Raw genomic sequence first — 71,224 nt, forward strand, 5'->3', positions numbered from 1 at the left:
AGTGAGAGATTCTGCCTCAAAAACCAAGGTAGAGGGCAGGGGGACGCACAGCAGTTAGAGCCACTTGTTGCCATGGCACCGGACCCGAGTTCTGTTTCCTGTACGCACAGCAGAGGCTCCCAATTGCCTGGAACTCCAGCTCTAGGATCCAGGACCCTCTTCTGGACTTTACAGGCATCTTTGCTCCCACGCACACACCCACATGCAGACAAATACATACATCCGTTATTTTAAAAAAATAATAAAAATAAGCCAGGTAGTAGTGGCACATGCCTTTAATCCCAGTTCTCAGGAGGCAGAGGCAGGCAGATCTCTGTGAGCTCAAGGCCAGAGTTCCAGGACAGCTAAGACTACACAGAGAAAGCCTGTCTTGACAAACCAAATAACAACAACAACAACAATAATAATAATTTTTTTTGTTTTGTTTTTTGAGACAGGGTTTCTCTGTAGCTTTGGAGCTTGTCCTGGAACTTACTCTGTGGACCAGGTTGACCTCGAACTCACAGAGATCTGCCTGCCTCTGTCTCCTGAGTGTGGGATTAGAGGCATGGGCCATCACTGCCTGGCATAATAATAAATCTTAAAACAATAATGTAGAATAACCGATCATACTCAAAACCAACCTCTGACATCCACTGTCAGAGCGCATAGACACGTGCATCTGCACATATGTGCACACATGTGCACTCCACACACAGCCCTTAGACCTTTCAATAGACACTCACAGCCACAGGTTCCCATGACACAGGTTCCCATGACACACCGTCACATCACAGACTGGACAGAAGGAAAGCCCTCAGAGCATCTGCAGAACGGTGTGACGACAAAGTCTCCTGACTCAGCTGCGGAGTGTGGGTGTCACAATGGGACACCACCCCATTATTCTCTGCTGCTGCCTGCTCTCAGGGTCCTCACCTGGGGACCAGAGAACACCAGCAGTGTCCTGTGCATGACAGTCTTCCCAGGGAATGCAGAGCCTCCTCCTCCTCCTCATCCCAAAGACCCAAGTATAGATCCTGGTAGATTAAATTACATAAAACAGCCCCAAACATTCTAAGTCATTATTACCATCCTTGCTGGGTTTGCCCCAAACCAAGTCAGGCCCTGAGCCCAGGCATAAATAGTACTTAGGATGGTCTAAATCTTTGGGGGTCTCTAAATGTTGTGGCAAACAGACTTCTTATCCCTGACCCTTCACACACACACCTCACAGATTGCTTATCTGGAACCGAGACCTTTGGCTGATATCTAACACAGGGGCGTCGGGGGACAAAGAAAACGAGGAGAGAATGTAAGAAGAGAGTTTTAACAGACCTGGGACAGTGTCGCCATTCTCTTCCTGTGAGGAAGTTATGTCTCACAAGCTGATTCTGGAAAAAGCAAGCAACATCCCAGGAGCCCAGCACCCCACTATTAGTCATCTCCCCAGGGAAACAGACTCCATGTGTCTATGTATAATGGATCCAGCCATAAATGCCTTTAACGGGAACTGACTCAAGAAGATGATGTCATTCCACAGAGTACTCGCAGGGCACAAGATGGTGTGGGGTCAGAGTTCAGACCTTGTGATTCAGTCCAGAGACACAGTGACCACAAGATGGGCTGTTGTCTTCATAACAGGGTTTACAGGAAAAAAAAAAGTTTTGAGACAGGGTCTTGTATAGTTCAGGCTGACTTCCAACCCTTGGTCCTCCTGCCTCAGCCCCCCAGGTATTGAGATTAGAAGCCTGCATCACCAAGCTAGTCTTACTGCCTTTTTTTTTAAGTTTATGAATATGGAGGGGATATGTGCACTGGAGAGCAGATGCCTACAAAGACCACGTGATTGGATTCCCTAGAGCTGAGTTTCAGATGACTGTGAGCTGCCTGTTGTAGGCAATGGGAAACCAAACTTGAGTCCTTTGTAAAAGTAGCAAGTGCTCTTAATTGCTAGGCCATCTCTCCAGCCCCAAGTAAACTTTGTAGAATACTTTAAAGTAAAGGTAACAAATATAGGACAGTAAATATAAAAGCCAGTGACACGGTCTCTTACTATCACAATATCAAGCACAGAATCACTATAGTGTCACACATACAATAAATGCGGTGTCATACATGATATTAATACAGTGTCGTGTACATAATCAACCCAGCATCAAGTATGGAATTATTATAGTATCATTCATGGACTGAATTTAGTGTCATGTATGGAACTGTTACGGTGTCATGCATGGAATAGATATAGAAGCATGTATGGAACTGTTACAGTGTCTTGAATGGACTTGATACAGTATCACTCACAGAATAGCTACAGTGTTGTTCATGGAATGCATACGTAGAACTGTTACATTGTCTGCAGGGAATCGATACAGCACCATGCACTATAATTGTATGTGTGGGATTTTTATCCACCTGGCAGTAGATTTGTTTAAGCCAACATCCCCACAGGTGTGTGACAGGCTGTTCAGTGACATTAAAGTAGCTATAATGTCAGTAAGCAATGGTAGTCTCGGGGGTCTGCTACCCCATGTGTCATCATGGACTGAATCATCTTCCTGCAGCGTATGTGTGTGTGTGTGTGTGTGTGTGTGTGTGTGTGTGTGTGTGTGTGTGTGTGTGACTGTGTGGGCATGCCTTTAGAAAGAGATCACAGTCGTAGAGACTTGCAAATTGAGGCAGTGCAGACCCACAGACTGGGTCCTGGGCAGAGTCATAATTTGGGTCCAAAGTCATCTGCAGCAGGATTTCAGTTCTCTGGGGAAGTCGGTCTTCTCTGAACGCCAACATCACTGCTTTGCTCCACTTCCCCATCACATCCCTCGTAGAGAACCAGAGTGCTTTTCTATCTTTGGATCCAGCAAAGACCCCAGCAGAGGCAGAAATACTACTGAGAAGGACCTGAGATTGAAAGGCTGGGCACTGTGAAAAGAGGGACAAGCAGGAAATGGAGGAGATGGGGGTGGAGTGATGGGATCCGGACATCAGAAAGGGACCTAGGACCCAATCAAAAACCAAGTCCATAGGAGACTCTATGTTTCATGACCATGAGCTTATGCTGGATAAATGGCTATGTAACCAGACAGTCAAGAGCAGTCTAGATTAGTTGATAGCTAGCCAAAGCCACCAGTGATCATCAGCAGAACCACACAGCCGGTACCCCACACACATCCTTGGTGCTGTGATTGTTACTCAGCATGTTTCAGAGTGATAGGTAACTGATCCACCGATGGTGATGGTTAATATTGATTTTCAATATGGCTGGATGCAGAATGACCTTGAAGACAAGTTTTTCAGCATGCCTAGAAGGAAATTTCCAAATTGAATTAATTGGGAAAGAAAGACTCTGTAGGAGAACGTGAATAAAGCAGACCCACATAGCTTTAAATCGAGTATAATAAAGGGTTCTTTATTTAGGGGGGCAGACTCACAGGTCACATTTCTCTGCATGAACAGGGAATAGGAACTGAATCTAGCAGCCAGGCTAGAGAGAGAAAAAGAGAGCAAGCAAGCACCTGAGTGTGCACCTTTTTGGTATCCAAGGCCACGCCCAATCTAGTCCAGCATCTCAAAGGCCATTGGCTGAAGGAAGTTCCCCAACACCTTCCTCTTTTGTCTAAATAAGAAAGTTTTAAACCCAATACAAAACTATATACAATAAGAGCAGATATCAAGTATGAAAATTAGAATTACAACCAGCATAACAAAATTAAGCAAGAAACACATGCTAAATGTTTTAATAATTATTACCTTGAATATGGGCAGCACCATCCCATGCTCTGGGATCCCAGGCAATAAGAGGAAAGCCAGCTGAGCGCCTACATCCGCCTCTCCTAGTTTCCTGCCTACGGATGTCATGTGACCAGTTGCCTTGAGTTCCTGCTGTATACCTTCTCCAACATGACAAACTCAAACCGTGAGTCACAGAAAGTTTTCTCTCTCCTTCCAAGACAAGGATTGGCATGGCAAATCCAAACACTGACCCGGAAAGGCAGGAAGTGTAGTCCAGGGAAGAGGCCCTGCAAGGTCTACACTCCCCGGAGAACGTGCAACCTTCCAAACACTCAGTCCTTACAGAGACACTCAATCGTTGCTGTCTAATTATTTAAGAAATTAAAACCCCAGGTTTTCTAAGAGATCTACCATTTTGCAGGGTCTCCTTGAAAAGTTGAGCCTAAACAATGTCAAGTACAAACTAAATCTACACGGAGATAAAATTTCCTCAAAACCCACATGAAAAATTCAGGTGTGTTGGGGCATGCTTTTAATCCTGGTGCTGGGAAGGCGGAGACAGGCAGATCCCTGTTCGTTCTGGCAGCCAGCCTGGCCTCACCAGAGAGTTCAGGCCAGTGAGGTATTGTGTTTCAAAAATGGTATTTTTCAAATGTATTGATAGCACCTGAGGAACACTTAAGATTGACCCCTCTGGGCTTCACACATGCATGCTTGCACACACGCGTGCACATGCACACACACACACACACACACAGAGAGAGAGAGAGAGAGAGAGAGAGAGAGAGAGAGAAAGAGAGAGAGAGAGAAGCTGACAGCACCCCACCCACCCACGTGCCACCGCAGACGCCTGTAGCCTAGAGGCCAGGCAGGCACCCACACCACATCCTCTAGTTCCTCTCTTCCCCACCTCAGGATGTCTGGACAGATGGGGGAAGGCGGTACACACATATCTTCTCCTAGACATTTGCTTGGGGTGATAAATATCTCCCATTTTTATTGCGAATGAGATCTTTCTTTTCCATTATTTTTTTCTAAGTAGTTACTGTTGGACATAGGAAAGGTATTGATTTTTGCACATTTATTTTGTAGCTGGCTGCCTTACTGAACTCTCGTTATTTCTAATAGTTTCCCAGTTTGAATTTCCCAAAGGAAGGGGGAGGTTTAAGCAATGTGACAAGCTTGACAGAGCTACACAAAACCAGCCTCACTACTGTCTGTGTTCTGCGAGAGGATGGACACTTGTTGTATGCATGTGAACCCTGTTTCCATCCACACCAGCATCTCAGCAGCATGCTTGCTCACTGCACCCCAGGATATGGCTGCTCACTGCACCCCAGGACATGTCTTCTCACTGCACCCCCGGGACAGGGCTTCCCACTGCACTCCAGGAGATGATTGCTCACTGTACCCCAGGAGATGATTGCTCACTGCACCCCAGGACATAGCTGTTCACTGCTCCCCGGAGATGGCTGCTCACTGCACCCCAGGAGATGGCTGCTCACTGCACCTCAGGACATGACTTCTCACTGCATCCCCAGGACATTGCTTATCACTGCACCCCAGGAGATGGCTTCTCACTGCACCCCAAGACATGGCTTATCACTGTACCCCCAGGAGATAGCTTCTCATAATACCCCAGGACATGGCTTCTCACTGCGCCTCTGGGGAATGGTTTCTCACTGTGCCCCTGGGAAATAACTACTCACCACACCCCCAGGAGATGGCTTCTTCCAATGCAGCAAAGACAGTTATGGAAACCAGACTCAAAGGAGTCCTTGGCAGGGAACCGATAGTCTCAATGCCCAGCCTTGTTGGATGCCAGGGAGCCTAGCTGGGAAAGGCCCAAAGCAGAGGCCAGTTACACCTGACTCCCTGCTGCTCTGGCCCCATCTGGTCATCTTGGTGGCCTACTCTCCAAGTAGTCCCCCAGCCTGAGAATCTACGTCTGCTGCTGTAGGGATGGAAGAATACACACAGGTACCGCACACTCTCAGCTACTCAGTGAAGCTCCCTTTGCAGTTGTTATTGCAGAGGCTCACAGCTGGTCAAAGAGGAAGCAGAAAGAAAGTGAGCCAGGGATGGGGAGGAGAACCAGAGTATGTCTTCTGGCCATGACACGACCGTGGTACACATGAACTTATGGCAGCAATGGTTACCTGCACACAAACACACCAACTGAAACACTGGCATAGATAGGGGAGGAACTCATGAGGACCTGCCCCTTGCTGAGGGGTTGTTGGTGGCTGACAGCGGCCCAGGGAGGGAGAATCATTCTCAGAGAGGCTGACCAATGGCAGACTCCCCATGGAGTAGATGGTCCAGCATCCCACACATACAGGTAGCACTAACTGTACACAGTGAGGAAGGAAAGGAAGAGGAAATGAGGGGGAAATGAAATTGAAAGGAAGTTAGCAGGGGAAAGTGGGTGTGTGTGTGATCATATTGATCATATTGATTTATACACATATGAAATTATCAGAGAACAACCACAATAAAACACAAAGGGTCTAATCCCCTTCTCAGATGACCTCCGAGAGCAGAATGTTCTTGCACGTGGGCCTGACTCCATCAGCCTTGAGCATAGGCAGCGTCAGATGTACATTTGCTACTGGCTCAGACTTTAGCATTCAGGGCTTTGCCCATACATCTCTGTGACAGTTCCTATTGTCAACTCGACAGGATGGAGGATCACCTCAGAGGGTGCCTGTGGCTGTCAGGTTAGTCAAGGTAGTGAGACCCACTCCACGTTCTGTGGACCAGATGGAGTCCTGCGCTGAATACAGAGAAGAAGTGAGCTGAGCCCTCTGCTCCCTGGCATGGATGTGACAGTCACCTCTCTCCTGCCACCGTGGCAAGCTGTGTCCCCTCCTCTAGCAAGCTGCTTCTTGCCGGGTATTTTGCCACAACAACTAGACAAGGAGATGATTCTTCTCGCCCCGTGTGCAGGTGCAATGCCACCTCCTGGCCTCTACCCTCTGCATCTGCTTCTCCTTCAGGGGGACAGTCTTTGGGCTCCTGCAGCAGTCCCCACACCTCTGGAGACTGGAGATGTGTCCCTCAAGACTACCCTTAGTCAGATGTGGTGCATGAGCCTTTCATCTGCAGCTGGCACTGCAGCACCTGTAAAGGGTCAGGGCGAAGCTATCGCCTACAGAATGGTGACCTGGCTCTCACCCTGGCCTGCCCAACGTTCATGGCAATGCTCTAGGGAGCAGCTCTCAGCCCCACATCTACACAAAGTTCTCTCAGGGGCTGGGGAGATAGTTCATCAAGCATATGAGTGTAATCCCCAGAAAACATATTTTTAAATTATTTATTTATTATGTATATGTAATTCTGTCTGTGTGTATGCCTGAAGGCCAGAAGAGGGCACCAGACCTCATTACAGATGGCTGTGAGCCACCATGTGGTTGCTGGGAATTGAACTCAGGACCTTTGGAAGAGCAGGCAATGCTCTTATCCACTGAGCTATCTCTCCAGCCCCAGAAAACATATTTTTAAAAACAAAAGTTAGGTGCAATGATTCTTACAACCTCTTTGCTGGGAAGGCAAAACAGGCAGTCCTGGGCTCCATGGCTTGGCAGGCTGGACTAATGGCAAACCCTGAGTCTCAGTGAGAGACCCTGTCTTAAATAAACAAGGTGAACCATCCTGAGAAAAGATATTTGGGTTTGTTTTCTGATCATATGCACAGGGGGAGGGAGGGAGGAAAGGAGAGAAAAAGAAAGAAGGGGGGTCTCCTTCCAGCATTTGCGCCGGAGAACCTGCCTAAGACCCAGAGTGAGTACCTGCCCTCCACTGCCCTCCATCATTGTTTCCCCATCTAAGGGAACAACTAGAAAGTCCTCCGAAAAGAGGAGGATGTGGACGATACTGTGGACTGAACTATGTCCTACCAAATTCCACATGCTGGTGTCCTCAACTGAGACAGGGTCTACAGGGGGGTAATTAAAACTAAGTTGCTGTGGGACAAGGGTCTGTACCCTGTCACTTGTATTTTAAATAAACACTGATTGGCCAGTAGCCAGGCAGGAAATATAGGAAGTAGAGGCGGGGTAACGAGAATCCTGGGAAGTGGAAAAGTCAGTCTACAGTTGTGACACAGACACAGAGCAAGCAAGATGTGACTGCCTCGCCAAAAAAAGGTACCAAACCCCGTGGCTAATACAGACAAGAATTATAAGCTAATATAAGTTATAAGAGTTAATAGGAAGCCTGAGCTAATAGGCCAATCAGTTTATAATTAATGTAGACCTCTGTGTGTTTCTTTGGGACTGAGTGACTGTGGGATTTGGTAGGACAGAAACCTTGGTCAACAGAATGGTGCCCAACATGAGGCCACTAAATCCACTTACAACCTGAGAGAGTTTGGGAAATAATTCTAGACAAAAATGAAGAGTTAAGCACTACTTCTTGGTAGCATTTTCTCAGGTGTGCTATGTTTGCTAGAGGCAAGTGTGTCTCGTTTAAGAGAGGCTTCTTGATTCAGCTTTAGCCGCAAAAATCTTGCAGCTCTTTTAAGAGACCACACCACCACTTAAATGGTCTTTATGAATTGCCAACAGCATGCTTTTTGGTAGTGTCAGGGACCTTGAAATCCATAGAGTTGTGGCAATAAACATGGCTCCAGCCAGTACCTCTGCTAGGCTCTCTGAAAGCTAAGGAATGGGGTGGATCCAGTCATCAAAGTCACGGCTTTAATCCTAGCCATATCATTTAGTATGTGGTCAGAAAAGAGAGATATACAGTAAAGATAGATTCAGATAAAGAAAACCTCTAAATGATTTACAATGTGTTAAAAAAAAATAAGTTCTTAAAATAAAAAATAAAAAAATAAAAAAGAAGGAAAGAGAGTAGAGGCAGACAGACTTCTGTGAGTTCAAGGACAGCCTGGCCTACAGAGTGAGTTCTAGGACATCCAAAGATACACAGAGAAATCCTGTCTTAAAAAGCAAAAAATTAAAAATAAAAATAAAAGAAATAGAGTTTAAAATAAAGCTATGTAAAGATAAAAAATATACAGAAAGTATGAATACTATATGTTACTGTGCTGTCTTTAAATTGTTTGATGGCTGAGGAAGGAGCAAAAGCTGCTAAAAGACAGTTGTTTATAAATGCTGCTGAATTAATCCAAGATAGGTATTTTGAAAACAGCTTGACTTCAAAATTGAAGTCAAAAGATATGTTACTTTGGAAAAGAGGTTTTGTTTTTGTTTCCACAGGAAATGAAAGGCTGTGGATTCACTCTGGGCTAAGAAAAATTAGGTTTGATCAAGAAAAAACCCCTGAAGAGTCTTCAATAGGAGAAGATGGTCCAGATGATCCAACATTTCAGAGGACCTCTGTTGGAGTTTCCTCTGAGTTCTGCATCCAGAACAGTTTCAAGACTGCTAGCTGAGATGATCAAGCCTCACAGAATTTTCCAGTCAAGACTTGACCATAATCTTAAATTTTCTTTAGGTCCCCATAAGATTATCAGTGCCCCCAGTCAGCAGGAAGTAGCCTGGAAAACTACACCCACATTCCCAAAAAAACAAAAATTATATTATGGATGTTTGTCTTTGTTTAGAATGTTGGTTGCAAGTTGTTATGGATGATGGTCAGGAGAAAAGCTAAACTAAGGAGATTCGATTCAGAGTTCTTGGTTTGTTTTTTTAAAAAAAAAATGGGGGGAGTGCTGTGAGACAATGGTCTGTACCCTGTCACCTGTATTTTAAATAAATGTTGATTGGCCAATAGCCAGGCAGGAAGTAGAGGCGGGGCAATGAGAATTCTGGGAAGAGGAAAGGTTCGTCTGCAGTTGTGACCCAGTCACAGAGGAAGCAAGATGTGACTGTCTTGCCGAAAAAGGTACCAAGCCACATGGCTAACACAGACAAGACCACATGCTGGTGCACATCTGTAATCCCAATACTACATATTACAACATGCTGCACACCTATAATCCCAGGACCACATATGACCATATGTCAGTGCATACCTATAATCCCAGCACCACATATTACCACATGTCAGTGCACACCTGTAATCCCAATGCCACATATGACAACATGTTGCACACCTGTAATCCCAGCACTTAGTAGGCAAAGGCAGGAAGATCAGGAGTTCACAATCCTTCTCAGCTCTATAGTAAGTTCAAGGTCAGCATGAACTACATGAGACTACGCCTCAAAACAAAGAGGGGCAGCAAGATGGCTCAGCAGGTAAAGGAGTCTGCTGCCCAGACAGATGACCTGAGTTTGACCCCCAGAACCTACAGGGTGGTTCCAACCACTGTAAATTGAGCTCTGACCTCTACAGGTAGGCTGTGGCATGCACATACCCATCTATAAATAAAAATACAAATAAATGAATGTAATTCTTTTTCTTTTAAAAAGCCTCCAGCAGCCAGGAGTCTCCTGAGCCTGGCTACAGATCCTCCACACTAGAAAGGAGTTCAGCAAACCTCAGATCACTTGCGATCACCAAGGCAAGAACAAGCGCATAGGATGGAAGGGACTTGCCCGGTGTCTGGTGGGACCCGAAATTAGAGACCACACTCTGCTCCCAGCTTTTATTCCACTGTTCAGAACTGACGCCCGAATTGGGGGTAGTGGGGGTGCTGGATCCCAAAGGTTGCTACAAATGCCTGGAAAAGAGAGTGGCATGCTATCCCAGGATGGGAAGGGAAAGACAAGAACCAGGGGAGAAGTCAGGAGTTGAGACAGCCACCCAAGGCCCAGACTCTGAGGACTGGCCCACCCACGAGTCCTAAGGACCTGGCTGCTTTCAGGCAAAGCAGTGGGACCTCAGCTGCCCAAGATCAAGGGAGAGGCCCAGGGAGAAACAACTGGCATCCAGTGAGCTCCAGGGCATCAGGTGAGCAGCCCCTCCCGCCCATCACGCCTCTCACCTGCACAGGTGGGACTCTGCGTGTCCTCACAGGCCTGTGCCTTAGGCAGGGAGCTTCCAGTCTATTTTGGGTCACCAGCTACCCAAAGAAGTGGTTTTTCATCCACAGGCAGGATAGAGTTTCCAGCCTGACTTCAGGAGAGGAGAAAGGAGACAGTGAACACTTGTTGGGACCCATGCACATGCACACATGCACACACACACACACACACACACACACACACCCCTCCTGGATCAGCATGTCACTTCTCCCAGAAGCAATGGCCAGGAGCAGCTGTTACAGGTGGTGACCCTCCTGAAGGTCTCCCTCCTCACAGCCCCAGGGTTCCCTCAGAAGCCTGGGCCCACCCAGCAATACAATCTTCCGAATCACAGCTTCACCTTTCAAAGAAAGATATTTAAAGATGTGGGAAGAGGAGGGGCAAGGGGCCACTTAGGCTTTGGCAGATGGCTGATTTTTTTCTGGGGGTGGTTTGGGGAGGGAGTAGGGGGGAGTGTTGGGCGGGGGCTTCCCCTGTTTCATCACCCAAGGCACACCAGCAACTGAAAACTGGTTTGCGGTTTTGGATTTTTCTAATTTCAGATCAGCGAGATTGTGGGTTTGCAGTCATCTCAAATCAAATCAAATCTAAACATTGGAGTTACTGTAGACTCGTGGGGTGAAGGCGTGGGGGGAGGGGAGCCTCGAGTCACGTGACTTCTATGCGGCAGAAACTTTAATGAGAAACACAGCACATTCCCAGAACCTTCTTTCTAGTCTGGGTTCCCGCAGAGATAAAAGGTCACGAGAAGAGAAGGACGCGGGTGCGGGCGGCAGCCTGTGGAGCTGGGAGAAGGCGCTGCTGGACTGGAAAGTAGGCCCAATTTCATCAGAGCCCCTATCTGGCCTGACAGTCTAAACTGATTGTTTTCTTTGAATGCCCCTCCCTAAAGGGACTGCAAACAGCCCGCTAAAGAACAAATCGACCCAGGCCTCATACACTGTGACACAAAAGGGAACTTGGCAGTTCTGGACTGGAAGGAAAACCCAGCAGTCTGGCTGGAGAGAGGCCTGGCTGGGACTAAGTAGCCCACTGCTTCCCCTGCAAGCCTAGAGCCATAGGGCAACAGAGAGATAAGGAAGGCAAGGTTTGGGCCAGCGGATGAACTCTGGACCTCTGCAGATGGCTGGAGCCTTCCGGTCTGCATCTCTGAAGATGCAGCGCCTCGGCCTCGTACAATCACTAACTCTGCGACCTCAGTCGCTCTCACAGAAGAGAAGTCGCGCCCTCCTCCACATGTCCGTGTCTCTTCCGTGGGTCTGTGTCCAAACTAGGGCCAGTCCCCGGCAGAAGCTGGGCCTGCTGCCCAGGCTGAGCACACACCTGGACTAAGGAGACCAACCCCTCCCCACACACTGTACTTCTGGGGGCAGGCTTCATCCACACATATCTCCCACACACACACCGAAATGGGGTTTCTCTGTAGCTTTGGAGCCTGTTCTGGAACTCACTTGGTAGACCAGGCTACCAGGCTACCAAGTGAGACGGATCCACCTGTCTCTCTGCCTTCTGAGTACTGGGATTAAAGGCATTCGCCACCACCACCCGGCTCACCCACACATCTTAAACCGCCAAGCCAGAGTTCAAAAAGATTTGAAGAGCTGAGACCGTCTGGACTACTTCTGGCCCCCAGCCGCCTGGGGGCCCACATCCCTTCCCCGCATCAGCTGTTCACGTCTGCACCCAAGAACAGATTGTAGACACTGTGCCCTTCTGACACCAGGGTACACAAGTCACTATCCGTCACGGGGACCCAATGACCTCTAGAAGGGCTGGGTCTGGCAAGATCCTTCCAAGTGAAGGACAATGAACTCTGTGTGAAGGACCTACCCTCCAGACCTCTTGGCAGCCAGGCCTGCTCCGTGCTCCCAATTCTGCTTCCGGAGAGCTTCCAATGACCTAAAGCTGGTCATGAGCTTGAGTATTCCTTCCTGTGCTGAGTCCTTGTAAGCCGCCCACTTGGCTCCCCAGCCTCATCACTCATCAGGACTCCTGGTTCGGTGAACTGGGAGTGGCCTAGTGGCTTGCCCCTCCCACCTCAGGGCCTTTGCACACATTCCTCATGGGTCCCGTGTGCTTCCTCTGTGGCTGTACGGCTCACAAAGTAAGTCCCTCCACACAGCTCTCCTCCCGTCCTCCATGCCTACCCTTGCATTCCCCCAGCGCCCACCTCTCCTAGTACTTCACCGCTGGCCACCTTCCTGTCCTCGCTGCTCCTGGGAAGCATTTGGCAAATATTTGGCCCGCTCCGCCGATGAAGTAATTCCCAGTGGTCAGGGACTGTATTTGAGACCTGACTCGTGTGACTGACCCAGAAGTTTCCTTCAGGAGGCACACCTTCCCCGGGGCATTTAGAGACCGAAGGCTATTTTAGTCCAAGGTTAATTGGCCATAATGACCTGTGGCCCATCCAAGGGGGTGTCACCTGGCCTTGCAAGCCTGCAAGGCGCAGGGCTCCACAAGTTTTCCTGGGTGAAGCCAAATGCTCCTGTTACCTGCCTGTGCCGGCATCTGAGCACCATCTAGTGGCAGCTGTTGGTCATAGCATCCGCCTGCGCGTAGTTCCTTCCACAGCCTTTTAGGATAAAATGGGCACTTTGGGAAAAACAAACAAACAAAAAACACCTCATCTGTGCCCCCCACCCCGACCCTTTGCCATCTGATGCATAGAACCTTCCCTGAGCAGGTCCACTGACTGCACCTACATAGCCTTCAGGCACTAATCTTGCTAACTGTAGACCTGGCCAGGTTGACCTGTTTCCCTTTAAAGCCGGAGGACTCTATGATGCACCAAAGACAAAGTGGAAAGAAAATGAGCATAGGTATCCCAGGCTTTGAGCTCTAACTCTGGCTTTGCCCGAGAATGAGGTGAACTTGGGCAAGTCATGGGGCACCCTACCTGTCCCTGTCAGGAGGATGACAGCCTGCATCCCCGATGCTGCATGGGGTGTAGTGAATTTGTTAAGCAAACACATGACACTTCTGACCAAGAAGCCAGGAGAACTGCAACACGCTGAGAGGCCAGGGGAAAGCCGAGAGCAGCAACACCACACTCAGAGGCCGGGGGAGAGCCAAGAGCTGCCACACGCTCAAAGGGCCAAGGAGACCAGAGAGTTGACACACACTCAGAGGCACATGCTGCCCTTCCTTGCCTTGGCATAAGCTGAGTGTTCACCACCCTGCTCTGCCTTGCTCCCCATCTCCTGAACTCTTCTTCTGCCTCCTTGGGGCAGAAGCCTCCCTCAATCTGCCATCAGGTTGAAGAGGGAGCCCCCTCCCCCTGTCCCCGTAGCTTGTCTGTACGCTCTTACCTCTTGTGTCCAGCCCAGGGTCCCGTATGCGGTGGGCACCCACGCCCACTCCGTGTTGACTCAAACACAAACCGAGGAACTTGCCCTCCTATGTTTTCTCCCACAGCCTGACCTCTTTCAAGCTCTACCGCCCTCCCATCCTGTGAGGCAGAAACAGACTGTGTGTCTCTGGGCTGTGCTGTGTGACCTGCTACTGCTGCATCTGACTCTCAGGCCAACCAGCAGTTAACACTCCCTGCCTGGCAGCTCTGAGACAGAGCAGGCTCTGGCAGCTGGAGCTGAAAGCGTGGAAGGAAGAGGGGGATGCTGGGAAACTCAGGAGCAACAAGATACCCGGCTGGGAACTGTCCTAGCAGTCCAGCTGCCAGAGCCCGCCCTGAGCTGCGCTCTCCTAGAGGGACAGCTGCAACAGCCAAGCTCGGCCACGTGGGAACCAGACCGGAGCTGCCCGAGAAGCTGCGAACACAAATGGCTACACAAGAATTTTAATTGTTGACTAACAACCTTCCAAAATTGTGAGCAGGGAGGACAAGATGGCTCAGCAGGTCAAAGCACTTGATGCGAAGCCTGATGACCTGAGTTCAATGCCTGACACCACATACTGGAAGAAAGAACTCACTTCCAAAAGCTGTCCTCTGGCCTCCACACGTGCGACACAACATACATGCGTGCACGCGCACACACACACACACACACACACACACACACTACAAGTAGATAAATAAGAATCTTGAGCCACACAGAACACCTCCACACACACATCCATGTCTGATTTCCCTCTGACTGGCATCTTCAGAATCAATATTAGACACAAAGTCTCAAGGCTTGGGCTGGGGAGGCTGTCTGAGCTGAAGAAAAGGCTGAGGAAAGTGGGCCGTCCCCCTCTGCCTTCCCACCCCGACCACCTGGCAAAACTCTGTTTGAATAAGCTGGGGCAGGCCCTGAGGGTTATAATTGGCCCTCACTTTGGGTTTTGGTTGATTACTTAGGAAAATGTGCTGAGACTCATTTCATTTTCCGATCTTGTACCACTTTAATGAAAATTTATTACCAGCAGCTTTCTGGACTGGAAAGGAAGAAATTGAAAATACACATCTGTGTATAAGTAAACAGACGTGTGGAAGGAATGCATTTTTTTTTAGATGAGATGCCTGAGTTATGCTTATAAAAATGAGTAAGGGGGCCTTCAGCCTTGCACATGAAAGACGGCACCAGCGGGGACAGCACCATGGCCATGTGGTGTTAAGGATGTGTCTGGGATGACCACGGGACGGTACTGAAAGCCTCAGGACTAGAGTCAAAAGACCTGGGGCAAGAGATGACTCAGCAGGTAAAACAGTAGATGGGTGGGTCTGAGCATTTAAGTTCAATTCTGAGGGCCCACGTTAAAAAATAAAGAGTCAGGCCAGGTGTGGGAGTGTTTAGCTCTGATCCAGCGCTCCTCCTGTGGTGGGATAGAGGCAGAACAGGAAAATGGCCAGAGCTCACGGGGTAGCTAGCTTATAGTAAACCAGTCAGCAGCAGAAACAGTACCAGTAACTCCCTCTCTAGGGTTCAGAGGCCCTGCAGGTCCCTGAACACATGCACACACGCATGCACACGCATGCACACGCGTGCACACACACACACACACACACACACACACACAAAACCTCAGCCCAAAGGTATGACTTAAGTCCAAATGCATGAAGGTGTGTCCAACCTTTCGACACCGCCACATGAGCCTGTCATTTACAAAGTTCATGCTATGTGCAAGGAACACACCTTCCAGTTGGAAGAAAAAACCCATTTTAAGTAAGTTTACTATTTGTGTTGGGTTGAATCCATGGCTGTTCTAGTCACTTAACCTCCTGAGATAGGCCCTGCCTCACCCCTTGGAGTCATTGACCAATGAGAGTGAGCAGGGGGAGGCTTCGAGGGCGATGCAGGCTGCCCTGAGCTAGTCTCTGCCTTTCCCCCTACACCACAGAACTCAGCAAGCACACAGGACAGTTCTGGCCAACTCACAGCACACATGCAGACGAACAAGAAATCAACACCTGTTATCCTAAGCCATGAAAATATGGACTGTTTGTTAGAACAGCATTGCCCAAGCCACCGTGACGACCAACAGCCTGTGACTCCAGTGCCAGATCTGACGCCCTCTGCTGGCCTGTCTAGGCACTGCCACACCCATGCCAAGAAAGCACGCGCATGCGTGTAATTTAATAAATAATTCCTAAAAGGATGAAGTCTATGCACACCTATTTTATACCCCAGCACTACCTGTGGCTGTGGGTAGCCATGAAGGCACCAAATCGCCTCCTACCCACCCTGTCCTCTACCCCCTTTTGTATTCCACATAGAATATTACGTTGGCATGTTGATCATTCTGTGACTTTCCCTCAAGACAAGAATCCTGTCTTTTCATCTCTATTTCTCAAATAACAAGGGTAACAAGGACACACAATTAAACCAACAAACAAGACGTAATTCTCTTGGAAGCAAAACAAAAATCTGAACAGGTTGTACAACTGGTTCAAACAGGTTTATTCCTCATTAGTCATCAAGTGAATGCAAATTAAAGACCATGGTGAGATACAGTTCCAGCAGTCAGAAGGGAAAGTCAGAAACACAGGGGACAGTGTAGCCAGCCGCCTTCTGATTGGATCTGAGGCGGCCCCATAGGAGGGGATTCAGGTCTGCTATTGCAGTCTGGTCAGCAACCAGTGGCTCTGGAGGTCACAAGCTGCACAGGGGAATTAACTGTGGTTGTTTTTACTAAACAATGTAACAGATTATCTTCTAACAACTAAACAACGTATCAGATTATCTTGTAAGTGTTTTCTACCCCCATCAGTGTTTCCCCCAACCTTGGCTGGAGAAGTTTCTGCCTTCAGTGGTTGTTATTTAATGCAGAGACTCCAACTGTGCTGAGGATAGCCGCTCCTGAAAGCTCAGCCCTAAGCCGTGCTCTAGGCAACCCCTGGAAGAGGAAGCAGAGAGAACAGATGGAGCCTCAGATGTGGGGGTACACCGGTGAGTCCAAGGTAAACCTGTCTCAGGCCAGTCTGATCTACACAGCAGTTTCTGGGTCAGCCAGACCACACAGTAAGGTCCTGTCTCAAAATAAAATAACATTGAAATTGAATAAGATAAAATAAAATGGAATTCAAGAGCTGGAAAATGGGGAGGAGGGCTGGCTCTGGACTTGAACTCGCTCCCGCTGTGGTTACCTGCAGAGGAGCGAGCCAACAAAATTAGGCAACATTCCATTGGGCAGCACCGACTAGTCTCAGTAGGTTGGGGTGGGAGGAGACAGAGAGAGAGAGACAGAAAGACAAGAGAAGTTGGGAAGAGAGAAGGTAGGCGGGGAATACATTGGGGTGCCCAGGGGAGTGGAGAAATGGACAGGAAACTTGGAGTGTATAGATCAAGATATATTGTTTACAAGTATAAAATTATTAAAGAATAAGTAAGAGATATTCTATTTTAAAAAAGATTAGGAACACAAGCTGGTGGAGCAGGGCAACCCTCGCACCCCCAGAGGGAGTGTGAATGTGTCCAGTCACTGAGATGCGTGGTAAAGGTATACTCACCATGACATCCCACCATCCCTCCTTAGACCTTCATCCAAGAGGAATGGAATCCTGTACCCCGTATCCACGCTGAACCACCGGTTCCATCACCACACTGTATAGCTGAGGTTTCACAACTCCGTCAGGGCAGGGCCTGTGTGCAGTCCAGCTGGAGCCTCTGCTTCGGAATGCCTCAGAAGACCTCTGTGGTGGCCAGCTTCAGTAACGTGACACAGCCTAGAATCACTTGAGGAGAGCATCCATAGGGACCATCTCCAGCAGGTTGGTCTGTGAGCATGCCTGTGGGGGAATTGTGACTGAGTTAAGTGACGTGGAAAGACCAGCTCTCTATGGGTGACACCATTCCCAAGGCAGGAGATCCTGGACTGTGAGAGCAGAAACCTGAGCTGAGCACAAGCCAGCGAGCATGGGACCGTGTGCGCATTCCTTTCTCTCTGCTCTCGGGTGTGGGTGATTTGTGACTAGCTGATTGGAGTGCCTGCCTTGACTTCCCCACAATGATGGACTGTAACCTGGAAATGTACACAGAAATCAAAACTCTTCTCCCCTGAGGTGAGGGGCTCCCTGAAGATTCCAAACTCACAAGATGTTGCTGAGATCAGTTTCTCTCTAGCTGTGGAATGAAGGCCGCCCATTCCACGCCATGTGGGCCTCTCTGGAGGGTGGCTTATTTCGTTCAAGACTTTAAGAGTCTATGATGGCTGCTAAAGAAACAGGAGATAGAATCAGTACAGCATACTTGCTCTGTACACCACCTGTATGCAGTACCCACGGAGGACAGAAGAGAGTGTTGAGTCCCCTGGAACTAGAGTTACAAATGGTTTCTGAGCTGTGCCAGTGTCGGGAATCAAACCCAGGTCTTCTGCGAGGGCAGCCAATGCTCTTAGTCACTCAGACATCTCTCCAGCCCCCATAGAGGACTTAATTGTTTGGGGTTTGGGTTGTGTTCCTTTGCTTTGCTTGGGGAATATTTAGTGCAAGTATCAGGCAGAGCAATTCTGATTAAAGTCTTTCACTTCTGTTGAGACAGAACAATAATGTGAAGGAAAGGTCAGGAGAGCAGAACATTTAGGATAACACTGTGCACTGAGATTCACAGCACTTTCTGAACACTATTCAAAGGTGATGGCCCAGGAGGAGGACTCTGCCCAAAGATGGCTTTGAAACTGGGAGGCATGGGCCAGGGAAATGGCTCAGCAGAAAATGGAGTTTGCCTCTAAGCCCAACAGCCTGAATTCAGGCCCCTGGGCCCCACAAGCTGCCCTTTTACCTCCACATGTGCAGCAGAATATGTACAGGTGCACATCTGTATGTGTAGAGAGCTGTGTAGTGCCGCGCCTGAAAGATGGCGCTGATTTCCACCTTCCACCTCCCTGATGGTGAGTGCTCTCAGTCACAAACAACTCCATATATGGCTAAGGCTAAGGATCTGGCTTGCTTTCGCGTATCTGAACCTATCTGCATTTTCCACGTAGCATGCTGGGGTTGGCTACCCAGAGGCTATTTAAGCTGTGGGTTGGCTTTCCCCGGGGACAGAAGATTGTTCAAGGTTCCTGGATAAACTGCAGAAAGAAGAGTCAAGTGTTGCGTCTTCCTTGCTGGTCGAGGCAGTCACGACACATATGTAATTACATAAACGAATATATGTAATTAGAAAGTATGAGGCTTTCCTGATTACTATCCTTTTTAAATAGAGTATGGAAGCATTTCAAGTTAGTATCATCTTTTGTGCACACCCCCCCTCAACAAACACATCATTCAGACCGCCCGACAAAGATACCCAGAACTCCTCTTCCTGCCACAGAAAAAGAAAGCTTTCGGTGGGTGCTGGAGAGAGGCAAACCTCGGAAGGGCCCAGGCTCCTTGGCCCAGCTCCAGGGCAAGATGCAAAGGGGAGACCAGAACGAAAGCTGTCAACAGAGTCAAAGAGCCGAGCTGGAGAAAAGTGTGTGGGCTGCAGAAATGGAGGCTGGTGCTGAGAATACAGACAACACACACGCATGCACTCAGGCGCACACACACACGTGGGGGGGTCTATTTCTGTTTCCCTATCTATACATACAGGTAAATTGTGTGTATGTATATATGGTATGTGTGCATATGTGTGTGGTGTGTGTACACGTGGGCATGTAAAGGCCAGAGGTCAACCTTGGGTGTCTTTCTCTATCACTCTCCACCTTACTTTTTTATTCTTAATGCACATTCGTGTTTTGACTGCATGAGGGTGTCAGGTACCCTGGTCCTCTGGAAGCACAGCAGTGCTCTTTACTGCTGAGCCATCTCTCCAGCCCCTCCACCTTCTTTTCAAAGACACGTTTTTATTATTTTTAGTTCTCTCTCTCTCTCTTTCTCTCTCTCTCTCTCTCTCTCTGTGTGTGTGTGTGTGTGTGTGTGTGTGAGAGAGAGAGAGAGAGAGAGAGAGAGAGAGAGAGAGAGAGAGCAGGTGCCCATGGAGGTCAGAGGCATCGGATCCTCTCAGGCTGGAGTTAGAGGCAGTTATAAGCTATCCAATGGGGGCTGGAGAGATGGCTCAGTGGTTAAGAGCACGCGCTGATCTTCCAGAGGTACTAAGTTCAGTTTCAGCAAACTTCATGGTGGCTCACAACCCTGTGCCATGAGATCTGGTGCCCTGTTCTGGCCTGAAGGCATACATGTAGGCACAACACTATTATACATAATAAATAAGGAGATTTATTATATATTTATTATATATTTATTTATAATAATAAATCTCCTTATTTATTATGTATAATAGTGTTGTGCCTACATGTATGCCTTCAGGCCATAACTCCAGGGTGTTAGAACCCAACTAGGGTCTTCTCAAGAGCAGCAATGCTCTTAAGCACTGAGCCATATCTCCAGTCCCCGCCTTCCACCCCAGCTCCATTTTGGATAGGCTTTTCTTACTGACCCTGGAGGTTATACATTCAGCTGCCCAGTAAGTTTTCAGAGGTCAGGTCTGCCAGTCTCTGCCCTTTCTCTACCCAACACTGGGGTTATGGCCTGGGGGTAAAAGCCACTGCAACTGGATTTTTACATGGATGATGAGGATCTGAACTCAGGTCCTCACGCTTGGTGCAGCAAGTATTTTACCAACTGAGCCGTTTCCCCAGGCTCATATATGAATTCTAGGTTCCTCATATGCTGCTAAACACAAAGTATATGCCTCCCTGAGTCTGACTTGTTTCATTTAACATGATGAACTCTGGTTCCATCCATCTTCCTGCAAATGATGCAATTTCACTCACCTCTATGACTGAATAAGACTCCACAGTGCAGCCTGGGAGATGACTCTGTGGGCAAAGAGCACTTGCCATGCAAGCCTGAGGACTCCTCTGTCCTCAGGACCCACGCAAGGCCAGCCTAGTCTGCACAGCAAGCGTCAGGCCAGCCAAAGCTACACAGTGAGACCCAGTGGCATCCGAAAACCCAAAACTCTATCGTGAGATGGAGATAGAGCAAGGAGAGCCAGCTAGAAGCTGGAGAGTCAGCCACATTAGAGTGCAGCGCACAGCAGGGAAAACAAGAGCCATGCCATCCACACATGGTGGGAAATAAGACCTGACTCCCAAGCTGTCCTCTGAACACCACAGGTGCACTGTACACAGATGTCCACACTAGCATGAGTGTACGTGCGCACACACACACTACATAAGTAAATAAATAAATAAATATTTAAAAATCATTACACTGTATCTATTTTCCAGATACTGTAACCATCCATCATGATGATGGGCATCTAGACAGAGTCCACATCCTGGGCACTGTGAACACTGTAAACACAGCTGTGCAGGCAGGCACCTCCTCCAGGAGTGGGACAGCTCAGGCTTCTTAAACACTTCCCATCAATGACCAGCTGCATAGGTTTATAAAACGGCACACAAATAAAACACTGACTGATGATAAGCATAAAGAAACTTAAACAATTCTGTGGAATTATTAAAGAGAAAGGAATTTGCATATTAACAAGGCAGATGAACTTGTTTCTCTTTTTTTTTTATTTTGTTTCCTAGGCCAGGTAGAAGATTTTTTTCTTCGATACAAGGTTTCTTTGTGTAACAACCTTGACTGTCCTGAAACTTGCTCTGGAGACCACGCTGGCCTCAAACTCACAGAGATCCACCTGCCTCTGCCCCCCAAGTGCTGGGAATCAAGGTGTGTGCCACCACTGTCTGGCTGCCATGTACCATGTACAAGATTTTTGATTTCATAAATCTTATCTGACAACCCTAGAGATTGTTTACTGAGCTGATGTAGTCCTTTTTAGAAGGTCCATGTCTCTCTCTGTACAGAATTGTTTCCAGACAAAAGAACAAAGGTTATTTGGAGTTGAGCAATACTGTGTGTCTTAAAGATAGCTGGGCAAATCTTTAATTGCAATAAATTCACTTAGGCAGAATGGACGCTTCTTAAGGCATGTGGTTCAAAGACTTCAGTCCCCAGATCAAAATGCCGGAAGGGATGTGAGCCACTGATTTTCCATCCGCAGTCCAGACACTGTCCTCCTCAACCCCACATGCATTTATCAATCCCCGGCTGAGCACTGTGCGGGTCAGTCCTTCATGGTTCCAGTACCTCTGCATCTCAGCTGCCCTTCCCTCCCAACTCCCAGCACCCTGAATCCGGTGGCCAGTGGCTGTGATTCACACCTGGCCTCAGTCTTTTACCTCCCCTACACTAAGCTTCAGACTTCATAACAGTCTACAGTGGTCCCCCCTGGGTGTCAGACTTCAGAACAGTCTACAGGGATCTTTCTGGGTGTCAGACTTCAGAACAGTCTACAGTGGTCCTCCTGGGTGTAATAATGTAGGCTCTTGTGGTGCTGGTAGGTTTTGTGTGCTGTTTTGATCTGGGGTTGGCAGATTTCTGGGTTTGTCTCAATTTTGGTTTGTTGGTACTATGTAGCTTAAAACAGCCTGGAACTCATTCTGCAGTGCAGGTTTAGCTCAGAGTTATGATCCCCCTGCCTCAACCTCCAGAATGATGATATTACAAACGAGCTTAAGGTTTCACTGCCTGGGGCACCAGCAGCACAGGGCTCCAAGGGAAATCCATGGAGTCGGCATACTGTGACCTTTTTATCTCAAGGGGTTCAGGGAAAAACCACACACTCTTGATGGTTTCCTTCTTTATTCTTCTTCTGTATTCTCCAATCTGTGTTCCACATTCTCTTTTCTTATCTCTATCCGGAAATGTCCCTTCTGTCTCTAGATATGTTCCTTCTAACTCTATCTTTATTCTTTGTTCTCTCATTCTTGATGTTTTTCTTCTAATCCTATCTCTATTTTTCCTCTTCAGCTTATATAACTCAGCAAAATCTTTCAGGTAATATAGAAATTATAGTGTGATTACATTCTTTTTAAGTGAGTAATTACAATGAATACAAGTAAAAAAAACAGCATATTTTCCATCTCCCTTACATGGTTAACAGTACATGTATTACAGGTGAAAAACAAATTATCCCAAAAACCCATGTACATTCATACCCATGCAATTTGTTACAGATTAACAAAGTATAAGTGAGCAAGGTGTTCTTTTACTGGCAGACTGTGTTTTGCAGTTGCAAAAGGACTAATCATTTTATTATTTATCTCAAAAGATAATCCAATAATAAAACTTAATGGAATCACAAATCTAAACTTTTATAGATAAAAACAATAAGTCAGTTCTACTTTAAATCTTTAGGGTGTATACCCACTCATCAATAGTTTTTATACCAGGAGACTGAGGATAGAAGTGGGTATAAGGAATTAATCATCACCTTTGGTCATCAACCAATCCTAGCAAGAAAGTATATCAGCTAATGATAATTGGGCTGCTTTGTTCTTGTTCCCTGACTTTAAAGAGTTCCGCATTCAACTATGTTCCTTCCTAAAACTTCAGATTGTCTTCTTGGGTTTTTCAACTCAAAGCTGTTTGATAAAAAACATCTTAGTCTAATTTTGTTATTTTCAAACTTTGTTTCAGTTGTGATGCACTCTGAATCCCTGCACTAAGGTTAAAAGAATTGAAGCTAGCAGGGTTCCTGGGAGTGAACCGTTTTTCTTTAACCCTTTGTAGTGATATTTTGTTTGTGTTTTAACAAATAAAGCTTTCCTGAAGATAAGAGTGCAGAACTAAGCCACAAGAGGCCAGGCAATGGTGGCACACATGTTTAATCCCAAGACTCAGGAGACAGAGCCAGATGGATCTCTGTGAGGTCAAGGCCACCCTGAGCTACACGAAATTGATCCGGTCTAAAAGAGAAACAGAGCTCACACAAAAGTGATCCCAGCACCTGCAATCACACTACTTTAATCCCAGCACTAGGGAGATGGAGATAGGAGCGGTATGGCTGGGCGGACAGAGGAATATAAGGCGAGAGGAGACAGGAGCCCAGTGCAGTCTGAGGCCGCAATTCGAGGATTCATAGAGATAGGATCATCCCTTCAGTCTGAGGATTCGGTAGAGGTAAAAAGAACTCTCTCGTGGCTGACTGCTCTGCTTCTCTGATCTCTCAGCTTTCACCTCTTAATAACTGACTCTGGGTTTTTATTATTAAGAACAATTAGAATTCACGCTACAACCATTAACCTAAGCCACAGTCTACGGCTCCTCCATGGAAACTCCTGTGTTCTATCTGAGTGGCACTTCCTTGTTTTGTTTTTAATCCTTTGCAGACTCTGCTTTATCAGAGGCAGGGGCAACATTGTATCCTACCTCTACCTATGTTAATTTTCCCACTGAACTAACCTCTATCATCCATAACCCCTTACTATATTTATTTAAAGCCCTTGATCATCAAAGTCCTATCTAAACTGACACTGTTATTGTATAAAATCATTGTTTCAGTTAAACACTACAGCTTAGGAGGAAATCATCTTCGCAATAATCCACAGGTAAAAATGCCGAGTAGAAAGGGATATTTGCGGGGCTGGAGAGATGGCTCAGTGGTTAAGAGCATTGCCTGCTCTTCCAAAGGTTCTGAGTTCAATTTCCGGCAACCACATGGTGGCTCACAACCAACTGTGATGAGGTCTGGTGCCCTCTTCTGGCCTGCAGACATACACACAGACAGGATATTGTATACATGATAAATAAATAAATATTAAAAAAAAAAGAAAGGGATATTTGCATTAAGGGCAGTGGGCGGACAGAGGATTAAGGGCAGTGGGGATCTCCCCACACACATTCACACCATTGCAGAGATACCAGAGAAAGACGGTGGCAGCAAACGTGTGAAGGCAGGGCAGAAGCAAGAGACATTCTGGGGTCTGGGGCCTTGCCTGTTTTGTTCCCCTGAAACCAACTGCCATCTGCTGCTCCTCTGACATGGCCACCGACATTAATGTAGGATCTATTTAGACTCCTTATCCTAGAGTTACCTACTTATTTATTTAGGACAGGGTTTCACTATGTAGCTAGCCCTGGCTGTCCTGGAACTCACAGAGATCTACTGGCTTATGCCTCCCAAGTGCTGAGGTTAAAAGTGCGCACAACACCATGCCTGGCCTACAGACATATTAATAAATAAAATTATATGCTTTCTGAGAATCGCATCAAAATAACATCCAGGATTACTACACAGCAATAAAAATATGCATGACTCCATGGACGGTTATTATCTACACAGATGACTTAAATAAACGAGACTGGGGATGTGGCTCAGTCAGCACAGAGCTTACCTAGGAGTCATGGAGCCCTGGGTTCAACCCTTAGCACCACAGAAACACAAATCCAGCACCTGAGGTGGAGGCAGGAGGATCAGGAGTTCAAGATTACCTTCTGCTATGTAGCGAGTTTGAGGGCAGCCTGAACTATGTGAGACCTCGTGTCAAAACAAAATAAAACCAAAAAGCTGATTGGTATTTGTAAGTAGCTAGATGCAGGCCTGTCATGCCAGCACCTAAGAGACTGAGACAGGAAGGTCCCCCCAAGTTTGAGATCAACTCAGGCTGCAAGGCAAGATCCTGCCTCAAAGAAACAGGCAGAGAAACAAAGAAGCTACGCACTAACTGGGTGGTGGCCTGTAATCTCAGCACAGAGTGGTGGAGGCAGGAGGATCAGGAGTTCAAGGCCACGCATCAAGTTCAAGGGCAGCCCAAACCACAGGAGACCCCGTCCCAGGAACGGAGAGCCCCATCCCAGGGACGATGTGAAAGCCACAAACATATCAGCCCTTTGAGATACTAATCAGCAAGTGTCCACCTCACGGGGCAGGCCACCGGAGCTCGGGAATGGCCCTCCCTGGGTCTTGTTGCAAGCGGCTGTGTGTGAACTGCCCGCGCTGGTGGGAATGATGCCCAGTCTCCTCTTCGTGCGACTTCTGTTAAAACTCTTCAAACGCTCCCTATGCAGGGACTGGCGGGGTGGCTCAGAGGTTACAATCAATCGCTATTCCCAGACGGCAGCTCATGACCCTCCAGCTCCAGGGGATGCGACACCCTCTTCTGGTCTCCAGTGGGCACACATGCACTTGAGCATACATGCACACATGCGCGTGCACACACACACACACACATGCACACACGCACACACACACACACACTGATAAAATTTTAAAATTTAAAATGAGCTTTCAGCAACTCCCAGAGAAGGGAGGGTTTCCTGATCTTGGGAAGAGAGGAGGGCTGGAGAATGATCCCAGCCAAGGTCACTGGAGTCTCAGCAGGACCTGGTGCTTGAGAACTTGCCAGGCTCCTGACTTTCTTGGACGTTGTCTGTAGCTCAGCTTATAAACACTGGGCAGTGTTTGCCTGGTGGTTTGTCAATCAGTCTACTAGATAAATAGTGTGAGGTTGGCTGGCTCTCTGCCGCTATTTGCTTATCAAGAATAACTTAGTGGGACTATAAAACTGATTCAGCTTCAATCTCATGCTTCAGCTAGTGCACGGATGGACATGAATCATCTTTATCCACACGCCAGGGTGGGGTTCCAGGGGAAGAACAGGCTATAACCAGACCGTCTCCCATAAAATCACTTACTGGCACCAGCAAGTTGGTTTGGCATAGAAAAGCATTGGCCATGCGAACTGGGTGAGTGGAATCCAATCCCCAGCACTCACGTGAAAATTCAGAAGAACGTGTGCATCTGTAATGCCAGCATTCCTACCACGAGAAGTGAGGCAAGAGAACCATGCATCTCATGCAAACAGCCCAGGGGCAGAAACACCTTGACAGACCCTACCTCAAAGAAGGAGTGAGAAGAGAAATGGCTCCCTAATGCTGTCCTTTGACCTCCATATATGCACCATGGCATGTGTGTGCCATAGTCACAGACACACACACACTTATCAATTACAACATGAAACACAGCTGAGAAACTTGGTGAATACATTAACCACATGGTCACTATGCATCTCATCACCGATGGGATAGACCCACGATGTGTGCCTTAGGATACAGCACACTAAGACAGATGCTGTATCCATCCATGTTCCTGGGGTTATAATAAAACATCCAAGAGAGAGGCATGTTTAATTCATGGTTCTGGAGGCTGCTGGTCTGGCCTGTGGTGGAGGCCACCTCGGTTACATACCAGGGCAAATGGAATCAGGGCAGGGCAGGAAGTCATAGCAAAGGGGAAGACTTACTCTCACGAGAACTCTTTCCTTGCAATACATACTAACCCCTCCAGGAGGCAGTGGAAACAAGTTCTGGGGACACAGGCAAACCAGACATAACCCACAACGGACACACAAATCACTTCTGCGTGCACACACACACACACACACACACACACACACACAGGAGACACCTTGTGGAAGCTGGGGTCCTCTCTTTCCACCACATGGATCCCAGGGGTGAAACTTCGTTCCTCAGACTTGACAGCAGGCTCCTTTACCCACTGAGCCATCTCCCTGACTCTGTGGTCACTACCTTACTTGTGTTAAATGTCTGAAAAGTCCCATTCTGGGGACATTGTCCATCCAGTTCCTCAGGGAAGCCTGTACCCCAGAGACTGGCAAAAACAGTCAGTGGTGAAGTTCAACCCCACTGCCCTGGGCACAACACCAGCAGAGGCAAGGAGGAGGTCAGTCGAAGACTTACAGGAAGACAAATAACAAACAACAGAGAAAGGCTGTTTCTGATGGCCATCTCAGAAACAGACTGCACATGCCAGGAAAAGGTCTGTCGCGCTCCAAGAAGGACCTGGGAGAGCTGCAGCCTCCAAAGGAGGGCGACAGAAGCAAAAGACAGACTTGGAAACTCCAAGTCATCAGGCCCATGTCCCTTACCAAGACAGCTTTCTAGGAGCCGAAATGCGCATCTCCCTAAACGGGTACCTGGAGCATCAGCACTCTAAATCAGTGAATTAACGGAATTGAGTCAGAAAACTACTTTTCCTTTCAAGCGCACCAGAACATAAAGGTTTCTGCACCACATGAAGAACGAGTGGGCGGGTCCACCGATGTCCACGAAGGTCACTGCCATGAAAGGTGACAAACTCGGATCCACTCTGTTTCCAGTCCCCTTCCTTGGGCCCTGTCCACGGCAGTACAGGTTTCTCTAAAGACCAACACCAAGAAGACTTAAACAGCACTTCGTTAATATTCCACACAAGCACTAGGATTCATTTCAGGGGGGCTCTGCATTGTTGCCCATACTCCTCCAGTTCTCCCCCAAACTCCTGCTCCCTGCAGGCTACATGTGGTGGAAGCTAGTACTTTCAAAACAAAACCAGGGTGTGTGTGTGGGGGGGGGAGCTCCATTGGTAAAGCACTGGCCTTACATGATCCCCAGAGCCCACCAAAATAAATAAATGAAACAAGCCCCGGTGTGGCAGCCTATGAGCCAGACACGGCGGCCTGTGCTTTAATCCCAGAGCTGAGGAGGCAGAGACATGAACCTGGGCTTGAGAGCCATCCAGTCAAGCAGAATGGGTGAGTACCAGGCCAGTGAGACCTTGACTCAAAGGTGGTGGGCAAGAGCATCTGAGGCTGGTAGTTCTCTGGTCTTCACACACATGTGCAACATCCACACAGGTGCCCATATACATACGAACACACACAAACACACATAATCTTCATAAAATGATTTTTCTCCAAGAAAAGTTTGCACAACAGACACCATAAAAATTAAGACATTTCTGCATATTTATTTATGAAAACAAAAGCAGAAGAGAAACAGCTAGACATAAGGAATAAAACCAAAGGAAAACTTTATGTGTAAAGACAGGACTGCACACACTGGCTGTCACAGGTATTAGTGCACAGCTGACTTCCCACCGTGGTCTGCACTACAGGGGCTCCTCTGACTGCCAGGGGCACCAGCACCCCCATAGTCGATGGTTCCAACTCCCCTCCTAATCATGGCAACACTAAGAATCCACATTAAGGGGCTGGAGAGATGGCTCAGCAGTTAAAGGCACTTGCTGTTCTTACTGGGCCCCCAAGTTCAGGTGTCAGCGCCCACATCAGGCTGTTTACAACTACCTGTAATGGGACTTGAACACCGCTTCTGACCTCTGAGGACACCTACACACATGCGGTGCCTTACACACATGCACAGGCATGCACACACATTAAAAACAAAACTGAGAAAACTTAAAAAAAGAATCTGCACTAAATTCTAAAATGCATTATTAGAAGCTCCCTCTAAGTCTCTCCTCCTGCAGGTGCTACATTTCTCCCAGCCCGCCTCTTCCTGTTTAATTATTCTCTCTCTCTCTCTCTCTCTCTCTCTCTCTCTCTCTCTCTCTCTGTGTGTGTGTGTGTGTGTGTGTGTGTGTATGTGTGTGTGTGTGTCTATAGGGGTGCCCTTGTGCCAGGGCGCCCATGTGGAGGTTAGAGGAAAATTTGGGAGTCAGTTCTCTCTTTCTACTGTGTGGATCCCAAGGAACTGAACTCAGGTTGTTTGGCTAGGTTGCGAGAGCCATCTCACTGGCCCCTAGGTTGCTTCTAATTACAGCGGGCCAGTGCAGGGGCTTACCAATCTGACAGGCCAGCTCTCCAAGCCCAACAGACTTACAGTGTGCACACATCCCTTGTTGTGAGTCTGCAGGGGCCGGTGTTCTGTTCTCTACCTACGCACAGTCTTTAAGTGAATTCACTGAGTTTACGAGGCACCGGCTGCTGGTGGAAGAGCCAACTGAAGTGCTAAGACAAAGCCGCAGAGGGCCAAGAAGGAATCACCACACCGGGAAGCCTTCACTGCTGAAGGCAGGCCCTGGAAGACAGGCACTATATGGGCAGACGAGGAGGGTACTTCATATGCTGGCAGCACCGTGAGCTAAGGGCTGGAAGCAGGAATCACTACAGAGCGAGCAAAGGCCAGCAGAGGCAACAGCTGCAGCAGCTAAGGCTGGAGGGAGGCCCTGGGAATCATCCTGAGTCGCCCTGGTCTCCACAGGGCGCAGCTTCTGAAGCTGAACAAAACTCCTGCACCTCTTGAAGGCCTTCCCACACACCTTGCACTCATAAGGTTTCTCCCCCGTGTGCTCTCTGATGCTGGAGGGATGCCACTTGTGAGAGAAGGCCTTGCCACAATGTGGACACTGGTAAGGTTTCTCCCCCGAGTGAATCCACTGTGACCTGCAGCCAAAGGCTTTGTGGCCCTCCTAACACCGGAAGGGCCTCTCCCGCGTGTGCAGCCTGAGATGCTGGAAGGACAGACAAGCTCTTCCCGAAGGCCCTGCTGCACTCCCGGCAGACACAGGGCTTCTCTCTGCTGTGGACCATCTGGGGCTGGGTTAAGACCATGTTGGAACTCAGACACTTCCCACACCGCTTGCACTCATGGGCCCCTCTCCAAGGTGACTCTTCTCATGGATGATACACTCGTAGCTGAACTTGAACACTTTGCCGCACTCTTTACATTTGAAGGGCTTTTCCCCAGTGTGACGCCACTGGTGATGAAACAGCGTGGTGTTGAATCTGAAGATTTTCCCGGTCTTTACATTCACAGAACTTCACGCCTCCTGGAACGATCAGGTTTGGACTGAAGCCGAACATCTGCCTCACCGTCAAAGCGCTGAGCACTTTCTGTGTGCCTCTTCCCTAGGCACGCTGCAGGCTGCTCTCTCTCCAGAGGCTTCCTGGTGCAAAGACTACTCTTCGCCCTTGGTCCAGGATTTGGCATCTAACCAATTCAAGCATAAAAACAGCAGTCCCTAGCTAGTGCCCAGGAAGAAAGCAGGGTGCAATTCAAGGGCTGCCAGAATGGCAGTCCTGAGCACAACAGTGGTGGTGCTTGCCTTTAAGCCTTTAATCTCTGCGCTCCAGAGGCAGAGGCAGGCGGGATCTCTGTGAGTTCAAGGCCAGTCTACAGAGTGTGTTTCAGGACCAGCACCATAGGTACTGAGAAACTGTGACTCAAAAAACAAAACAAACAAACAAACAAACAAACAAACAACAAAAAGGAACGGTAGTTCTTAGCTGGTGTCCATGAGGAAAACAAGGTATAGTAAATAATCTCCCCAGCGGTGTGGTTTTGAGAGACACCTTTGATACGGCTACGAAATCTGACAAAAGAGAATGAGAGGGGCTGAGAGATGGCTCAGTGGTTAAAAGCACCCATGGTTCCTCCAAAGGACCTAAGTTCAGTCCCCAGTACCCACATCAGGAAGCTCATAACTGCCTATAACTACAGCTCTGGAGATCTGGACTCTGCCATTACCCCAATATAGGGCATGTACTTAAAACACACACACACACACAGAGAATAAAATGAAAATAAATTTTTAAAAATTAAGAGGGGGGGATGAGAGGCTAGGTGGGTAGTCCTACACAATGGAGAAAACACTAGAAGCAACCAGGATGGCATGGCCCAGGACGGGATGACCCAGGACGGGATGACCCAGGACGGGATGGGATGTGGGAATTGTTACCCCGAGTTATATTTCCCTGTCCCCATTTGAGGTGCTTATCTGCAAAGAATCTTAACTTTCCTCTGCTCCTGGAGTTGGATGAGGAAGTTTGAGTGTATGTGATTATTCCTTGATCCCTGCTGGGGTCAGGTGACAGTCCCTACTGGGGACAGGTAAAGGTGGAGTGCACGTGATCAGTCAGTCCTTGACCCCTACCAGGGTCAGGTGAAAGTTCCTCCTTGGGTCAGGTGACAGTCCCTTCGCAGCCCCCTCCCCATTTGGTGCCATGGTATAAAAGCTAGCCCCAGCAGAACAATAAACAAGCTGCTGTTTCACCTAAACCTCGTGCTCTGTGGATTTCATTCAACCTGGACACCCTCCGCCGAGACTCGTGGTTCCAGACTGTGCTGGCGCGGTAATGGGATGGCCAGGACGGGATGGCCCAGGATGACCCCAACGGAAGGAAAGTGAGCTATGGCAGGGAAAATGGGAAGGAAAGCAGGCAACGAGGGCAGGGGAGGAAGGGGGACCGAGAAGGTAGCACAGAAACCACCTGCACAGACAGAGCTGGTCGGAGACCACGGCTCAGAAGAGCAGAAAGAAATAAAGGAATGGGAAAAGCAGAGGGAGAGGTGGGTCATCGCTCCACGAGGCCTCAGGCGCAGAACTACAACTCCCAGCACTGATGGAACAAACACTCTCCCTACTATAAAGGGAAAATGTCCCGAATTCTATGCGATGCCAAATAATCTTGTTTTCAATATCCTACATACTGCCTTGGGAGAAAAGCAATTTCTTTTGGCAAGGCAACCCATCAGAAGTTGGCCAGACAGCCATGAGCCTCTGTGGAGTCCCTGAAAAAGAAGCCAAGGAGCTCAAAATCTCAGTCTTCCAGCAGGAAAATCTAGGCTGGGAGCAATTGAGGGGAGATGGCAAGTGAGCAGGCTGTGTGGCTGGATACAGTAGGAGGGACGTCCCCAGGCTGTCCTCTACTGTCCTGTCTGTTAGGGTGGGGGGACATCCCAGCCTGTCCTCTACTGTCCTGGACATCCCCAGCCTGTCCTCTACTGTCCTGGATGTCCCCAGCCTGTCCTCTACTGTCCCGTCTCTGACAAAGACGACATAGTTCTAAAGAGGGCAGCAAGTGGAAATTTTAAGACGAAGCCACTCTTTCCACTGACGACTTAAATGTGAAACCCTTACCTGTGACAAAAATCAGTTTGGCTCACCAAGTGGCACCTTCCTTAACACTGCTGGAATCCACGTCTTTGCCATGCTTGACGAAGGCACAGGTTAAGTGGGGGGTGAAAACAAAACTGATTTGGGGCTCCCAGGCTGCCTGTGGACTCTGCACCGGGGAAAGACTATGGGGATGGCACACAGCTGGGACTACTCCTCCACACTCAGGGCAGACCTGGGGCTGCTAGGCACTTCCCTCCTTGGAGCAAACAGAGACTTTTTTATAGAACATCTAGGACTTACCAGGACTGCCGACGCTCAGATATTCTGAGGCCCAAGGCGCTTCTCCTCCCTCCAGCTGGGAGACGAGAACAGGTTTGAGGTAGACATTCAACTACAGAAGAAAATGAGAAAAGACAGGTAGGCCAGACTGCCAAGGGGTTCCTGAGACCTCTGTCAACCCACGTTCCTTCAGGCTTGATCCAGATGGCAGAGCAGCACAGAGGGGTCTAACCTGGGCTCTATAATACAGTATGACTTGTCTCAGGAAGGAACAAAGACCTGGGCCTGGGCCTGAAGAGAGAAAGCTCCCTCAGGAAGGGTGTTGGTTTTGCTTCCCTGGGAGAGCCCTTCCACAATGGGGGACAGCAATTCTCTACCCCAGGTGGAAGGCTAGACAGGAAACTCTTTGGGATGCCAAGAAGGCTGCCAGCTCTCAGGAAGCTGAGCCACACCCTCTCCTGGAGTAAGAGGATGCCCAGGTAGAAAACCAAGGTTACCAGGGATGCCCATCGTCCTAACTACCTCACTAGACTGGGATCTAAGTCCTTAATAAGGTGCTCCTGAGAGTTCCTAGAATCCCTGAGGAGGCACCTGGGCTCTGACAAGGTCTCACCCAGAGAAGCACACGGGCATCGTTCTCCAGCATCACATCCCTGTACAGGGTCCTCTGCACAGGCTGCCCACTGACTCTGTTAAGTACACAGCCACAACCTCAGAGGTCACCAGCTCCTGAAACAGCGAACTCCCGGTGAAGCTCGAGTGATGGCAAGAGGGGTCCTGAGGTCTCACGGAAGAGCAACCAGCACCACAGCCAGGGGCCAATGCACCAATGTTCCCACTTTCTTTCTTTCTCAAGATTTATTTATATATTATGAATACAGTGTTCTGTGCCTGCATGTAAACCTACAGGCCAGAAGAGGGCACCAGATCTCATACAGATGGCTGTGGGCCACTACGTGGTTGCTGGGAATTGAGCTTAAGACCTCTGGAGGAGCAGCCAGTGCTCAGGACCCTAGGAAGAACAGACAGGACTCTGAGCCATCTCTCCAGCCTGAAGTTCATCCCTTAGGTCCTATAAATTTCCAACCAGGGGTTTGGGGCCAGGTGTATAGTATCAGGCATGTGTTTCCTCCTGTGTGGCAACCCTTAAAGACAATCAGAAAGCAGCTGGCTACCCTTGTAGCACCATGCTCCTGTTGCCTCCATGGGCCATCTTGCCATGCTGGTCATTGCTGTAGCTCTGTCCACAGCCGGGTAAGACTGTTGATGACGACACCCCACCTGGTCATTGCTGTAGCTCAGTGTTCACAGCCAGGTAAGGTTGTTGATGACGACACCACCCCACGCCAAGTATCCTGCATATACCTTCTGGCCCCATGAAAACCAGCAGGAAGGAATCGTCCTGGTCAGCACCACCTTGATCTGTTTGTGTCCTGGACCAAAGGTGCTGCCTGTTCTTCTATGCTTTTATTACAGTTGGCTAACGCTCACCCCGACTCCACCCATCTACAGTGGGGGCAGTCAGCCTCATTAGCTCCTCCCCTAGTTCCTCAGACTCCCCAGCACCGACCATGGTGGAGGACCTCAAGAAAATTAGTGCTAGGAACCCTTCCGTTTCACTGAAGCCTGAGATACTCGGGCTCCACACTTCCCACCGTGACGTCCCCACCCAAGAGCCTTTCTGTCTCCTTGCTTCCCACGCAGGGGCTACCGGGTCTCCACTCGGCAGGGTTTGCAGTGCGGGGCGACCCGGGAAGGAAGGAAAGCGGCAATGATGCCCCGGGACTGCCGCTGGCGGGAGCGCCCCCGTGGCGAGGGGAACTCACAGAGGTCCGCTCGTGGCAGGCTGGGAACGGAGGAGACCAGGCCGTGAGTGGGCACCGATAGCTGTAGAGCCCGCCACACCGCCAACCCGGAAGCGTGAGCGCACGCAGGCCGCTCTAGGCCGTCCGGAGGTTTCGTCTCGGTGGTACCGGGTCTCGAACCCCACCCCACGTTCTGGTGTAGCCGGGGATGTTGGGCCTCGGAGCGCGTGCGCGCCCGAAAGTAGGCGGGGCAAACGGGCTCCGACGCGTGTGCACTAGGAAGGTCTCTGGGGTAGGCGTTGCGACATCTGGGCGCATGCGCACTGGGACAAGTGGCACGCAGCATAGGAAGCCCGGCACATAATTACACAAATTCGCTTGGACTATTTCTCTGGCACCAATTTTAAATAGCAACATTAATTGAAGGAAAAAAAAAGGCCACACCTCTACAAATATTGGACCATTGGTGCAGTTTCTTCTGCTGATGCGGTTGGAAAGGGTCCCAGCACCTAAGTCCAGACGGCTCAATTCAGCTCCAGCCAATCTGAAACCTTGTGTACTGCCTGGCACTGCACTCACACACACACACATTCCCACACAAACATATAATTTTTTAAAAAGTATTTTAATGATGAGGTTGGAGAATGGCTCAGCAGTTAATAGCACTTGCCGCTCTTGCAAAGGCCTGGTGTTCAATTCCAGCATACACAATGGTGCCTAACAATCACCCATAAATCCTGTTCCAGGGAACCCAAATGCCCTTTTCTGGCTTCCGCAGGCACCAGGCATGCATGAGGTGTATGCACACACATAGGCAAGACTATATGCATAAGAAATAAACTTTTCTTTAAAATGATAAAGCAGTAGGACTTATAAGGCAGAAAATTAAGAGTTTATTTTTCAGTGGGCATGGTGGCACACACCTTAACACCAGCACTTCAGAGGCTCGGCTGGATTACACGAAAGTCTTCTCAAGCAAACTTTTATGTTCAAGGAGAAGCAGGTGTGGTGGTCAAGAGCCTATGCTGAAGGACAAGCAGGGTGTCTGCTGGAACTCAAGCTGGAAGCCAGGAAATTTTGGAGAGTCCAATTTTCTGAAAGTTAGCAAGTTCACTGCAGTCCCAATAGTAATCAATCCAATCTTCATGCCCCCAACTAATCACCACACTTGTGATAACCCTGTTTCTGAAACTGCTGGTTCCCAGGCACTAACCACCTGCCTTGACCTCACTCAAGATCCAAGCCAGCCTGAGTATACCTAGGTGCATTATCAACCTGCTGCTTCATAACAAACTCTTGGTGGTTGAAAGCAACACACACACCAGCATGTAAACCAGGAACCCAGGGAAGGCTGGAATACTCTTCTCTGCCTGTAATGCTCCAGGGAGGGGGCTATTTAATCAGTCAGATTTTTTCTACTCAATTCTGTGGGGTGACCTCAGTCAAATGATATGATGGCTGAGACTGGAAATCATTGTACTAACTTCAATTAATTCCACTTCTATCCATGTTTTTTTAAATATTTATTTGTTTATTATGTATACAGTATTCTGTCTGCAGGCCAGAAGAGGACACCAGGCTTCATTACAGATGGTTGTGAGCCACCATGTGGTTGATGGGAATTGAACTCAGGACCTTTGGAAGAGCAGGTAATGCTCTTAACCGCTGAGCCATCTCTCCAGCCCCCCATCCATGTTTTAATGCCTTTCTCACCACAATCTCTTTAACCTGGAACACATACACAACCAAGTATGATCCAATGAATGGAGCTGTCTTTTCTCTAAGCCATCAACCGTCCTGAACAGCTAGCCCAGTGTGTATTCCACAGTGCCTGGCCGTATGAGTACCTTCAGTCTCTTTCCCATCTAGCTGCAAGACAATCAGCGCTGGCTACACTGAAGCGCCAGCTTCTATGACATGGCCTATCTCAGTTCCACTTGTCTCCTCCCATTCCTTAGCAGGGTCCTGTGCCAGCATCGCTTCCTTTTGGGATGCTAAGTCTCACTGTGTACCCATCCCTGGCTGGCCTCTCAGAGGTCTTCCTGCCTCTGCCTAATTTATGCCTTTTCTCCCCTTTGGCTTTTTAAGTTTCTGCTGGTAGAGATGCACACCTTTATTCCCAGTAATACAGAGGAAGGTGGATCTATCGAGTTGAGGCCAACCTGGTCTACAGAACGAGTTCCAGGACAGCCAGGGATACAGAGAAACCCAAACAACAAAATGAAGAGTTTCACTTTGTAACCCCAACTCTCCTGGAACTCACTCTGTATCCTAGGCTGATCTCAAACTCAGCAATCTGCCTACCTCTGCCTCTTGAATGGTGGGACCACCAGACTCATGCCCCTTAAAGGATACTCAAGACTGTTCCAAATCACACCACTTACTAGGAGCAGCCTGAATTCTGCCCTCCATCTGCCCCCTCATGGAAGGAGCCAGAGCCCTCAAAAGATGCTTTCAAAGGCAGAACTGTCCCCTCAGCCCAAGTCATTTCCAACTGAATTCCAGTATTCTACCATGCGTAAGTGGACAAACCAAAAAGTCCCCATTTGCTGGAAAAAAACCTGCAAATGATCTACCCACTTTCCCTAGAAATACGCAAGCTGATTTGACAGACCAAATCCCACCACACCCTAGGAAGGCACTCCTACCACTCAACTACAGCTCAGCCCACTGCGCCTTTACAGAACCTTACTAGACTGACTCCACAAGTGATGGGATGTGAGCTGTTTATGGGAGATACACGTATCTGTACAAGGGTCAGGCTCATCTGTCAAGGCACCTGTGCATACAGGTTCAGTGACAACAGCTGTATGCTCTCACCGCCAGGGTAGAGAGTAAGAACTTATCCCGTCACAATTTCACATCTTTTCTAATACCCACTCGGCGACAAGCTGAGTCCACACGAGATTTGCCAACATGTCAAAAAAAAACCTTTATTCCTTTATACAGCCTCATGCTTTCTTGCCAGCTGCCTTTGAAGCAGGTGCTTTCTGGGCTGGGGCCTTCTGACCCTTCTGACCTTTAGCAGGAGGTGCTGCCTTCTGGCCTGAAGCCTTCTGGCCTGAAGCCTTCTGGCCTGCAGCCTTCTTGGCGGGTCCTGTTGCCTTCTTGGGTGGAACTTTACCCTTAGCAGCAGCCGCTGCTGCAGCCGCAGCTGCAATGGCAGCCTTAGCAACAGGTGCCTTTTTGGGAGAGGCTTTCAGGATAGCTGCTCTCTGAAGTTTCTTGACTTCAGTCTTGATGATTCTGTTCCTCTGAAAACACAAGAGAGCATTCAGAGCAGGCAAGCACACAACTTCCTTCGTTGGCTAAAAATTAAACTGTTTCTTCCATACAACTAAACTTTAATAACGACACTATTTTACAATCCTTATTGTGTGTACATGATGGAAGGACAATTCTGTGAGATCAGTTCTCTCCTTCCTTGAGTGCCAAGACTCAAGGTCGGGTCATTAGGTCAGCACCTAACCCTGAGTACCTTCACACACGAAGCTGTCTCACTGGCCCCAACCTAACAATCAATTGCACAAAGCACCATGAACTGGCCTCTATACCCTTATACCCTGCAATAACACAACACATACACCTGAAAACTCACCATTTTCTTTGCCTTCATGACTTTGAAACGATCAAAATCTGTCATCTTGGCTTTCCTTTCCCTGGCATCGATCTTCTTGGCCCATCTCGTGGCCGCCCATTTCGTATTGATATCCGCCTTCTCCCAAGCTTTCCGTACATACTTCTGTCGGGCACTACGAGGAGCAAGACCATGTTATTAGCTTTGCAGTTACACAGCCAAGAACAGCACCTCTCTCCCATTATACCCAGCTTTGGTTGGCTTCACAACACATAAGCATGGTAAACAATGCCCAAAAATGATTAATTTCAAAGATTTTTGGGGGGGGATCACCTCTGAACACACTTGCTACAGGACTCTACTGCTACACTCACTCCAGTGTAAGGGGACTGTAGCTACCTGTCTCCCAAACCACAGCAGCTGGATCTACTGTGGTGGCACATCACAGAGGATGCTTTAGGACACCAACCATTGCTGACCTGACAACCACACAGCAAGGCAGGACAGTGCTTTAATTTGCATAAAAGCCACTGGGCGGTGGAGGCAGCACCCTTTAATCCCAGCACCCAGGAGAGTCCGGTGGATCTTAGTGAGTTAGAGGCCAGCCTGGTCTACAAAGCAAGTTTGAGAACAGCCCAGGGCTGTTACACAAAGAAACCCTGCCTCGAAAAAAAACAAAAAGCCAACCAGTTCTGTCGCCTCCATGTCTTAAAAGCAAAAAACACTCTTTCGTAGGTTAACTACTTTGTGGCCAGCACAAACAAGTCCATCAAATCATGAGGAAGATTCCTGAACTTTAAAGCAGGACATGGTAGCACACAGAGCTCCATCACCAAGGGAGGCCAAGGCAGGAAGAGTGTGAGTCTGGGCTACATAGCAGAAAACCATGTTAACACCAGATGCACCCAAGTTAAAAAACAAACACAGGGGGCTGGAGAGATGGCTCAGAGGTTAAGAGAGCATTGCCTGCTCTTCCAAAGGTCCTGAGTTCAATTCCCAGCAACCACATGGTGGCTCACAACCATCTGTAATGGGGTCTGGTGCCCTCTTCTGGCCTGCAGGCGCACACACACAGACAGAATATTGTATAAATAAATAAATAAATATTAAAAAAACAAAACAAACACAGGTCAACATGGCTACTGCTCGGTGGTGCTCCCCTGACATGAAGCCACAGGTACGATTCTGTTCTGCCAAAAGCAGTAGTAACACAGCAAAGCGACTCAGGGAGCAAGAGTAGACATTCTCATTGAATTTACTGTATGAAAATGAAATACCAGGGAAAAGGGAAAGAGACAAAATATGGGTAACTTCCATAACAAAAATGAGTGGGCAATTTTAAGGAATTAAGGGTCTGCTTGCTAACTGTAAATTCCATTTTCTGGGTTAGCTCTGAACCTCCTGTACTGTCTGTACATTCTCAAGGGGAAATATAGTGGCACAAAACTGGAAGGCAACTTAGAACCGGGCTTTACCTGTGTGGGAACTTAAGGATGAAGTCAGTGAGCTGCATGCATTTGAAAGGCATGGCCTGTCTCCTCACCCGAGTGCAAGGTCCATCCACCAGAGCCTAGAATACAGAACCAGGATCTCAGACAGCTACCTAAGTCAAAATGGCTGGATATTCTAACTCTTCTTGTCCGGTGCAGGACTAAACAGGTACCACTATTCTAATAAGGCCAACATGCATTCTGTGAGCTCAGTGTCCCAGACAGGAGAGCAAATGGCCCAAGCTGGTGGCAAACTCCTAGTTCTACCTCCACCTTCCAGAGGTAGCTGAGGTAGACTTAACCTCAGAGCTGGGAACCAACTCCAGAGCCTTGACCAAATTCTCTACAACAGCTGTTTCTCCAGCCCCTCTCAACTCCTTTCACATTTACCTCATTTAGACTGACCTGCATTTTGGCCGTGACTAAAGCATCTGCCTAATTTACTTCGTGAGATAATCTAGGATGAACTCTGTGCTTCAGACCCCGTGATCAGCAGTCCCTCAAAGATAAAGCTGTATCCTAAAGAGCCCCACCCAAGGACCATCCACGGTGTTGCCAAACTTACTGCCACGTTAAATAAAAGCCCGTAAAACACTCCTTACACACGTACCCGGTTCTGATCAATGACATCTACAATCGCGACCAGCTTTCCAGCATGAGGCCCAAAGGAGACGTAGGCCACCCGGCCAACCTCCACGAAGCGCCTGAACACCTAAAACAGAGAGAAAAAGAGACAGGGGTTGGTTTTAACTGTTCCGAGTCCGCTGCTTACCGGCAACATGGGGCTCAGGAGCCGCCCAGAGGCCGAAACTGCACTTAGTAACCGGCATTTTTTTTTCGGCTAAAATGTCCTGTAGCCACTTTCCCTCCATAGTCTCCTGGGTTTGCCCTTACCCATCCTCGAAACTCTCCGGCCTCCTACGCTCCCTCTGATGTTCGGGAGATAAGCGCACGGATCGAGCCTGACCCACTCCCCGCCGCCGCGCCGCCATCCCCGACCCTCGCGCCCGGCAACTCCCCGCCACTGCGCACGCGTGGCCCAGGCGCCCGGCAAGGCCTTCCACGCGACCGCGAGCCGCGCTCCCCGAGGACTGGATTCCACGTCCCGCCGCCTCCCCGCGCGCGGCCCGGGTCACGCAGAGCCACCACACGCCGCGGCTCGCCCGCCCGGGGCGGAGGGCGAGCGTCACGACGGCCGCGCTCGGAGCCCAGAGCACACACACTCACCATGTCTGCGGCGTTCAGCGAGAAGGAAGAGGGCCCGCCCGACCGTGCGCATGTGTCGGCGGAAGCCCCGCCCCGACGTCCTGCGTGGCCACCGATTGGTCGAGGGGGGACGTAGTGCCTCTTCTGCGCATGCTCGGTGTGTAAAAGCATGGCGGTGGCGTCTTGGTTCCGGTTGCGGCTTACCGTACACGTGCTGTGAAATTGGCGTTCCAGTTTCTCCTTTTTGGTTTATTTGGTTTTGGTTTGGTTAGGATTGAGAAAAGTCTGTCAGTGTTGACTGTAGGGAGGTCTCGCTCGCAGCAACGCCCCTGCCGCCCCTGCCGAATGCTGGCATGGCAGGACAGTCACTCCTGAGCATTTTAGGGACAGGAGGGGCACAGGTCCTGTGCGTTCTATTCAAACTGCCGCCCCACTTCACTTTTCTTCTGTATCCGCGGATTTGATGATCAGCCGAATTGGTGGCGCGCGCCCTTAATCCCGGCACTCGGGAGGCATAGGCAGAAACAATTCTAAATTCCAAGCCTGCTTGCTCTTCCCCCAGCCAGGGATACATAGAGTACTTTAAAAGTATTATTGTTATTATTATTATTATTATTAAAGAGTATTTTAAAAGGCAAATTTAAGGGACATTGGGAAGAAGAGAGGGACGTAGTTGGGTCCAGAATCCCAAGTGTCGCCATACCCATTGAATAGTCGTGTTTCCTTTACAGATCTTAGATTCAGTCGTTTGAAAAGAAATCTCCACCCTTTCACGTTGCTTCTTTTGCATTTATTTATTTATGCTTATGTGAGGGCGCCAGTGCCCCTGGGCGTATGTGGAGGTCAATACTGGGGGAGTTAGTTTTCTCCTTCCACAGCGTAGGTCCCTGGGACTGAACTCAGGTCGTCAGACCTGGCAGCAAGCCCCTTTACCCACTGAGTCATATCACTGACTCGAATTATATAGTTTTCAAAGATAGGAACAAGAGTGGCCATACCAGTACTTTTTCAGATTTTTGTTTGTTTTGAGACAGGGTTTCTCTATGTAACCCTGGCTGCCCTGAACTAGGTAGACGGGGGCTGGCCTTGAACTTAGATTCACCTGCCTCGTCTCCCAAGTGCTGGGATTAAAGGCATGCACCACCATGCCTAACCTTTTTTTTTTTTCCTAATAGCACAAACTGGGAGCTGTAGAGACCCATAAACAAGAGAATAGATAACTTGGTAGCCTGTAGCAGCAAAATCTCTGCGACTTTGAAACAGTATGGGTGAAAGAAACACAGAACCCTAAGTGAATTAAACAGATAAGAAGGATATATACTATATTGTTTTATTTTACATATGATTCGCAGCCGGCAAAGCCCTGAGTGTCTGAAGTATGAATCGTGGCTCTGGGAGGTAGGTAAAGCACTTAGTGCTAGTTCAGGAGTTCAGATCTCTTAACACCCACTTAACTATTCTATGGGTATGGTGACCGGCCTCTAAACCTAGCCCTCAGGAGGCTGAAGCAGTCGGATCCCAGGGGCTCACTGGCTAAAGAACCTAGCCTGCTTGGTGAGCTCCAGGTCCTACGACAGTCCTTGTCTCAAATGAGACGGAAAGGAATGAAGGCAGATGCCTGAAGCCACTCACTGGCTTTTGCAGTGATGCACACACAACTGAACATGCAGGTGCACACGCGTGGGAACAAGCAAGAAAACCCAGCAAACTATTGTCAATCTTGTTTTTCCGTGGTGCAGGCCACAGTTGCTGGAGGTGGCAGGCTTCTGAGTCTCAACGTCCCTTCACCCGGCAGACGAGGCAGACGATACAGGAGTCTTTACTTTGTACAGCTGGACCCTTTTTTTTCTCCAAGTGTGTATTAGCTTAAAAAATTTTTTTTGAGGGCTGGAGAGATGGCTCAGCGGTTAAGAGCACTGGCCGCTCTTCCAGAGGACCTGGGTTCAATTCCCAGCACTCACATGGCAGTTCAAAGCTGTCTATTACTCTTGTTCCAGGGGATCAAGCATCCTTACACAGACATACACACAGGCAAAACACCAATTCACATAAAATAAAAATAAATAATTAAAAAAATTTTTTTGAAAAGAAAAATCCTTTTCTTCTTTATGAGAGTTCCCTGGCCCTAACACAGCCAGAGAATTGAAGGCAGTTTGGGGGAGGGCTAAGATGGTTTCAAATCCAGTGGTATAGTGAGCACGCTTTGGGAAACACTGGGGAAGTCCCTCAGTTTACAGGACTTTTCCATGAATATGAAGTTGGATTATGTCACCCCATTCCTGTCCCTTCACTGTTCTCCTTTGCCTTGAGTATGGACAGCATAACCAAGGTCCCCCATCATCTCACCCGGACACCCTCCGATGTTCTAATGCTTTGGTTCCTCCTGGAAAGACCAGAGCGTGTCCTTGCGGGGATGTCTCAAGACCTTTACCAAGAAGCATCAGGCTGTTTTAGATTTCGTACAAGCTCCATTTTGTTGTGTCTTTGGTCTAGTGCAGCAGTTCTCAACCTGTGGGTTGTGACCCCTTTGGGGTTAAAAGACTCTTTTACAGGGGTTGTCTAAGACCATCGAAAAACACAGATATTTACATTACGATTCATAAGAGTAGCAAAATTACAGTTCTGAAGTAGCAATAAATTTTATGGTTGGGGGTCACCACAGCATGAGGAACTGTGTTAAAGGGCCAAAGCATTAGGATGACCCTGGCTTGTGTCAAGTAGACAAAATCAAAACAGCACACTGGATACCTTCCTCAGTTGCTCTTCACTCTGTTTTTTGAGGCAGAGTCTCTCACTAAATTCAGAGTTTGCCAGTTCTGGGACTAGCCACTGAGCCCCAGAAATGCCCTTATCTCCACCTGCCGGCCCAGCATGACCACTCAGCCCATCAGTCCTAACTTTTCATGCATGTAAAGGGGAACCAAGTTCAGGTCTTTATGGCCATTAAGCCCTTTATCTAGTTTGTACTAATGTGTGTGTGTGTGTGCGGCGGGGGGGGGGGGGGTCCCCTTGGAGGCCAGAGAAGGTATCCAGTCCCCTAAGGCGATAGAAGTCAAGGAGCTGTGCGCTGGGCACTGAACTCTAATTCTTTCCAAGAGCTGCAAGAAAGCTCTCAACTTTCGGAGTCATCTCTGTAGCTCCAAATGAGCCCACTTCAGTTTCTTTATTGTTACATGTGTGAGCATTCTACTGCATGCCTGTTTCCAAGCACCAAGCACAAACATACTCAGTACCCGCAGAGGCCAGAAGAGGGCATCACATCCCCTGGAACTGGAATTTAATAGCCGGTTATGAGTTGCTATGTAGGTAGGTCCTCTGCAAGAGCAGCAAGTAGTAGAAACCACCAAGATGTCTCTCAGCCCCTCTCAATAAATCCATCATCCCGAGAAGTCTGCCTTTGCTGGAGAGCGAAGAGAGAAGCGGTGCCGTGTGAGAAACCCCAAGGAAGTGCTTTCCGTCGGGGCAGGCGCAGAAAGCTGAGATAAAGCATATTCCAGGCAAGAAGGGCTGGAAATCCTTGCCACCCTGCAACTCCCTGCACAAGCCCCTCTCCACCCTGGCCCTGTCGTATCATACCCAGAGGGCAGTGGAGAGGGCGGGATCAGAGAGGCAATCTGGAGGACTGGCAGGACTTGATTGGGCTAGCTCCAACCAGTCTTTCTCTGAAGTTTGTTTGCATTCTATTATCTGCTCACAGTGTCTGTTCTGACCCTGCGGTCCAGTGTAGACAGAGCATCCGGTACCTGTGTTCTGTTAGGAGAACTAGGTCCTGGGAAGCTCCACTGCCTCTGTCTGGCTATGTGATGTTGGTTAGATTAGTCCCCTTCCCTCTGTGAAACTTCAAAGCTCTCTCTACGCAGGGTGTGGTGGTGCACACTTGCGATCCCAGCTACTTGGGAGGCTAAGGTGGGAGCAGCAAGGCTGGACTGTACCAATGTGCACAGGTCTGAGTTGGAGATAGGGTGTCAATGTGTGCAAAACAGTACCTCAGTGTGAACAGCAGTGGTGATAGAGAGCCAGTGGTGTGTGTGTGTGTGTGTGTGTGTGTATGCATGCATGTGCTTGTGTGTGGGGGGGTGGTAGATATTTGGGGGTATAGCATAGGGTCTGAAGGTGCACAGATGTAGGGGCCATGAGAGTTAGAATAGCTGGGACAGTGTATGAGTGTGGGATGGGTGTGGCTTTATGAGTGTGTAAACACAAGCAAGGTTGAGATATCTGTAAAGTATATAACACGTGTGGAACACAGCTGAGTGAGAGAGGGCTTATACACTTACAGGTGTGAGAAACAAAGACACATCAAAGGAGACATGACTTTGGCAGGAGAGACACTTAGAGTTGGCTTTCTTACCTGTACAACTAAGACCTTGTTATCTGACCATGATCCTGAGCACTCAAGAGCTTTTTACAGGAAGCACAGAGAATGTTCTGGTTTTATTAGACACATCTTTGTTTTTAAAATCATAAACTGGGAGGCTTCTAGGAGTCAGAGATTAGCAAGTAAAATCAAAATATTTGACATTCTTTTTTAAGATTTGTTTTGCTTTTATTTAAAAAGATTTTTATTTGCTAACTTTATGTATGTGGCATTTCATTTGCATGTCTGGCTGTGTACCGCATGCATTCGGTGCTGGAGGAAGCTAGAAAAGGGAATCAGTCCCCAGGTACCAGAGACACAGACAGTTGTGACCTGCCATATCAGTGTGGGAAACCGAACCCAGGTCCACTAGGAGAGCAGTCAGTACTCTCCCCAATGAGCCACCTCTCCAGCGCCTGTTTTTACTTCTGCTTTATGCATCTTTGTGAGTTTGTGCAAGACCCTGTCTCAAACCTGAAACAAGGACTGGGGAGACGGCTCAGTCAGTCAGTAAAAGACATGCCAACCAAAAGATCCATGTTCAACATCCAGAACCCAGTTACTCAATAAAAAAATAAACTCTGGAATCCCAGCACGGAGGAGGCAGAGCAGAGCTACGTAATGGGAATTATCTTCTTTTTAAAAATACCACTGTATCTTCTTAGAAAGGGCCACATGTTTAAATTAACAGATACACACTGCAAAATAAAAATAAGAGTTTATTCCATATGGTGCCCACAACCAGCCATGCAAAATAGCATTGATGTGTAGCTTGTAGCTACCGCGCTTGCTGAAGCCCTTTCTCTTCCCACTTTGGGGGGAAATATTCCCAAGACTGCTTTTTCTTTCCCCCCAAATCAAGTGTGGCAGCTACTCGGGGAGAACTGTAATTGGGGTAAGTAATTGGTCAGAAATTTCAGACTGGGATGTCTTAGGACAGGGTCGCGTATACCCGTGAGAGCGGCAGGAAAACCACATGCCAGGATGACAGCAGAAAAGCAGCCCCGGGCAGTCGATCGATCCCGGTGCAGTGGACTGGGTGAGAGCACAGCAGTGAGACCATACACAAGGATGATGACACACACCAAGTAGCAGCCCCATGGCCAGAGCCCCAAGGAGGGACTCCACAATGAGAAGAGTTACCGTTCTAGTGGCTTCTGCGTGTCTTCCTGCTTCAGGTTCTGCCTACATGACAAAGTCAGGCATCCTTGGGGCTGCAGTCTTCTTAGGCTAGGGCTATGGCTCAGTTGGTAGATACTTCCCTAGCATGCATGAAGCCTGGGGGTTCTAGTCCCAGCGCCTCAGAAACTGGGTTTAGTAATTCAGAGCCGTAATTGCAGCGCTCAGGAGCAGATCAAAAGTTCAAGGTCATCCGTGGCTACACAGTGAGCTGGAGGCTAGCATGAGCTACATGAGACTCTGTACTAAATGCTACATCCTACCAGTCAGGGAACTTAATGCTTATGGGATTGCTAAAAGAAGTATCAGTGACTTGAGATAGGGCTGGGCTCACAACTAAAAGACTTACAAAGGACCTGTAGGACGGCGTGGGTGCGATGTCCCAGTCAGAGCCTTCATGGGCACCTTGCTAGGAAGAACAGTGAGGGAGAGAAAATGGAAGCCGAGTCCTGTGGTCAGTTCTTCCATGTTAAATTATTACGTTTCCAACTTCCTCTGGAGTGATGGAGTGAAGTCCCTGAACGTGACGTGACTGCCTGTGTCTCCTTGATTCCCAGTGGATCAGCAATCAGGTGGGAAGGGGTTGCAGGGGCAACTCTCCCGGGCTAATTGAGGGACTCCCAGGAGGTGCTCTGATGGGAGCCAGCAGCTGAGAGGCGCGTGACCTTGGCAGGTAACCATGGAGCAGGTCCTGGTGGCAGCCACTTTGCTGACATTGTCCGGTGTCACTCTGGCGGGTTACAGGCAGTCTCAGGCTTGGAAGGCTCAATCCGAATCTACTGCTTGCTCAAAGGCGTTCTCAGAGCGTCCCTTTGTCCTGAATGCTAAACATAGATACAGAAGAAACGCCAGGCACAGCAAGGCAATGGCCGTGAAGAAGGCCAGAATGCCCATAAAGAGAGGGGGCTGAATCGGCAGGCGGATCAGGGTACTTCCCGCTGGGATCTGGTTGGTCAAGCTGAGCATGTAGCCTAGAGACCAGGAGATGCTGCTGTTCCCCACCTGTGGAGAAGAGCAGACGGCTCAGTTCTCAGGCAGAGTTGCAGGCTGGTCCCAGCCCATACAAGGTCATTGTACACGGAGACTGCTCCTACGTTTCCCAGCCACCCAGACCTGAGTAATCACACAAAAACTATATTAATTACAACACTGTTTGGCCAATACGCAGGCATATTCCTAGCTAGCTCTTACATCTTAAATTAACCCATTTCTATTCATCTGTGTATCACCATGAGGCTGTGGCTTACCAGTAAGGTTCTGGCATCTTTTTCCTTCAGCAGCTACATGGTGTCTCTCTGACTCCGCCTTCTTCTCCCTGCATTCAGTTTAGTCCCCCCTCCCCAGCTCTATTCTGCCCTTTCATAGGCCAAAGTAGCTTATTTATTAACCAATGGTAAGAAAGCATATTCACAGCATACAGAGGGGAATGCCACATCAGGGCACCCTGAAGAGAATTCTGGTCGAAGGGTTTGCCTATGTTCTGATACTGCATCATAACCACAAAGAATTTGGTTCCTTCTTCAGTACAACACCCAGAAAACTGAGTTCCTTACAAGCCCAGCTAAGCTGAGCCACTGTCCCAGCAGTGAAGGCATTCGTATTATGAAGGGTGATCGGCTTGTTTGTGCTTAAGGAAAGGGTTAGAAGTTCTTTACCCAACCCAAGATTGGGTCCCAGAAACAGTGTGCAGTCCAAATGGGAAGCCCGCTGTGTTCATGTCTTCTGATAGGTCCCCCTCCCCTCCTCTCCCCTTCTCTCCCCTCCCCCTCCCTGCTCTCTCCTTCCTCCTCCTCTCCCTTTCCCTGTCCCTCTTCTAAAACGGTCTCATTATGTAATTCCGCCTGTCCTGGCACTCACTCTGTAGACCAGGTTGGCCTCAAACTCGCAGAGATCCACCTGTCTTTGCCCCTAGAGTACTGGGATTAAAGGCATGTGCCACCACATCCAGCCTTGTATCTGCTTTTTAACTCTCATATTTCAAGGCTTTCTTTTTAGGCATCTCCAAAATTTGAATTTGCAATCTATAGTGAATCAAATTTATCATCTGTACTCTTCATCTCAGATGATGCTCTTCTTCAAAATTGTTTACCCAGCTATTAAATGACAGCACTGGCTTCTTCCATGGGCTGTGTTTGCTTGTTATTTATTCATATTACACTTTTGCTTAGTGTCGTGTGCATGTGTGTGTGTGTGTCTTCGTGTGGGTGCATGCAAGTAGAAATCACATGACAACTTTTAGGAGTAGGTTCTCCCCTTCCACAATGTGGATCTGAGGATGGGACTCCATCAGGCCCAGAGGCCCTTGGCTTGACATTAAGAAAAATTTTTATTAAACTTTCAATTTGTATATTATTCTTTTTAGCTTTTCATTTGTATATTAGCATGGGACAGGATCTCACACATTACAGGCTGGTCATGAATTTACCATGTAGCAGAGGATGACCTTGAACTCCCAATCCCTACGCTCCCACCTCCGGAGTACCGGGATTATAGGTGTTTGACACCATGCCTGGCTAGCACAGGATGTAACAACAGACATTCAGCACATGTCAGGATCCTTTTCCAAAACACCCCCCTTGCTCTTGCTGCGGTGTCCCCCAACAGTAACCAGAGAAGCAGCCTGGCTTGTTGAGTTTTGAATATCTAATCTGACCATGTTTGTCTTCATATCCTAGGCTGGCCTCAAACACACTTTGTAGCTGGGATGACCTTGAAATGACCTTGAACTCCTGGTTCCCTGCCCCTGAGTGCTAGGATTACAGGGGTGTACACGCCTGATTTTGTGGAGTACTGGGGAAGCTAGGGTTCCACCCAGGCACACTGTATGTTGGACAAACATTCTACCGACTGAGCCATACCCCAGGCTAGACCTGTGACGAATGCCACTGATGATCTGGGTGTCTATGTGTCTATGTGTCTATGTCTGCTTTAATGATCCCATTCTTGCTGCTTCCCTGAATTTATTTTTCTCCCTTCATGCCTCAAGATGGTATATGGGGGCTGGAGCGGTGGCTAGCTGGTTGAGTGCAGAATGCTGTTGCAGAAGATGGAAGCTCAGTTCCCAGTACCCACGTCGTGCGGCTCCCACAGCCTGTGACTTCCTGCTCAGCACCTGCATTCGTGCTGCACACACACATACACACGTGCACACACGTGCACACATATGCACGCACTTTTAAACATGGCATCTTTATGTTTTATTTGACACGATGAGACTCCTAGGCTGTGCCAAGCACTGTATCCTATCCACCCTGCCCCCAACTGCTTATCAGGTTGTAATGTTTCCTATCCTTAGGTTGTATGGGTAGATTTTTGTTTACTTAATTAATTTTGGGGAGACAGGTATGTATGTGCCTATCGTATGTGTGTATAGAGGTCAGAGGTCAACCTCTGGTGTTGTTCTTAAGAACCTCGCTGTCCACCTTACTTTTAGAGACAGGGTTTCTCATTGGGCCCTGGTGTTGGGAGGAAGCCAAGCCCTCTCAGATTTTAAGTGGATTTTAGTCAACCACGTTGGGCGCCAATTTGTTGGGGGGAGGCCACTTGTTGGTTTCTGGCTGCTTGGTCCAGAAATAATCACACAGAAACTATATTATTTAAAACACTGCTTGGTCCATTAGCTCTAGTTTCTTAATGGCTAACTCTTACGTCTTAATTTAACCCATTTCTATTAATTTGTGTATCTCCACGTGGCTGTGGCTTACCAGATAAAAGTTCCATCTGGCTCCAGGAGGGCTATATGCCTTCTCCCTGACTCTGCCTCCTTTCTCCCAGCATTCTGTTTAGTTTTTCCACCGAGCTCTGTTCCCCTATAGCTCTGCTATAGGCCTAAAGCAGTTCCTTTATTAACCAATGATATTCACAGCATGCAGAGGAGAATCCCACATCACTCTCAGGTTCACTGATTGGGCTGGACTGCCAGCAACCAAAGGGAGCCTTCTGACTCTGCTTCCCCAGAACTGGGATTAAAGGCACATGCCTGACTCCTGCCTTTTTCTTAAATGTATTCTGGGGACCAAATTCAGGTCCTCATGCTTGTGACTGAGCCATCTCTTTACTACTACTACTACTACTACTACTACTACTACTACTACTACTACCACCACCACTTCCTCCTCCTCCTCCTTCTCCTTCTTCTCTGACAAAGACTCAAGTAGTTCAGGCTGGCCTTGAACTCCTTCCTACTTCTGCTTTCCAAGTGCCAGGGTCACAGCGCGAAGCCTCACAAGGTCACAAGCTCATGGGATCATAGGCACAAATACCTGGTTCTTCTTTTTTTCTTGAGTGTTACTTTTCTTCTTAAAAATTGATCATTCTTGGTTTTTTCTACACCTTTGTAGTATCTCTTTCCTATTTGACTACTGTCTTTAAACTGTTTTCATGGCTTGTGTAGACAATCTTCTGGTCTGTGTACACCCTTTCTGTTTGTTTTTGTTTTTCGAGACAGAGTTTCTCTGTGTAGCCCTGGCCATTCTGAAACTCACTTTGTAGACCAGATTGGCCTCGAACTCACAAGTACAGCCTCCCAAGTACTGGAATTAAAGGCGTGCACCACCACCACCTGGTTGCTTACATTCTTATCACCCATCCCTCTCTCTCTCTCTCTCTCTCTCTCTCTCTCTCTCTCTCTCTCACACACACACACACACACACACACACACACACACTCACACTAGCACTCAAGAGGAAGAGAGACACACTGGTTTCTTCTGGGAGTTCAAAGCCTGCCTAGCTTTGAACATGAGTTCCAGGCAAGCCAAGGTGACACAGGGAGCTCCTGTCTCAAAAACTAAACTGTAAATAGATAATCACTTGGTTAGAAGTGAATTCTTTACCATTAAAGGAAAGTAAAATTTAAAAATTTTACAGTGTGTATGTGTCCGTGTATGTGTCTGTGTGTATGTCTGTGTGAGTTTGTGTGTGTATGTATGTATGTGTGTGTCTGTGAGTCTGTGTGTGTATGTATGTGTGTCTGTGTGTGTCTGTCTGTATGTGTGTATATATGTATGTACGTATGTATGTACGTATGTGTGTATGTGCATACGTATCTCTGTGTGTGTATGTATATGTATCTCTGTGTGTGTATGTATCTATCTGTATGTGTGTCTGTGTGAGTATGTATGTGTGTGTGTGTTTGTATGCATGTGCATGTGTGTGTGTGAACATAATACATGCGGCAGCACCTATGTGGAGGTCAGAGGACAACAAGCAGGAGCTGTCTTCTTCTCCAGTGTGTGTTTTGGGGACTGAATCAGGCCACTGGGAAGGGCCCTCACCAGCTGAGCTGTCTGGCCAGTCCCCAGAAGGAAATTTAAACCCAGAGCGTCTCCTCAGTGCAGAGATATTCTCCATTCCTGCAGTGTGCTTGGCAGATGCCCGCACTTGCTAGGAGAGGGCTCGGCGCATCCGCCACCAGCGGTCCACACCTCCAGACAGCCTCATTGTTTTGTTTTGTTTTGGTTTTTTTTAGATGACTCAATTTTACTTTCATGAAAATAGACAGCCCCAAGCCTAATTCGGGATATTGATTGGATTAATCCAATTTTACCAAAGCTGGAAATGAACAGCATGGCTCCAGACATCCTGTGGGCTCTGCTCCAGCCGTTTCTGCACTGAGAACATCGTATCAGAACCGGGAACACAGTAGCGGACAAACAGATTCACAGGGAAGCCCTGTTCGAAGCAGCTGTCCCTCCATGTCCTAAACAACTCAGCTCTGGGCAATATCTATCTATCTCTCTAGCTATCATCTATCTGTCCGTGTGTCTAATTATCTGTCCATCTCTTTCCAGTTATCTATCTTCCATCTATCTATCATCATTTAATCTATTACCTACCACCCACCCATCCAGCATGTCAATCTACCACCCAATACATCATCTATCTAATCTACCTATCACCTGGACAGTCACCTATCATCTGCCTATTACCACCTATCTCCTACTGAGACAAGAAGGCCCTCCCCATCCCTCAGTTTAGTCTGTAATCACAGTGACCTCAGGTTCCCTTACAAAGAGAAAATTCTCACTTAATGAGAAGGAGCTAATGCGAACCCCTCACGCCCTCAACGCCGCATCTTACATTGTCATTTTATAACATGGAGAGTACTTAATTATTATGTTATAAAACAAATTATAATCCAGGAGTGGTGGTGTACATCCTTAATCCTAGTACTTACATAGTGAGCTCCAGGCCAGCCTGGGCTACATAGTGAGCTCCAGGCCAGCCAGGGTTACATAGTGAGCTCCAGGTCAGCCTGGGCTACACAGTGAGCTCCAGGCCAGCCTGGGCTACACAGTGAGCTCCAGGCCAGCCTGGGCTACATAGTGAGCTCCAGGCCAGCCTGGGCTACATAGTGAGACCATGTCTCCAAGAAGGAAAAAAATAAATAAAAACGTGAATTCAACTTGTAGTTCTTTTTCAGGATGAAAAGTCTCAGCACTTATATGTCCAGTCTCTAACCAGAATGCCCCTTGATACTGACTATGTTCCAATCCAAGCTGAAGGCTGGCATCTCTCATGCCGAGACACCCCTTCCTTGGGCACCCATCCATTGGCCATCAATCCTAATCTTCTCATCTGCAACAACCTCCTGAGAACAACGACTTTAAATTCTGTCACCTCTTTCTGGGGTGTTCAAAGGCAATCAGCAAGATTAGGTCATCCTTTAACCTTTGACCTCTCTTCTACATTCATGCATATAAACCTTTCTATGGCAAGAAAAACAAGAAACCGGTTTGTGCTTTGACTTACTTCCTTCTCAAAACGTATCTGAGGCCAAGTCTCCTCCGTGAATTTGTATCCATTCACAAGCAGGTGGTAGATATAGTGGGCTGAGAAGCAGTAGGACCGGGCATACACCTCATCAAATCTGGGAAGCAGGGATGGGAGCTGGAAAGAAGATAGACATCTGAGGGGGAGCAGGCAGGGGAACCCCCAAATGTGCACTTGGGAGCACCTGAGGGTGACAGTGGTGTCTCAGAACCCGTCACTCAGAATTTCAAGATGAAAATGACAGGTAACACACAATTGCATAAGACCTGAAGTATCTGCCCAGCGTGGCTCATAATCCAGGTCACGGAGATTGCTCACACCAAGGCTGCTTCGACCTGCCCTGCTTTTTCTCTTTCATTTATTTATTTTCAGGTAGGGTCTCATATAGCATATGCTAACCCTGAACGCACAATGGACACATACATGCACATATACACACAGATGGACACACATGCTTTTCTATATCACATATACATTCATATGTGCATTTCAGAACATGGTCCAAGAATGGAGTCACGTGAAAGGAATTCTGAGAGCTCGTAAGAAGACTCCAAGAAAACAAGACAAGAGTCTTGTGACCTCAGTTTCTCCAGAACGCAGAATTGTTCTTGGAATGTTTCTGTGCCCCTCCCAGGTGTAGTAGGTAGGAGTGAGATCACTTCAGGTTACTCGTTACAAAGGGCTGTTGCTGTTTATGAGCCTCTTTGGAAGAACATGCTTTGCCACGTGTGGCTTGTCCTTGTGATGGCAGGCTTCACTCAGGTGACTCTTAACCCTCAGTATAAACTGTCTGATGCTCTGAATAAAGTTGGCTTCTGCATGGAACTTTAGTTCACCTGACTTATCAGCTCCATTCTCTCAGGGGGTAATCACACCTCTAGGGGGTAATCACACACATGTACACAAAGACACACATATGTAAATATATGCACTCATACATGTTCACACACACACAATGTTCTGCCCCACTGTCTATCCAACGCTCTCCCACCTTCTCTTTTTGAATACTGACCTCGATCCAGGCGTGTCTGCAGAAGTCCCAGCTGCTGCTGTTGAAGGACATAAGGGAGAAGCTTCCGGAGAGGTTTAGTGCACTGGCTGTGTAATAGAACCCTGCAAATGCCTGTGAGCGGGACAGGGGCAGTGAGTTCGCCAAGTATCTGGGGGGTAGGGAATAAAGACACCAGGACAGAGAAAGAAAAGGGATGGGGGAGGGGCACTTCCCTGGGGGTGCAAAGGCCCACCTCTCCCCCGCCCCCCCCCACCATCTGGCCCTTGGTCTCACCACAAATGGCCCTTGAACCTTGGGCTGATAAATGCCATCAAAGGAACAAGCATCTTGCTCCTGGCACGCTTTGAAGTCAAACACAGATGCCACCTTCTCCCTGCACAGCCGTGGATCTCCAGTTCCCGTGAAGGTGACAATATCATAGGGGTTGTAGTTGTCCGGCCTCTGCTTCTCGGTGCACAGGCTGCCAAACACATGGCCCAAGTCAAAGGAGGTGCTGTAACCCCGCGGGTAGCAGGGGTTAGTGATATTGGTTTCAGTGGGAGAGCTCTGGAGGTAAGACAGGGAGGTGTGAGATGAGACAGTTTCCTTCTGGAAGATTCTCCCCGCCACTACCCTGCATGCCCAAAGAGAGACTGAGAGCCACCACTTCACAGTGTACACTGCTGCCCGGGAGAGCAGGAGTCCTAAGAACCCTGCCCAAGGGCATTTTCAGGTAACTTGGTACATACATGTATAAAACAGGCAGACAAATCAAGCATTGACTGATAATAAAAACCATAAAGATTGATTTAATGAAAACAGTTTGGGAGGGTAGGGAGATAGATGGCTCAGTCAGTAAAGTGCTTGTCTCTCAAGGATGAGGAACTGGGGCATGCATGTGTGTGTGTGTGTGTGTGTGCGCATGCATGTGTGTGTGTGTGGGCACTCACAGGTGCACTTGTGCACTACCTGTGGAGGCCAAAGGTCAATGTTAGGTGTTGTTCTTCCAGTGTCCACTTGTTTTTTATTTGTTTTAGTTAAATTATTATTATTATTATTATTATTATTATTATTATTATTATTGAGAAAGGGTCTCACTGTGCAGCCCTGGTTTGCTTGGAATCACTATGTAGACCAGGCTGGCCTCAAATTCATAGAGATTCACCTGCCTCTGCCTCATTAATGCTCAGATCAAAGGTATGTGCCACTCCACCTAACCTTTGTAAGCATTTATTTTATTTGTGCGTGTGTTTGTGTATGTGTGTATTGGGTGCTCACAGAAGCCAGAAAAGAGTGTCAGATCCCCTGGAACTGGAGTTATATAGGTTGCCGTGAGCCACCACATGGGTGATAGGAACTAAACTCCTGCCTTCTGAAAGAGCAACGCATGCTCTTAACTGTGGAGCCATCTCTCACTCCACACCTTGTTTTTGGAACAGGTTCCCTCACTGACCCAGAGCTGACCCAGTAGGATGGACAGGCGGGGCAGCAAACCCCAGGGATCTGCCCGCCTCTGCCTCTGGAGCATCCACATTAGAGCACACATCACCATGTCTGGCCTTTTCTCATTATGAATCCTTGGCTGGCTTCGAGTTCACAGTGTAGAATGGGCTAGCCTCAAACTCACAGAGATCCTTCTGCCTCTACTTCAACAGCCCGGGATTAAAGGTGTGCACCCAGCCATGCCTGTCCAGGGAATCAAACTCCTGTCCTTAAGTTTGCCCAGCAGGCATTTTCTCAACTGAGCTATAGCTGCTGCAGTCAGGATCCTCCCTAGTTTTTCTCACTCCTATTTGCTGGACGCAGTTAAGACAACCGAGGAAGGACAGGAGACAGGAAGAGCGGGAGAGAGAAAGAGATCCCGGATTACATGAGACTACGATGCTATTTCTTCTATCCACTTTGCAGCCTGGAGTGAGGATGGACACTCGGGGAAGACCCCCTCCCCTGGCTCAGACCCTCAGCACCTGCAGAAGCATTGCCAGGAACTTCTTCTCTGCTTCATTGCGGCCGTAACACTGGAAGCTGTGTGTGTAGAGCGTGTACGTGTAGCCGTACAAGGACACCTGCACTGTGTCGCTGGCGTTCGGCTCCATCTTCTCTCCTGACACAAAGGATATCTGGGTGGAGGCGCCGCCCAGATCCAGGGCTCCCGTGGTGTCTACTCCGTGTGGGTGAACCCACATGTGCCACAGGTTCTTCTGCATAGTGGGGAAAAAGAAATGAGAAGAAAGGCCAAAGACACCATCTCCACTCGCTGGGGCTCTCCTCCCAAGTTCCAAGTCCTACTGATAGGCAGGGACAGAGCTCAGGGCTGGTTCTCTTATGTTAGGGATTATAAGCCGAACTGGTAACACAAATATGTGCAGCTCACGAGCTGTGTGTGACATCACAGGCAGGGAGGCAACAAAGGAGGGAGGGCCTAGTTGTGTGCTGCCCTGCTAGGAGCTTCCGGCTCTCCTGTCACAGAGTCTAAGGCCTCCGACGCCAGGAGGGGCCAGATGGGTGGAGTTTCGTGTGAGAGTTCCCAAATATTAATCATACCAATTAATTTGAAAATTCAAAATATATTTGTGGGGAGTCAAAGGTCTAGTCTGGGATGTGGTCTGCATGTCCTCTGCAGGGAGGGGTCGGTGAGGAGACCAGGGACCCAAGTGAAGACTCCGTCTCCCTGGGGACGCTGGACAAAGATCGAGACTGCTAAAATTCCAGGCAGTCATGAGCCTCTTGGAAGGGTCATCCTCACACTGCCCTTCTAAACGAGCCCAAGGTTAAATTTAAATCCCTCCCAAATTTCTTCTGAAAGAGCAAAGCAATGCGATTTCTGGCCTGGTCCAGTAGGTGACTGCCCTTCCTTAGCTGCTGGCCCCAGTGTTCCCCCAGTGCAGTGCACGGAAGGAACGCCCCCTGAGCAAGGCCCTCCACCTCAGCTGTCACCGCGGGGATGGGATATATTGTGAGCTTAGAAACCATGCATTTCTTCCACACACCTCCAGGAAGTTTCCCATTATATAGTTGGCTGTAATCCATCCATACACCCCTTCCTCTTGCCCAGAAATGATTTGAGCACCCCTAAAATCAAAAGGCTGGGACTCGAAGTAGCTTTGGATGCTCTCAAGGACTTCGTGAGCTGCTGTCTCATTCTGCAACCTATGCAAGGCACAGAACACAAGAGACTGAGCGCCGCCTGGGCAAGGTGGGCTTCCCTCCTCCCAGCCCGGTCCGCAGATCTCCCAGGGTGGCTGGGAAGGTGGAGTGCATGTCCCCTGCCAGGTGGAAGCCCTGCCTGTCATCCCCTCCCCCGCCCCTCTGGTCCTTCCACCAGGTGGGTAATCAGAAAGACTTATCTGTTTGGCGCTAGCTCAGGTCAGCAGAGAACATTAAGACTGGAGAGGACACAACAGTGACCTTTTTTGGGGGGTATCATAGAAAGGAGCCTCATTTAGCTAAAAACGGCGAGTTTAGGACATAAGGAGAAGGGAGAGGGATCAACCTTCGGATTCCTTGAGTTTCACCCAGGAAGGGACATGAGGTCCCTGGACAGAAAAACACCAGATGTGGCCCTCAGAGCAGGCTACCCAGGCACCACATCACCATAGCTCCTTTCTGCCACATTACTCTGTAGAGCAGTGGTTCTCAACCTGTAGTTGTGACCCCACTGGGGGCCGAACAACCCTTTCACACGGGGCACATATCAGATATCCTGCATATCAGATATTTACATCATGATTCATAGTAGTAGCAAAATTAGAGTTATGAAGCAGCAACGAAAATAATTTTATGGTCGGAGGTCACCGCATCGTGAGGAACTGTATTAAAGGCCGCGGCATGAGGAAGGTTGAGAGCCGCTGCTCTAGAGAAAGCTCGCGTGGAGACAACGCTCCCTTTGTTTGTGGGGAAAGGAAGCTGGGGTGCTGGCTTGCTCAGTGTGGGAAGGAGGAAAAGGCCCTGGTTGCTTAGGCAATGGTAAGGATAAAGAAACATCCAGAAAGATCTGATCCAGCATCAGATGCTCTGGGCTTCTTTACATGATGGTGTTCAAGCGTCTGGGCTCGCCTGATTCTTTCTCCTGCTGGGTTCACGAACAGGGCACCTTACTTCCAAAACCCTGAGCAGCCCGGATCCTGGACAAACTACATTTCCACTGTTGTTTTGGAATTATTTTTAAAATTCTGTTTTGAGGCCAAATCAACACTAGAGTAAAGAAATAAAGATGCTGGAGAGGCCCCCTCACTGGCAGAGTGCTTGCCCAGCAAGGCTGGAGACAGACCTCACTTGCTAGCAAGACGGGAGACAGACCTCACTTGCTTAGTAAGGTCCTTGGCTTCAATGCGCCACACAGGAAGACAAAACAAAACAAAAACAAGAATAAAAAAGAGAAAAGACATTAGACTTGGCATGGTGGATCACACCTATAATCTGCTGAGGCAGGAGGATGGCTGTAAGTTCACGGACAGCCTGGGCTACATAGCAAGTTGCAGGCTAACCTGGTTAACAGGGTGAAACCCCGTCTTGACAAAACAAAGACACAAAAGATATCTCCCTGGGATCAATGTCCTATTCTACAGATCCAGCAGGAAAAGAGTGGAGGGAACGAGACGTTTGTTCCATAAAAATCCCAAAGGCTTCGACCTGGGTGAGGGGTAGACACTGCATTGTCTTGCAAAGTTCTGGAACATTCTGCACAGGGGCAGAGCCGATGTGTCTAAGGACTGAGCTTACCACAGAATTTAACTGACTGTTTACCCATGCCCCAAACAACTATTCTCCAAAAAAGTACAGGACCCCCGGCAAGTAGATGTCACGTCAGTCTGACCTTTTCTAGATGTCTTTGTGAAATCACCACAGAGAAGGAACCCATTTTAGAAGCATTTCTTACTTGCTGTGAAAATAATTGCTAAAGGTTTCCCAGCAACCAAAGCTTAAATTTACAGCAGAATATGGGCTTTTATTTCTCTGGGGCTTGCTCCCAGAAACAGAGTAACATGGACTCTTTATGTGGCCTTGGTCCTTACCTCAGCAAGCGCATCCCGGCTGTGGCTCCCAGGTAAATGCGGGTGGACTCATGGAGGTTCTCTGGCACCTGTTCCTTGACCTTTAGCATACAGTCATCAAAGGCCTTGGGGGCCTCCTGGGGATTATTCTCATAGCTAGAGATTCCAGAGCCTGAAGAGCAAGCGGTCAGAACTCACTAGTCTTCCTTAGAACAAACAACAGTAAAAGACTTCTAAATAAAAAGTCAGGGGGGACGGTGGGGTGGGGAGGGAACAGTTCGGCCTTAAAGTACTTGCAATGTTCTGTCCTCCAGAACCCCAGTAAAGAGCTGGGAGTGGTGTGTGCTTGTAATCCCAGCTTTGGGGGGTGGGGCAGAGACAGTAGGGTCCCTGGGGCTCCCTGGCCAGCTTCCTAGCTTAGAGAGAGAGAGAGAGAGAGAGAGAGAGAGAGAGAGAGAGAGAGAGAAACCCCTGAGGTGGGGATGGGTGGTATCTCGAGACCGACAGCAGAGGAAGTCCGTGGCTGCCATAGGCATGTATACACACATGCACACCTGTACACCCTCACGCACTAGCTGTCCATGGGTGGGAGGAGTTCCTGACAGCCTGGATGCCATCTGTGACTCGGGGCCAAGATGGAGTCATGGAAACCTCAGAGCACCCAGGGATGAACCGTCTCTCCTTTGATCAGTGTTGCCTCAGGAATCCATACACACTCTGAGGGATCAGAAACCACAAACTTCAGCTGAAATTACATAGTGGAAGTTTGGCAAGTGTCACACCCTGGAGGACACGTGGCTTCTCCAGCGCCAATTTGGGTTTCTCTTTTCTCAGAGCGGTGGCCAACCTCAGGGGTTGGCAAACCCAAGCACATTCCAGAGGTCTAGACCCTCAGGGTGTCCTCGGTGGGTATCAATCCCTGCCTTGGTTGGTGGTCTCCATTTAAGTGTCGAGGTCTGCTATGGGGGAGCCACCCTGCATGACCTGGTTGCCAGCATACTTGTGTGTGTGTTGTCTGTCTGTGTGTCTGTGTGTTTGCACTACTGTGTGTGTTCCTCTCCTCCAGCACTGCCCACCCTTCAAGCATGTACCACCTGGCTTTCTCACATCCGCCCGTGCAAACTGGGAGCTGGAAAATCTGCACAAGAAAAGGTTGAACCTTGGCTCACTGCTCTTGCTGTGAGGAGGCAGGCCCTTCCTTTCTCATACACAAGTTTTCAGGTTTCCCACCATCACCCAGGAGAGCAACGAAGGGGGAAATCTCAGACCATTCACTGCCCCGACATCCCCACCCCAGGCGGAGGGCTGAGTTGAAAGGTTCCAGACCAAGCTGGCTCCACAGATGAGCAGCAACAGGGCACTTCCCGCTCTCCTGACCCCAGCCTAGACCTCCTGTCCCCTTTACCTTTCACGCTGCATTTGAAGGTCTGGCTGACCACTCCTGTGTTATTCTCCTTCTCTGCTGGCCACTGATAGACGTAGACGGTGGTTCTGGAAGAGCCAGCATCCAGCACGATCCCGTACTGAAGGGGAAAGGATAAGAGCTGGACCCTTCTGAGTGTTCATCTCACTGTGGATCACTGAGAACCTTGGATGTCATTCTAATTCGTTCTTGGAGAATTGTACACATGCATAAAATTATTTCGGTCGTATCAACTCCCAATTCCCTCTCCAACTCTTCCCCCACCCTCAATGTTGTCTTTTCATAGCCCTGAGTCTAGGGTCATCCTTGTGTGGAGGTATAGGGTCATTACTGCAACACAGGCATCCTGCCCAGGAAAGCGGACCCTCTCTTCCCAGCAACTGTCACTTGCCCAAAGCTCCTCAGCTAGTCAGAGAGTCTCTTGAGCCTCCCCTTCATCTATGCTAGAATGTTAACTAGCTTGACCTTGTTGTACACGCTATAGCTTGACCTTGAACATGCCATGAGCTGGCAGTTGCAGCCACCGTGAGCTCACGAATGAGTGGCTCTGAGGTGCCCAGAAGATACCAACTCACAGCACACCTTCCCGGCCTCTGGCTCTTACAATCTTTCCACCCCTCCTTCTGTATGCTTCCCGAGCTATGTCGGGAGGGGATTTGATACAGATGTCCCTCGTTTAGGGCTGAGAACTCTGTGGTTACTCATCCTTTGCACTCTGACCAGCTCTGGACCTCTGTGTTAATCGCTGTCTACCACAAAAAGAAGTTTCCCAGACAAGGATCGAGAGCTGTGCTGACCTATGACCGTAGATGTATTCAGAAGGCTGCTTGATACTGTGTCCGGTTAGCAAAACAGCAGAAGGGGCACCCGGCTCTCTTAATGCTTCCTTTGGGTAGGGACAGATCAAGAAGAGAGAACTCTTTGTCCCCAAACCAGCTGTAGCTCCCTGGACTCTGGGGAAGGATGAGGTGGGGTGAGGCTCCTCAGTGCCGAGGCTTCACACTAGCCCAAGTCAGTCCGAATCTCTAAGAAGAGGCACAGCAACACCTCCCCAGGTAATTCTAATGCACAAATGACTCTGAGAACCGAATGTGAAGGAGCTGGTGAGCAGTAGGTGAGCACCCAAATCCCCACTTCGTCAAGACCCCAGGGATAACGCTGGGATCTCAGCAAAGGCCCAGGTTTACTGTGGGGATAAACAACCGAAAGAAATCATGGAAAGACACCACAGGGTCCCACAAGAAGAGCCATGTTAGGATTCCCATCAGCCCTCCGACAAAGAAGTGTTCACGATTAAGGGCAAAAGAACAATGCAATATTGTCAGCTGCTCCCCCTGTGGTAATACAGATGTGACAAGCGGGCAGACAAGGGACACTGGGCTAGGGTTGTCCAGCATTCCTGGACTGGTCAGCTCAGCTTGGGGCAGGCACCAGGGAGCTATACCTGCAAGGCCAGCCCAGTTCAACCCTGGACCAAACTGGAGTATCAAGGACGCATGTTAGGCGTGGAATTAGGGATGCTAACCCAAGGCCAGAGTCACGTGGTGGATACCCGGGGGCTTCAGGAGGCTTCAGGAGGCAACCTTCTGAATTCCTCTGTTTTCAATCTATCTTTGCTTGACCTACAGGAGAAGACGAATCTGGATCCCAGACAGGATGTTCTGAACGGGCCCTCCAGTCTCTCAGTGCCGGGAGATAGTTCACCTCCCTGGGTCATCTTAGGTGAGTTACTGCAGAGCTAAACAGGAGACCATATGCCCGGTGCTAAGTGGCTGCTTGTTTTTAATAGCCCATGATTGCTGAGTATGGTAGTGTTGTTCATAATCTAATAAACTGGGGAAGTTGAGGCAGGAGGGTCAGGAGTTCAATGTCATCCTGGGCTACACACAGGCATGAGGTCAACCTGGGCTACATAAGACCCATCTTTGAAGAATAAACATATAAAAAAATAAAAAGATTACTCTTGGTCATGTGTGGTAATGTCAGTATCTAGACGCTGCACACCCTAGGCTGGCCTGGTCACAGAGTGAGACTTGTCTACAAAAAGGGGTCATGAGATAGAAAGAAGGTAGGGAAAGTTCTTTCTGGACAAACCCAATGACCTGAGTCTGTTCCCTAGGAGACAAGTTAAGTCAGAAGGAGAGAACTAATCCACAAAGCTGAGCTCTGACTCCACATGTGTGCCAGGATGTACATGTGCACCCACCCATCTCTCTCTCTCTCTCTATGCACACACACACACACACACACACACACACACGTGTGTGCCAGGATGTACATGTGCACCCACCCATCTCTCTCTCTCTCTCTATGCACACACACACACACACACACACACACACACACTCCACATGTGTGCCAGGATGTACATGTGCACCCACCCATCTCTCTCTCTCTATGCACACACACACACACACACACACATGTGTGTGCCAGGATATACATGTGCACCCACCCATCTCTCGCTCTCTCTCTATGCACGCACACACACACACACGTGTGTGCCAGGATGTACATGTGCACCCACCCATCTCTCGCTCTCTCTCTATGCACACACACACACACACACACACACACACACACACACAAGCACTCCACATGTGTGCCAGGATGTACATGTGCACCCACCCATCTCTCGCTCTATCTCTATGCACACACACACGCACACAAGTGCCAAGGGCTCCTCAGATTTAATTATTGTCTTAATCTCACGTCATTCATCACGTCTGATGGCCTGCAGATGTATGTATCTATTTATTTAGAGCCAAGATCCTACTTTGTAGCCCAGACTGACCTTAAACTCTTGACCCTCTTGCCTCAGCGTCCTATGTGCTAGGATTGCACGGGGATGCTGCCATGCCAGGCTATGGTCATATTTTTTTATGTACATATTTGCCTACATGTCTGTATGTGTACCACATGCATGCCTAGTGCCCATGGAGACCAGAAAAGGGTGTCAGATCCCCTAAAAGTAGAGTTACAGATAGTGTGAGCCACCATGTGGATGCTGGGAACTGAACCTGGGTCCTCTGCAAGAACAGCCAGTGCTCTAACCATTGAGCCGTCTCTCCAGCCCCAGTTACATTTCTAAATCAGCATGGGATTATACTGCACGTATGTACCCAAGATTTATGTGTTTTTTTTAAAGATTTTATTTATTATGTATACAGTATTTTGTCTGAATGTATGCCTGCAGGCCGGAAGAGGGCACCAGATCTCATTACAGATGGTTGTGAGCCACCATGTGGTTGCTGGGAATTGAACTCAGGACCTTTGGAAGAGCAGGCAGTGCTCTTAACCACTGAGCCATCTCTCCAGCCCCCGATTTATGTGTTTAATGGTCTTTCTGTAACAATTCTTCATGGAATCCTCTCTCCAGCAAACCACTTTGAATAGCTCCACCATGTCTTTTGTGAATTATAGAAAAATCAGCTTGAGCACTTCTCTGGGTGGAGGCCTGCAGGAGCATTCCAGTTCTCTCTCCTAAGCGACTGCCCAGCTCCTGGGTCACAGCCTCTCTATTCTACAGAACTAGAAAACCAGTTGCGTTGGCTCTCGGACAGCTCCTTAATCTCAGCCCTTCAGTTTGATGAAACTGATAGGGATCCTGACAGGACATTCCCGTGGCAAACAAGGCTGGCATTGTTCAGATCTGTCCCAGGCAGAGACTCCAAGCGAAATTAAAGTGCAGGTAGAAACTGCAACCAGGCACGGAAGAGGCCAGGGCCTCTGGATCGGCCTGCTTTCTCCCCTCCCCCATTACAGATGAACTCATCACCACCCATCACTGGCCGGCCAGATCTGGTGCCAATACACACACACACACACACACACACACACACACACACACGAGTGGGGAGAGAGTGAGAAAAATCTGCCTTTCCCCAAGTCCTCTTTCAAACCTTTGCAAAGGAAGTACACATTCCCAGGGTGTGATGGCTCAGGATCGAACCTAGGATGAGACTGGAAAGAAGGTAGAGCATTCGATCTTTGTAACTCCAACTGGTATTGGGCTTCTGACAGTGCCTGGACTCTCCAGCACCTGCTGGTGGGTAGACAGGACAGGGCCACTTCCAACACTGGCCCACCTCTATTGGCATATGTGGTGTCTGTGCAAATGTGTATATAGGTGTGTGCCCATGTTGGGCATATGTGGTGTCTGTGCAAATGTGTATATAGGTGTGTGCCCATGTTGGGCATATGTGGTGTCTGTGCAAATGTGTATATAGGTGTGTGCCCATGTTGGCATATGTGGAGGCCAGAGGTTGACACCAGGTGTCTTATTCTATGATTCTCCACCCTACCTTTTTAAAGATCTATTTATTTTTATTTTATAAGTATGGGTGTTTTGCTCACATGTCTGTGTACCATGTGCATGCCTGGTACCCACCAGGAGTTCAAAAGAAGGCATCAGATTCTCTGAGACTGGCGTCACAGATGGCTGTGAGCTGCCATGTGGGTGCTGGGAACTGAACCGAACCCCTTGGAAGAACAGTCAGTGCTCTGAACCACTGAGCCCTCTCTCCAGCCGCTCCACTGTGTGTTTTGGGATAAGGTTTCTCACTGTAGCTGGCACTCACCAACTGCCAAGACTAGCTGATCATCTCCCCCTCAGTGCTAGCATTGGGGCGTGGGCCACTACACCCAGTCTTCACTCCTGTGCAGCAAACACCTTACCCACTGAACCATCTCCCCAGATGTCCCGCATTTGCAAAGTGGAAAAAAATTATTTTAACCTGTGTTTAGAGATTTTTTTTTTTATTTTTTGGTTTTTCGAGACAGGGTTTCCCTGTGTAACCGTCCTAGGTGACCTGAAACTAGCTCTTGTAGACCAGGCTGGCCTCGAACTCACAGGGATTCACCTGCTTCTGCCTCTCAAGTGCTGGGATTAAAGGCATGTGCCATCACGGCCTGGCCGAGATTTTTTGCTTAAATCAATGGACCCACTGTGGATGCCCTGGTGATAAGGGGATGGGAGGGCAAAGCTTTCTCAACTCAACTAGGAGATGATGGGTTATTCAAGGTCATTGTGCTGTCAAAAAGAAGTGTGGCTTGAACGAGGCTCTGGTGACACATCCAGTGTGTTCCTCAAGGTGTGGCAGCGCACAACCTGAACCCCAGCACTCAGGAGTCAGAGGCAGGTTGATCATTTTGAGCTCGAGGGCAGCCTGGTCTGTATTGTGAGCTCCAGGCAAGACTACACAGAGAGACCCTATCTCAAATAAATAAATAAATAAACAAGCAAACAAACAAATAAGCAAAGGGACAGTCTTCTTCTTGTTCTACCTTTTCTTCTTTGGTTTTGTTTTTGAGTTTTTTGTTTATTTCAAGACTGAGTTTCTCTGTGGAGCCCTTGCCATCCTGGGACTCACTCTGTAGTCTGGGACCAGCTCTAGGCTGGTCTCAAACTCAGAGATCCATCTGCCTTTGCCTCCTAAATGCCGGGATTAAAGGCTTGCGCTACCACTGCCTGGCTGGAGCAGTCTTTCATTCTTTCATACTGAAGCCCGTGGTCACAGCACTGTGTGATCTTCTGCCAAAAGCAAAAGCACAGCTGATGGGTCCCAGGTCACAGGGTTCACCTTAGAGTTGTTATTAGCGCTCTCAGAGGAGGGCGCAGTGGCAAATGCCTGAGCAGATGCACCCTGGGAACTAACTTTACCTGCTGCTTTAATAAGCTCTACTGCCTTCCTAAGGCTAGTATAATCACCATCTTATTTGACATGAGGACAGACCCGGGATTAGGCTGCACTCACTCTCAGACCCGTCTGTACTCAGAGTCTCCAGGTTTGCATGGAGCCCCAGGAAGTCTGGTTTGATAACTGTGAAATAACAGGCCTAAAGTGCTGTGATCGATGTACCGCCTTCCTTTGGATAGAAGACCCCTTCAGACCACACCCCAGGGGCAAAACTTGCTCGAGGCGAGGTAGACCAACTTGTGTAAGGAATCCAGGACTTCCACTGGGAGGAATCACTGTGCGAGCAGGTGCACTCCAGCCTGACTGCACTTCAGAGAACATCAGCAGAGCATGGGCGTGGGAACAAGAAGCCCGTGATCTTCTCCCCAGCACGTGGAACTAACGTGGCCTGAGCAGCTCAGGGGGAAAACCTATCCCTGAATCCTTAGGACTATTCAGTACCCTCTTCAATGGTGACAGCTACTGGCACTGGGATACCGGGAACAGACTGAGAACCCTCAAATGTGGATGGTCAGGTTGGGGAGGGTGAGGAAACCCTCAAAGGGAAGATTCTGGAGTCTGTGGGTATAAAGCAGGTGGGGGCCCGAGATGTGAGAAATGAAAGTGATGACATCACAGTTATGACAAGCCTGTGGAGCAGGTTGAACCAGTAATGCAAGAAACCCAGGACATTTCCGACCCTTCACTGAGTTTTTCTTTACTGGTTCTGCTCTTAAACTTGCAGCAGTCAAAGTCAGGCAAGTCAAGGCTGGATTTAAGAGCAGGTGTCAGACCCTTTCGGGGGGCGGGGGCGGACAGGGTGGGGGGCGGGACACGGACACAAACACTGCCGGCAGCACAGGGGGAGCCAGTGCTTCATAACCCACAGCCAGCTGCACAGAAGCAAAACGGGGCTTGTGGCATGAAAACACCAACACTACCAACACTAAAGGCCCCCACTGTCGTTCAGCTGCACCACTCTGTCCTTCCCTGGCACACCAGGGAACACCTAAGTGCAGAGGTAAGACCTAAGCAAACCTAAGCAAAGCTGCACATGGGACTTCCTCTGCTAGCTGTCAGTCATCTGCCCAGCTTCTGCCCAGAGCATCTGTCTCCTCTCGCATTTCATCCACCCACTCAAGAAACTGGACCATCCAAACCAGGCAACTTCCTGTGCCCTGTAACTGTGGCCAGGGCCGGCTGCTATTTCCAAATGGATTGAAAATTCTCTCCTCCTCCCCCACCGCCCCCCTCTCGCCGGCAGTATGCAGCCCAGGCTGGCTTCATCTTGTGAGTGCTGGGATATGCAATCTTGCCAGCTGTTTAGCAATGGTGATGACACAGTACCATAATAATATAAAGTACAGTGTGATAATAACAAGCCAGCGACAGTCATTTGTTAATGCCAGCATGCACCACGCTGTCCTTACTCAGCTGGCAGCACAGTGGGTTTGTTGGCACCAGCATCACCCCAAACACACGTGTAATGAATACTGTACCATGATGTCTATTTTAGTTAGGGTTTCTATTGCCGCGAAGAGATACCAGGACCACAGCAACTCTTATAGAGGAAGGACATTTAAGTGGGGTAGCTTACATTTTTCAGAGGTTTCATTATCATGGTGGCGGACATGGTGCTGGAGAAGCAGCCAAGTGTCCTACACCTCGGCTTGCAGGCAACAGGAAGTGGTCTGTCTCAGTGGGAGTGGTTTGAGCACATGAGACCTCAAAGCCCGCCTCCACAATGACACACTTCCTCCAACAAGACCACACCTACTCTAACAAGGTCACACCTCCTAATAGTGTCACTCCCTTTGGGGACCATTTTTTTCTCAAACCACCACACTATCACAATGGTGCCCTGTCACTAGCTGACAGGAAGTTTGGGTCCTAATTCCTACAAGCAGCTACCTTGCAGCGAGACCCTCACTTAAGGATCCGGTCACCAGAGCATAGGCTCAGGACAGGCATGTCCTATGGAGAGACTCAAACACAAAGCACAGTTAGAGCTGGTCCTTCTGCAGGGTGGGACTCAGGGGTGTGGCTCGAATCACAGCACTCTAAGGTGGTCCTGGTTTTCCCTCCCATCCCCCAGCTCTACAAGGCTTCCTGCATCCGTGTGTCTCAACCCTCCTTGCTTCCTGTGTTCCTGTTTGGGTTGGATTCACTGCTGTTTTGTCAACTTGACTGATGCTGAAGTCATCTGGGAGGAGGGAGCCTTAGCTGAGGAACCGCCTCCAACAGACTAGCCCATGGGCATGTCTACTGAGCATTTTCTTATTCGTGGTTGTTTCCTTGAGGTTCAAGGGCTCAGCCCACTGCAGGAGGTGCTATCCTTAGCAGACTGTCCTGTGGTATAAGGAAGCAAACTGAGCAAACCCTGGGGAGCGAGTCAGTAGGTAGCACTACTTCTGCTTCAGCTCCTGCCTCCGGGTTCCCGCACTGGGCTCCTGCCCCATCGCCCTTCAGGACGGACTGTAAGCTGGAAGATCACCCCTCCCCAAGCGACTCTTGGTTACGGTTTCTGTATCATAGCGATAGAAAGCAAACTAGGGCAGCTCCCACTGCTCCCACCGAGACTCTGCTCCTGGAGTCTCACTCAGAACTCAGGGGAGCAGGAGGAGGGAGGCAAGGGCTGATGGTTTCTGGTCTTGCCACTCACTAGACAACCATCTGTCTCTTGGAGTGTAAAATAGGGGTCACCAGTGATGGCACTGCCATCCCCGCAGTGGGCACAAGGGTTAAGAAAGACGAATTGCTGTGTGGGTCTGTGTGTGTGTGTGTGTAGGGTGCTCACTAGACCACGCAGCAGCATAATTAGTGCGGAGACAAGCTATGAGCTGAGCTGCAGTACTGAGCTCTCACAGTTTGTAGGAAAGGCAGAACCCGACCATGGGAGAACAGCTTCGCTGGCCTCAGCTGCTGCCTTGGCCAGAGTCATTTGTTTTTCTCTCATTACTAGACAACTGCATAGGTTAGACAGTTTCTTTTCCTTCACATTCTCCATAAGAACCAAGCTTTCTTTTAAACATTTCATTTTATTTTTAGTTGCATGTATATCTGTGTGTGGGAATGTGCATGTAAGCACAGGTGCCTTACAGAGCAGAAGAGGGCATCAGTTCTCCTGAAGTTACAGGAGGTAGAGGTGGCTCCACGTGGGCTCTGGGAACTGGGCTCAGGTCTTCGGCAAGAGCAGCAGGTCCTCTTTACCACTGAGATTTTGTTGTTGCTTTTTTGTTTTGTTTTGTTTTTAGACAGGGTTTCTCTGTGTGGCTCTAGTTGTCCTGGAGCTCACTCTGTAGACCAGGCTGGCCCCGAACTCACAGAGATCTGCCTGCCTCTGCCTCCTGAGTACTGGGATTAAAAGTGTGTGCCATCATCACCTGGCAAACGCGGAGATTCTCAAGGAAAATATTCCACAACCCTTAATTCCAGTACTAGGGAGGTAGAGGCAAGTGGATCTCTGTGAGTTCAAGGTCAGCCTGGTCTACAGAGTGAATTCCAGGACTGCCAGGTCTAGGCAGAGACCCCATCTCAACAAACAAACAAACACAACACAACACAACAAAAAGCCACTACAACAAAAAGATCTTATTGCAACCATTCCAAAGACCAGACAAAGCCGCTCACGGAGCCTCTGGTAATATTACTTCCTCGTTTTCTGAAACCATCTACTCCAAACAGTCTTCGAGCGAGCAGTTGCTGGTGGCAGGGAGAGGGAGAAAAGCCACGAAGTCCAGCATAACCGCTACACAAGAGTCAAATAACGCAGCGGAGCGGCTTGGCTTCCTGATGGAGCTCCTCCAGCTGAAGAGACTTCATACATTTCTAATGAGCCCCAAACCTAACAGCAGCACGGAGCAGGGACTCTAAGTGGCCTTCAGAGCCTAAAATATTCCTGTTTGGGGTATTACGTAAAATATTTGTTGACTGATTCCCAAAACGACTGAAGGGCTCCCTGAGTCATCATTTCAAGGCCCACCCGCCTACCCTACCAACCGTCTCCTCAGAGAGGCCAGCAAGGGATGAACTCGGAGAGGTCCCTGGACTGGCATACAAAGTCCTGAAGGGACCAGAGTGGTCACACACATGTCTTAGACCTGAGAGAAGTGGTACAACTATGGCTCAAAGATATTTCTCAACTCTCTTAAAACCAGGAGTCCATGTTGTTAGCATTCAAACGTCCATACCGGCTGCCCTTGAGGTCCGGTCAGGATACTTCCTCAGCTTCAGCCACTAAGAGCACCTCAAGTGCACTTTTGCTACGTGGGCCTTGCCCACCTCCTGTCTCTTCCTTCCTCTCTCTTTGATTCTCTGCCTGTCTCTGTCTCTTTCTCTGCCTGTCTCTTCTGTCGGCCCTGTCCCCAGAGGCTGGGCTCCCCTCTCCCCTCCCCACTTTTCTCATTCACTTTCCTCCATTAAAAGTTCCTTCCACCTGAGCTCTGTTGCATGGCGTCTTTCTCTCGCATGCTGCTTTTTCTAAATTGCAACACATGTCTCCTACTGTTCACTCATGATCAGACAGCATGCTGTCCGGGAACCCATTGGCAGGTAGGAGCCGGCACCGTACACCTGCAATTCTTGGGTACACATTCTATCATTGTACCTATTGTAGAAGTCAAAACAAGGCCACCCAGTCCCTGGAAAAGGTCCCACTCCTCAGTCTGCACCACAAGCCCAGTACCCACCCCACCTCCTCCATGGGTCTCATACTGCTTTCTCCAGCTGGAGGCTGGAAAGAGAGCTTTCCCTTTAAGAGTGGTTTTAGAATAGCTGATAGCTCTGGCCCATTCTGGCTTACCTTCAGCCCAGGAGGGAGGACCTGGGGGTGGCGGATCTGAATGAGTGTGAGTGTCACAAGCACCACGATGCTCACAAGCAAGACCACCAAGGTGACGATGGCTGGAGTCCGGGAGAGGGCCCTGAAGCCTGCAGGGGGAAACCAAACATCACGGACTGAGTTCCAACACT

The 71,224-nt window shown here is 48.8% G+C and overlaps 2 protein-coding genes and 2 long non-coding RNA genes across 4 annotated transcripts in view; all 4 read right to left on the reverse strand.

The window, feature by feature from the left end:
- Positions 1-16,459: 16,459 nt before the first annotated feature.
- LOC125393202 (uncharacterized) lies at positions 16,460-18,103 on the reverse strand. The gene is made up of 3 exons (XR_015001688.2): positions 17,914-18,103; positions 17,533-17,811; positions 16,460-16,919 (listed from the first exon to the last, which is right to left on the reverse strand). It is a non-coding gene; the product is annotated as an uncharacterized LOC125393202 (long non-coding RNA).
- Positions 18,104-28,589: 10,486 nt separating this feature from the next.
- On the reverse strand, positions 28,590-34,813 carry LOC148122190 (uncharacterized). Its single transcript, XR_007229723.3, has 3 exons — positions 34,606-34,813; positions 32,801-32,891; positions 28,590-30,591 (listed from the first exon to the last, which is right to left on the reverse strand). It is a non-coding gene; the product is annotated as an uncharacterized LOC148122190 (long non-coding RNA).
- A 2,678-nt stretch (positions 34,814-37,491) lies between these two features.
- Rpl14 (ribosomal protein L14) lies at positions 37,492-41,043 on the reverse strand. Its single transcript, XM_087905141.1, has 5 exons — positions 40,879-41,043; positions 40,262-40,363; positions 39,637-39,731; positions 38,183-38,336; positions 37,492-37,838 (listed from the first exon to the last, which is right to left on the reverse strand). Exons 1-5 carry the CDS (start codon positions 41,026-41,028, stop codon positions 37,536-37,538), a joined length of 804 nt encoding a protein of 267 aa, XP_087761267.1. The 5' UTR covers positions 41,029-41,043; the 3' UTR covers positions 37,492-37,535.
- Positions 41,044-45,913: 4,870 nt separating this feature from the next.
- Entpd3 (ectonucleoside triphosphate diphosphohydrolase 3) overlaps positions 45,914-71,224 on the reverse strand; it is a 29,383-nt gene continuing 4,072 nt past the window's right edge. Inside the window, exons 3-11 of the mRNA XM_048424237.3 lie at positions 71,055-71,182; positions 60,558-60,675; positions 59,174-59,324; positions 57,149-57,308; positions 56,126-56,359; positions 54,453-54,725; positions 54,180-54,290; positions 53,147-53,284; positions 45,914-47,395 (exon numbers count right to left, since the gene is read on the reverse strand). Coding sequence (XP_048280194.3) covers positions 47,159-47,395; positions 53,147-53,284; positions 54,180-54,290; positions 54,453-54,725; positions 56,126-56,359; positions 57,149-57,308; positions 59,174-59,324; positions 60,558-60,675; positions 71,055-71,182 — 1,550 coding nt within the window. The 3' untranslated portion in view covers positions 45,914-47,158. The remainder of the gene's footprint in view (positions 47,396-53,146; positions 53,285-54,179; positions 54,291-54,452; positions 54,726-56,125; positions 56,360-57,148; positions 57,309-59,173; positions 59,325-60,557; positions 60,676-71,054; positions 71,183-71,224) is intronic.

The sequence above is a fragment of the Myodes glareolus genome, chromosome 4 (assembly GCF_982192425.1).
Source record: "Myodes glareolus chromosome 4, mMyoGla1.1, whole genome shotgun sequence".
Taxonomy (NCBI): Eukaryota; Metazoa; Chordata; class Mammalia; order Rodentia; family Cricetidae; genus Myodes; species Myodes glareolus.

What these genes read in the sequence shown, in the direction of transcription:
- Rpl14 (XM_087905141.1), bottom strand. Translation starts at nt 41,028, where the DNA reads ATGCTTTTACACACCGAGCATGCGCAGAAGAGGCACTACGTCCCCCCT. An exon ending in CGCTGAACGCCGCAGACATG is followed by an intron (nt 40,364 to 40,878) that starts GTGAGTGTGTGT and finishes TCTCTGTTTTAG; the next exon opens with GTGTTCAGGCGCTTCGTGGA. An exon ending in ATCCTTAAGTTCCCACACAG is followed by an intron (nt 38,337 to 39,636) that starts GTAAAGCCCGGT and finishes TGCTCCTCGTAG; the next exon opens with TGCCCGACAGAAGTATGTAC.